We start from the raw sequence: 72,089 nt of genomic DNA on the forward strand, positions 1-72,089 counted from the left end.
TTCCTTTAACTGGCACAGTTTGTAGCTTCTCATTTATTAAACAACCATATCTGAAGCAGATTATTGGCCTGCATCAAGTAAAGAAAAAAGCCTTAGGAAATTGTTTAAATTAGTGGAACTAAGTTAAGAACATTATTAAAACTTGGAAGGGTAATGGTGAACTGTCAACTTGCGAAACAAATGCTTTCGGGGAAAAAAAGTCTTCAATGGTCATGACTGGAGATCACTGAAATGCTTGGTGAAGTCAACTGATAGAAAATTAACAGTAGAACTCATGGTTATGATTAATAGTGAAAGTAAGAGCATTTACATACATGTAATATAATGTGAACTTATAGTATTCAGACTAAACAGCTGTGTGGCCACAAGAAAACAACTTAATAGTGAGGCTAATCAGAAGAAAGCAAATTCAGTTTGCCTAAGAAGCATAAAAATTTGACTGTGGAGCATGGAAAAAGGTCACATGATTTTATAAGTCCATATTTACCCTATTTCACAGAATTGGGCGCATCAGGTTAAGAAAGCAGGTGCTCAGAGCAATGGACCTATCGTGCATATTGCCCACTATAGAATCTTCTGGAGGAAATGTTATGATCTGTAGTTGCCTCAGCTGGTCATGTCTAGATACAGCAATATAATGCAGCCATAAAATGAAGTCTGATGGGATTTCTGAATCTGATGAATGACCAGTTTATCCCATCAATGCATTATTTCTTTCCAGGACAGCACATTCATATTCTAGGAGGACAATTCCAAGATTCGCTGGACTCCAATTTTGAAAGAGTAGCTCAGGAAGCATGAAGAATCATTTTCACACATGAATTGGATCCCCAACCTTATCCCCACTGAAAGTCTTTGGGATGTGGTGGAGAAGACTTTATGGAGTTGTTTGACTCTTCCCTACTCAATACAAGACCTCAGCAAAAAATGAATGCATATCTGGGCAAATAAAATGTTGAGATGTTTCATAAGCTCATCGAAACAATGCCATGAAAAATGCATACTGTAATCAAAGCTAAAGGCAGTACAAATACTGTATTAGTGTGGCAGGCAGTGTAGTTAAGGTTTGCAGAAATTGAGACTCTGTCTGGCAGGATGGTGTATGTCACACACGTGTGAATAGGAGGCAGCTGAAGGGCTTGGAGACGAATGGTAATACATCTGCCCAGGGGGTGGCGGGGTGCACTAACGCTCTTTCTAAGTTCCCTGCAGACCTTTCCCGGGAATTCCCACCAGGAGCCACCGCCTCGACTCGGGACACCCCATTTCCGGCCCCGGGCCCGAGGACGACATCACTTCCGGTTTCGGACCCGAGGACGACATCACTTCTGGTCCCGGCCCTGAGGACGACATCACTTCCCCCAGACTTCCTATAAAGCCTCACACCTTTTCACTGAAATTCAGTTCTGTTTTGGACTCAGTCTTGTAAACTTGACTAAAACTAAAAGGCATTTACTTTTGCAGCCAGGATACTGAATTATACAGGTGGCTGCCCCAAACCTTGCCATGTCTCTTGTCCCTTCTTATTACAGGTACTAGAGAGAAACCAACCCACTCACTCTCATATGTATAATAAAGAATCTCTAATTAGCTAACATTGACGTGTGGAAGAAAAAAAAAACAGTATACAGATAACAATGCACAGAGATAAACTGAGAAGTGCAGGCTCCATTCAGGAAGCAAACTGGGCATGGGATCTGAATGTAGGATGCTGGATTAGCAAGGTGGTAGTGTTAGCCACTGTATGACAGTGACATCCATGTGTGTGCTCTTTTTGTTTCACAAACATGGTATACAACATAAACACTGAGTGAACCCCCTTTGAACATAGATTTTTGTCTATGTCTAAATCATGACCTTTACAATTTACAGAAATATAACATTTACATTGATTTATATATAATTAGCAACAACATAGAAAGATATAACTGTTATCAATATCTGTAAAATAAGTAAATTAAACAAGATTGCCTAAATCAAGTGTGTGAAAAATCAGACATCCTTGGTTAAATTCTAAAACTCTGTAATATTCTAGTACTTAGTTTGTTCACCATTACTGTACTTTTTAATATTGCAATGATCCTTCTTGTCAATGAATGTACAAATTTGCTGTATATTGTATATCTACCCTGTTCCACTACTGGAGAATAAGCTCTTTGGGTGCCTTGATATTTGATAGGAAGTGTTGCACAACATGTGGCTTCATAATTCCCCACAGGTGCTTAATTTGATGAAGGTTAGGGGACAATTAGCCAACATAGGGGTGTGGAAGACAAAAAAAAGTTTACAGAATAAAAACCCAAAAGTGGGAAGTGCAAACTCCACTCAGGAAGCAAACCAGGTATGTGATATGAATGCAGGATGCTGAATCAGTAAGGTGACAGTGTTAAAACACCATACACAATGACATCTATGTCCAGCAGATTAAAAAAATATTCGTACCCCTTCACTTTTTTGACATTTTGCTGTACTGCAATCTTCTGCTAATATAATTTAAATTAATTTATTTCCTATGTTAAGCAACACTAAATATCCCAGATTGACAAAACAAAAACAGGATTTTAGAAATTACTGTATTGCAAATTTATTAAAATAATAATCTCAAATACAATTTGAGTATCACTAACCCGAAATTCCAAAATCCAAAACGTTTTGAGTACCGATATGACACCATAAGTGGAAAACTGCACAACTGACCTCACTTGCCCATGTGGATCTCTGACCTATGAACCTATGAGCTGGTATTTACCGTTTATGACTAATTTCTTCAGTCCTCCTTTGAACTGCGAATGGCACAAAACACCACAAGGCAGCTTTCCTCATGAAGTATCAAGGGCTGCAAAGCAGTAACAAACAAATGACAAATGGGGAGGGGACAGTTTCTGGTCCCAGTGGAGTTTCAGGACCATGGGTGTATTGCCAAAGGGTGAAAGGCACAATAACAGTTTTTCAGCAGGGGGAGTAACCGGTGCAATAATATCTACATGGCAATTCAAAAGTGCTGCATGGCACACAGAAACAAGCCGCACAACCACAAACCTGCTCAGCTTAGAGAATGCATAGGTTCTGACACTCTGTTGGCACCAGCTTGCTGTTAGTCATTGTTGCCGCCAGACATACTGTATGTGCTTTACTCACTGTGTTTTTAGCTAATTATCTGTGTACAGTACTCCTTTGCTCTAAACACAGCATAGTGCTGGAGACTGAAAGCCTACTGTTGTTGCTGTTGTTGTGCACAAATTTTGCTTTATGCACAAAATTATTAAAATATACTATACAAAATAACCTTCAGGACATGTGTATAAAATGCATATTAAACATAAATAAATTCTGTGTTTAGACTTGGGTCCCATCCCCAAGATATTTCATTATGTATATGCTAACATTCCAAAATCCAAAATACTTCTGGTCCCTGGCATTTCAGATTAGAGACGCTCAACTTGTATCATTTTAACACAAGTATTCAGACCCTTTCTTCTATACTTAGTTGTAGCAGCTTTGGCAGCATTTACAGCCTGCAGTCTTCTTGGGTATGACACAACAAGATTTTCACATCTAGACAGGTCATCTTAAGCTCTGTTATATTGGATGGAGACTGTCAACGGACAACTATTTTCAAGTCTCTAGAAAGGGCCACTCAAAGACATTCTCAGAGTTGCCCCTTAACCACTCATGATGTAATAATAATAATAATAATTCTTGTATTTATATAGCGCTTTTTCTCACTACTCAAAGCACTCAGCAATTGCAGGTTAAGGGCCTTGCTTAAGGGCCCATTACTCACACACCCATTAAGTATCTTTTTTTTCTGTCTGTTTTTATGCCAATCTGTCCACTGAAATAGGAACAGTAGACTGCCCAGAACTATTAAAATAGAGGAATAGTCAGCAAAGACTGGATTATGACCACTGATTGAAACCTTGTTCCACAAATTCATCTCTGTAAATGCTACCGCATTACTGACTACACATTGGTTTGCTCTTTTGCTCTACTCTCTTGAGTTACAGATTTATACACGAAAGCTTGTTTAATCAGTCCCCCTGCAGTTTAGTTTACCCACTGTTTGTTTGTTCCAGGAACTGTAGCCAAAGGGCAGTTTTTATAACTGCATTTGTTCTCATTGTAGTTTTTTCTCTCTGTCTCTCTCCTGCTCCACTTCTGCTGTAGGAGTTGCTTAACATAGCATCTTACTTTAGAGAAAACATTTCTTTTTATAACAAGCTAAGTACTTTGTATACAGAGCACACTCAACTTGTTAGAGAGGCACAATCCCCCAGATGTACAGCACAGTAGATTTCCCATAGGGTGAGCGAAGAGGCTGGCAGCATTGAAAAATAAATATTCTTTTTTTGAGGAGAACTCCTGATTGTGCAAGCAAAGACACAATCAGAAATGTTAGGTTTAATTTAAGTTAGTATGTTTCTGTAAATCCTTAATTCTTTATAGTATGTTTTATGTTTAATAGCAGCACATATTACTTTGTATTATTGAGATAGCCACTAGTTGTAATCATTCAACATATGTATACTGTATTATGTTTATGAAATATATATATATATATATATATATATATACTGTATATCTTTTTGATTCTGTAAATGCCCAGCCCAGTGTCAAATGTTGTACTTATTAGTCATTTAAATACTCAGTAAAGACAATTGACAATCTTGATATCTATAGGTTTAGTATCTTTACTGGCACTCCAAAATAAATGCAAACTGCCTGCAACTGCCTCCCTTCCAAAACAATAAACGTTATTGTGAACTTCATTGTCAGAATGACATAGACGAGACAAAAATATGCAAAAACGTATACGTACGTTATAATGTATATAAAATTTCAACACAAGCGTTGGCTAAATACATGGAGAACACCTAAGATAAAACAAATAAAATAATAAATATCAAAAGCATTATTCCTGTATAATCCCCTGTTTAAATAGCAAGGCAATTCTCCCAGTTGCTCACCCTAAAGTACTATACAAAGCATTCCCTCCTTCATCTTCTTTTTTTATTTTTGTCTGTTTGTCTCTTTTCTTCTCTTACCAACATGTCCACCTGCCAGTTTATATTCTCACATGGACTCCATGTTGCTTTAGACCACAGATTGGGGTCACTTCCTGACCCACCCTGGTAACAGTTCCAGGGTCTGGGCAGCTTTACGACTGCAAAAGCAACACCAGGGTAGAGCTTTCTGTAAAGATACCTGGTGTCCTTTCCTTAAAAATTGTCCCATTTCTGTGGTAGTTCTCACCTTATTTGGGACCTGGAAGCATTAGCTGCCTTATATTGCCCTGGTGTGTTTTGTTCCTTTTTCCATCTGGTTCACATGTTTCTTAGAGGACCAAGCATATTTTTCCATCAGTGCTGCATTTTTATTAGTTTGTTTTATGGCCACTTTCACATTGTTTATAGCAACAGAATATGTCGTGAATCATATGATCTGGAAGTCATGTGATGATTACATTTATTAAGCTTAATTTCTAAAACACAGAAGCATTCAAGATGAAGTGACTGAACTTTCACCACATATAAAAGGAATGTATTAGTGTAGAAAAGGATAAGAGGGTTTCCATTAAAAAATGGCTGTGAAGTTTTTTGGTTTTGACATGCTTTGTTTCACTACTTTGTGTTTTTGTATTTTATTTTGTTTTTTTATGGAATTTTGGCTATTTTCCAATCATGCTTCTGCCCCAGATTTCTTTCTGACTACTTGTTTGAGTGTTCCTATTGTAAAACCTTAATTTTGCAGTCACCAATTACTTCTAACATGTCCAAGATCTATTAGGACTGCCATTTTTTTCAAGCATAACCACATCTGAAATCAGGAAGTACATATTCACCACTAGAGTATAATTTAAGAACTGCTAAAGCTAAAACTAGATCAAAATTAATATAACATTTATTTATTATAGTTACCTTAATAAAAGTAAATCACATTCTGAATGTTAAAATATTAATTAAATGGTAAATGTAAAATATGATTATGAGATTGTGCAGGACCTTTCATAATATAAAGAAACTCCATAGAATCAAGCAATAATAGAAAAGTTTCAATTTCCATTTTCTCATTAATGTGAATTTTAAAGCCAACATATAAGATTACACAATCATAACTAACAGCTAATTCAGATGAAAGGTTACCAAAAATGAGAAAGAAAGTGACATAAGGACAAGAAAATCTGTACTTTAATATGTACAGTATAGGGTATTAATGTCTAATATTAGGACCTGAAAGGATGTACTATAATATTAAATAATTACAAATGTATTTTTAGCTTGTAATGCATGAACTTTTCAAGCGGTAATGTATAGCTATCAATCAAAGCCTTACTTAGAGGAATGTTGTTATTTAAATTTAATGTATTTGCCAATGAGGGGTCCTTTATAAATTTTGTAACCCAGCACTGGCTGGTATGAACAATAGGATCTCTTGCCTTCAAATAGGTACATTTTGCATTTATTGATACTTTTGCAAACACTTAAGGGTAAAGTTTTCCCAGTACGTGATTTGTTCTACACAGAAAAAAGTCCAGCAAATACCACATGTAAATAACAAAATAAGCACATTTGACATTTCTGTCCCACTTCATGTTGAAAGTCAGCAATAGGCGGCAAAGGGCTAGCTACAGACCGAAACACCTGTTGGATGATAAAGTGCAACACAAGATCCTAGGATAAGGAAAGTGGAACCATTTTGTCCTGTCAAAAGGTAGCACTGACATGAAGTCAGTTGTATTCTTCAAGCATATTAGATAGCAGCACACAATGTCGGAGCAGAAACAATGCAACCATCTTAACCTATTAAGTAAGGCTGCCAAAAAAACCTTGCTCATGCAGGTTTAGTGATATGTAAGCAGATTCATCTATCCAAAAGAGTAAAGGATGTAGTACTCTGGAAAATACAGTATATTTTTTTCCAAGTAACAGAAGTGAAATAATACATGTGGCATGGCCCATCAGAATATGGCTGCGGAAAAAGATTTGAACTTTCAGGGTGGAAAATGACAGAGAGCATGGCCCTCTGCATGATTGAAATAGAGAGATCTTTTGCCTTTCTTTCAGCCCTTAATTTAAGTCCAGTTTTGTCATCCTGGACACACCTCTTGCATTGAATGGAGATGTGTAATTCACAATCACATAGCTCTAGCAGATTCAGCACCCAGTCTAGTTTTATCACCTTTCCCATCATTTTTAAAGGAATGAACAAATTGCAGTTTCAAAACAAGAGAGAATGGTAATTAAGTCGTAAATTGGCCCAGATGGTGTTCTTCTTATCAATGAAGCAATAAGAACATCAAAAACTGGCTTATTTAGCTTCACTACACTTTAAAATTAGATATTTAGACAATTGTTTAAACATTTTACATTGTTGGGCATTAGTAATAACATATATACTGTACAGTAGTGTGAAAAACTATTTGCCCCCTTCCTGATTTCTTATTCTTTTGCATGTTTGTCACACAAAATGTTTCTGATCATCAAACACATTTAACCATTAGTCAAATATAACACAAGTAAACACAAAATGCAGTTTTTAAATGATGGTTTTTATTATTTAGGGAGAAAAAAAATCCAAACCTACATGGCCCTGTGTGAAAAAGTAATTGACCCTGAACCTAATAACTGGTTGGGTCACCTTTAGCAGCAATAACTGCAATCAAGTGTTTGCGATAACTTGCAATGAGTCTTTTACAGCGCTCTGGAGGAATTTTGGCCCACTCATCTTTGCAGAATTGTTGTAATTCAGCTTTATTTGAAGGTTTTCTAGCATGAACCGCCTTTTTAAGGTCATGCCATAGCATCTCAGTTGGATTCAGGTCAGGACTTTGACTAGGCCACTCCAAAGTCTTCATTTTGTTTTTCTTCAGCCACTCAGAGGTGGATTTGCTGGTGTGTTTTGGGTCATTGTCCTGTTGCAGCACCCAAGATCGCTTCAGCCTGAGTTGACGAACAGATGGCCGGACATTCTCCTTCAGGATTTTTTGGTAGACAGTAGAATTCATGGTTCCATCTATCACAGCAAGCCTTCCAGGTCCTGAAGCAGCAAAACAACCCCAGACCATCACACTACGCCACCATTTTTTACTTTTGGTATGATGTTCTTTTTCTGAAATGCTGTGTTACTTTTACGCCAGATGTAATGGGACATTTGCCTTCCAAAAAGTTCAACTTTTGTCTCATCAGTCCACAAGGTATTTTCCCAAAAGTCTTGGCAATCATTGAGATGTTTCTTAGCAAAATTGAGACGAGCCCTAATGTTCTTTTTGCTTAACAGTGGTCTGCGTCTTGGAAATCTGCCGTGCAGGCCGTTTTTGCCCAGTCTCTTTCTTATGGTGGAGTCGTGAACACTGACCTTAATTGAGGCAAGTGAGGCCTGCAGTTCTTTAGACGTTGTCCTGGGGTCTTTTGTGACCTCTCGGATGAGTCGTCTCTGCGCTCTTGGGGTAATTTTGGTCGGCCGGCCACTCCTGGGAAGGTTCACCACTGTTCCATGTTTTTGCCATTTGTGGACATGGCTCTCACTGTGGTTCGCTGGAGTCCCAAAGCTTTAGAAATGGCTTTATAACCTTTACCAGACTGATAGATCTCAATTACTTCTGTTCTCATTTGTTCCTGAATTTCTTTGGATCTTGGCATGATGTCTAGCTTTTGAGGTGCTTTTGGTCTACTTCTCTGTGTCAGGCAGCTCCTATTTAAGTGATTTCTTGATTGAAACAGGTGTGGCAGTAATCAGGTCTGGGGGTGGCTACGGAACTTGAACTCAGGTGTGATACACCACAGTTAGGAGATTTTTAACAAGGGGGCAATTACTTTTTCACACAGGGCCATGTAGGTTTGGATTTTTTTTCTCCCAAAATAATAAAAAACATCATTTAAAAACTGCATTTTGTGTTTACTTGTGTTATATTTGACTAATGGTTAAATGTGTTTGATGATCAGAAAAATTTTGTGTGACAAACATGCAAAAAAATAAGAAATCAGGAAGGGGGCAAATAGTTTTTCACACCACTATATATATACACTCGCCTAAAGGATTATTAGGAACACCTGTTCAATTTCTCATTAATGCAATTATCTAATCAACCAATCGCATGGCAGTTGCTTCAATGCATTTAGGGGTGTGGTCGTGGTCAAGACAATCTCCTGAACTCCAAACTGAATGTCAGAATGAGAAAGAAAGGTGATTTAAGCCATTTTGAGCGTGGCATGGTTGTTGGTGCCAGACGGGCCGGTCTGAGTATTTCACAATCTGCTCAGTTACTGGGATTTTCACGCACAACCATTTCTAGGGTTTACAAAGAATGGTGTGAAAAGGGAAAAACATCCAGTATGCGGCAGTCCTGTGGGCGAAAATGCCTTGTTGATGCTAGAGGTCAGAGGAGAATGGGCCGACTGATTCAAGCTGATAGAAGAGCAACTTTGACTGAAATAACCATTCGTTACAACCGAGGTATGCAGCAAAGCATTTGTGAAGCCACAACATGCACAACCTTGAGGCGGATGGGCTACAACAACAGAAGACCCCACCGGGTACCACTCATCTCCACTACAAATAGGAAAAAGAGGCTACAATTTGCACAAGCTCACCAAAATTGGACAGTTGAAGACTGGAAAAATGTTGCCTGGTCTGATGAGTCTCGATTTCTGTTGAGACATTCATTTCTGACCATGTCCATCCCTTCATGACCACCATGTACCCATCCTCTGATGGCTACTTCCAGCAGGATAATGCACCATGTCACAAAGCTCGAATCATTTCAAATTGGTTTCTTGAACATGACAATGAGTTCACTGTACTAAAATGGCCCCCACAGTCACCAGATCTCAACCCAATAGAGCATCTTTGGGATGTGGTGGAACTGGAGCATAAACTGCAAGATGCTATCCTATCAATGCCCTGGATGTGTATCCCACAAATCTCCATAAACTGCAAGATGCTATCCTATCAATATGGGCCAACATTTCTAAAGAATGCTTTCAGCACCTTGTTGAATCAATGCCACGTAGAATTAAGGCAGTTCTGAAGCTGTGCTGGGTGGGAAGGGGTCAAACACCATATTAGTAGTGTGGAAGGTGCTTGGTCCTAATAATCCTTTAGGTGAGTGTGTATATATATATATATATATATATGGTAGATAATATTTTCTGTTACAACATGTTCCAACTGGCACAGTGGCACAGTAGTAGCGCTGGGAGTAAGCAGACCTGGGTTTGCTTCCCAAGTCCTCCATGTGTGGAGTTTGCATGTTCTCCCCGTGTCTGCGTGGGTTTCCTCCAGGTGCTCCAGTTTCTTCCCACAGTCCAAAGACATGCAGATTAGGTGCATCCTTAATTGTCCCTAGGGTGTGCTTGGTGTGTGCCCTGTGGTGGGCTAGGGTGTGCTTGGTGTGTGGGAGTGTGTGTGTGTGTGCCCTGTGGTGGGCTGGCCTTGTTCTTGCCTTGTGCTCTGTGCTGGATGGGATTGGCTCCAGCAGACCCCAGTGACCCTTTAGGATATAGCGGGCTGGCAAATGACTGACTGACATGTCCCAACAGATTGTTGTAGTAGCCATATTTGTTAAATATCTCTTGAATTATAAATAAATCACCAAGAATGTAATCAGCAATGCATCACTTCCCCATCAAACTTCCTCCCCTGTGCTTGACAGTGGGAGCCAAATATGCAGATAGCATCCCTTCACCTTATCTGTGTTTAACAAAAAACATGGCACTTGGAAGCAAAAATTTCAGATTTGGAGATGCAGATTTTCACTGGTCTGATGTCCACTTCCTTTCATTGCACTTGGAGTGGAATATGGATTTACTTTTTTTTACTTTCCATCCTTTAAAACTGCATTCTGAAACCTACCAAGTGAAGGATATGTGTAACAAAATATAAACCATCTTGAGCCGTCTTGTCAAAAAATAAAATGTGACAGATGTTTCTGCTTCAACAATTAATTTACATTAATTGCCCTTGACAATTATGAGGTCTCAACATTCAAACTTTAATTTAAACAGCTGTGGACTATCCAACTAAAGACCATTGAATACATGTGCATTCATTTTACAGAGTGCTCACCCACTGTTTTTCATGATTTAACATGAACAAAATGGATCGCCTTCCTTTCTTCTGTGTCTGTAATTTTACATCAAGGTAGGTGGATTAAAATAGGAGGATAATTCTGAATGTGACTGATACTTTTGTAACATTTTAACTGTAAAAAAGAAAATCCATGTTATCTTTTCAGAATAAATTAACAAGATATAGATTAGATTAGATTTCATTAAATTTACTAATCCCATGAGGAAATTCAGATGTACAGAGCAATGCAAACATGAAAAACAAGGATGCAGACTCACAGCCAATCAATCGATAAATAAATAAGTCAAGTGCAGACATTTCATAGTGAATTTAACAAGTAAATGGGAGGAAACATTGAATTGCCTGATAGCAGTGGGCAGAAAAGACCCCCGGTGGTGCTTCTTAGCACACCATGCTGGAATGGAGGAATTTAGCCTGTGGCTAAAAGTGCTCCAAGACAGCGCCTTCTAGAAGGGATGGAGGGAATTTTTCATGATGGCATCCAATTTAGCCATCAGCCTCTTTTCAACAACAGCTTCTAGTGTATTCAGGATTTGCCCTCTCATGGAGTAGGCTTTCCTGATCAATTTGTTCAGGTATTGTGGTTCTTTTGAGCTAAGTAGCTTCCCCAGGAAACTGAAGGGTAGAACACACTTAGCTAAAAATGTGACTTTGTAAATGTTAATATTTTGTATAATTAATGTTAATTAAAATTATTATCATATAGAGCACTTCGATTTGCAAGTGCAGATTACTGTATACATTTACCAATATGTCAATCTACCCTTGGCTTTAATCTGCTTAATCCAACTATAGTGTTCCAGGGGTACAATGCGTAATTTACAAACATGGCATACTTGAAACACCCAAAATGATATGTAATTATGCAGAAAAATTCAACTCTAAACTTAAAAACACTGCACTACTTCAACTGAAATAAACAAACACATACATTTATCTCTCTACATCTTGTTTATTTTTTAATTGGGTCTATAAGGCTCCTAAATAAAGTATTTATTGAATAAGGAGAGCTGGCAAATGGGAAAACATAAACAACATAAAGTACTTGGATTTCATAGAAAATAAATATGTAATTGAAGGATCCAAGGAGATTTTCTTTTACAACCCTGCACAAACTTCCTCAGTTCTATTAAGCATACACATGGTGGTAAGGCCACAGGAAAGGAAAGGCATTTACAGATCTCTTGTTTTTACACCTTGACAGTTTGCATCTTGTGTTAAAGGTGTATGAATGAGAGTGAAGAATCATCAAAAGTTAAGGCTCTCTGTACAGTCCCACTTATTCCTAGGTTATGATGTCAATTTGGCAGAATTGTACTCATAATAGTGACTAACCAGAAGCTGAACATTTTGTGTTTTGGATAGTAGCAGCACAGGGAAAAGTAGTAGGTGTCCTCTTAGTAACAGAGGACAGATGACATCAATGAACAGTGTCCTTATTTTGGCCTTGACAGAGGGGGCAGATGAATATATTTAACAGCACAGTATGAGCCTGTTGCAAGCAGTGCAATAATATCACCACCCACACATCTAACGATTATAAAAGCCTGCTGGTTAAAGCAAATATTTCTTCAGCTCAGCAGGCACTGGTTCACTGTGACACAGTATTAGACAACCTTGCTCAAAAAATAGATGAATGGATGAATAGATGCCTGGAGTAGTACATTTTTATGCTCTGTATTGAAGACTGAAAATAGCAAAGTTATAAGTCACAGTCCTAGATGGCTAATGATGCTATTACCTGTGGGCCCTCGTCCGTTGATAGCATGTGAAACTATCTTTAAAGTTGGTTAAAAAACCAAGAATCTATATGATACTGGAATGATCTTACTGAGTAACATTTTTAAGTACTCCTAACAGGAGTGGTGACTCTGAGGCTAGGAATCTGTATCAGCAATCGGAAAGTTATCGGTTTGAATTCCGTAAACGCCAGTAGTGACTCTACTTTGTTGGGCCCTTGAGCAAGGCCCTTAACCTGCAATTGATTTATCCTGGGTATGACGTTACAAAAGGTCTGGCTGCATCCACTGTCAGCTGCGGAACTCACTCTAGACAGGTAACACGTGACCTACATGCAAGCTAATTTTTGTCACTTTGAGTCAGATATCCCTTACCCAACTTTAATCTTAACCAAAGAGTAAGCATGTGCATTATTTGAATAACCTGAACACCCACAATCTCAATCTTAACCATAGTATAACAAGGTGTATCGCAGAAGAACATAATATTGACTATGGAGATCATATGTTTCCTGTCTAGCATGGAGCTTCACACCTTTCAGTAACTGCAGCCAGACTCTCTTAATGAAGGCTTGCAACCCCGACAGTGATGCCCTGAGCAAGCCTCTCCCCTTCCAGTGGGAAAGCCATAAAGAGAGACAGTCCTGTAAGGTGGCATCTCATCAACAAGCTCCTGAGTGACAACAAAGAAGACACAAACACTGCAGAAAATCCTGTATTGCCCAGTCAGCATCTTATTTTGTTGTGCTGCTGCACACCCTTTTGTTTTGTTGGTGTTAATTAAATGGGGATTACCAAGTTGGTACCCCAACAATTCTTGCTGTTCTGAGCTGGATCCTACTGCTGGTCACACACTACATACGGTTAACAAGAACACATAAAGTATGTATAAAATTAGAATACATATATATCCATCCATTATCCAACCCGCTATATCCTAACTGCAGGGTTACGGGGGTCTGCTGGAGCCAATCCCAGCCAACACAGGACGCAAAGCAGGAAACAAACACTGGGCAGGGCGCCAGTCTCCTAACTGCGAGTCGGGAGCGCTATCTACTGCGCCCTAGAATACATATATATAAATATAAATATATATATAATGGTCGTATGGAAAAAGACATGGAGGTTATGATAATAACAATAGCTTTATTATCTCAATAGCTTTATTAATTAACTCAAAAGAATGTCACAATGGCACAATGCACTTAGGTACAATCTCTTAAGTACCCACAACTGTAAACCTATATTTGCTCACCCCAACATATACTATATATATATATATATATATATATATATATATACACACACACACACAAGAATACCACAATCAGTATTTATTTTTTTACTTAAAATTATATTTATTCATGTAAAATCCAATTTAACAAGCAAGCAAGCAGCTCGATGGGGTAGTGTGTTTTAAAATGGCAAATCTGATACACTTACTTTCAGGAGATTCTAACCAGTCTCAAAAACATGCAGGCCATCCTATACATATGACATAGCAAGGACATGTCAATCACATTCGGCATATCTACCACAATACAGATGTTTCATCAGAGCCACTCATGATAGTTGTCAACTGATGTGCCCACTAGAACAGGGCGTTCGAATCCCGTAAAATGCCAAAAGGGACTCTGCTCTGTTGGGCCCTTGAGCAAGGCCCTTAACCTGCAATTGTTAAGCGCTTTGAGTAGTGAGAAAAACGCTATATAAATGCAAAGTATTATTATAAGAGGAAAAACACTTCTTCTTTGAATGAAGTGAGTGACGCCAAAGATGGCATTTTATCCCTTTTTTCAAAGAAACTTTAGTTCCTTTGTATCTCAAAGTCATTCTCCTCATTAGCTTCACATCTGCAAGGCATGGGTCATTGAGCTTTAAAAGGTTGCATTTCATGAGCTCCACAGTTGAAATCAAAGACTCAGAGATACTAAAATTTGAATTTTATTTTTCCAAATAACCAGAGCTCCCAAAATAGTACGCTGACAGGTAACCGCTAAGTTCTTATGTGAAACATATCTGCTTGCTTTTTGTATTGAGATCCCTCCCTAATATCGGTGTCACTCTAAATGTTGCTTCCTTAGGCGTTCTTCTAGTTCGCCCTAATGGTAGATGAACACAAAGATAAAATCATGTTTTTTTTTTTTTGCTTGGCTGACCCACGAGCACACGAAGGTTGGGCCGGCAGATTTGGTATGGAGGGCACAAAACCGGCACTAACAGTTAGCGCGAACCAGGAACAAAAACTAAAGCAACGACGGTTGCCTCCCGGGCTGATATTCGGATCGGACAGGAAGTGCCTTGGCGGGATGATCGTGTTTTCACCCCACGTGAACCTTACAGTAACGATAAGTGACGCCTAACAGTTTTTCAAATACATTTTACTTAATTGCATTGCATCATTTGACAGAAGAGATTCGAGCTAGGGCAATATGGCTGAAGTAATTCAGCAGAGGATAGAAGATCGCATCCCGGAGCTTGAGCAGCTGGAGAGAGTTGGTCTTTTCACCCCGACTGAAGTGAGGCGAGTATTGAGTCCAGCAGCTTAGGTGTGCTGATAGTGGCGATGTGGACAAGACGCGATTAATGTTGTGTTGTGTTGTGTTACAGGGCAATGCTTAAGAAAGTGTCAGCGCTTGAGTATAAACTGCACAGAAGAATAATTGGTAAAGACGACTTTATTACGTATATTCAGGTGAGGTTCTTCTACCTTTTTATACACGTAGTGAGTTCAATATATTGTAATGGTGAAGTTTCCATACACTCTTATGACGAACGGGCATTTCAGGGCAGTGTTGGCCTTTCAGTCATTTCTACAGCTGTGAAAAAATAGAAAATAAAAACCAGAAATATTGTACAACACATATTAAAAAAAACAAACCCTAGCACACACGTTTTAATTTGTCAGTTTTCTGAAACCTTAACAGGGTCTAAAATTTACACATACATCTACTTAAGATAGTGCTGAATGTCTGAAAAGTCTGAATTGGTGTAAGAGGCCCTAATTTCGGGTGTTTAATTAGAAATGTAAAACTGCATTATGTTAGAATTGTTTTATTGTATTTGCTACCAAGATAAATCTAATTCAGTATACTGCAGCAAACATTGAATGTATTCTTAAATCAGTTAAATAATAAAGTTATTTAAAAATCACTCTCCAGAGCCTAAACCTTTACAAGCAGCAGTGAAATTGAGGCACCTCAGGCCCTCGCAATGCCGTGCGTTTATCTTAACAGCATGTATTGGTAAATTGGCAGTAATATCTGTATATGGTGACGTTTAAAATAATGATAACGAATGCCTGGATGTAGAAAATTTTTAATTCTTTTTCTTTCCATTGATGAGTTCTTTCTTTTATTAGTATTTTACTATAGCTTTACAATGTTATTTTGATTTGATTTTTAAAAAGCTGTATGTTCAAATGGGTCATTGAAGCAAATATCACTCTTTTTTTGTTTTTATATACATATTTTGGTTGCAGTAGTGTAATTGAAATATAGTCTACATGGAAATAAAAGATGAAGTAGCATTTTAATTGAGCAAACATACAGTGGTGGATGTAAGTGTTGAACATTTTTTTCCAGTAAGGATATTTCCAATGAGGCTATTCACAAGGAATTTTCAACAGATATTTGAATTAACTCAACAAAATCCACAAATACAAAGAAGTGACAACATGAAGTGCCATAAATAGAGGTATATGTAATAAAATGGAGTGACATGGGGGTCGGGGGAAGTATTGAACACAGGGTTAGTGCATATTGTTTTGCTACACCATGGTGTGTCACAAGAAATTTCTCCTGATGGGTAAAAAGCAAAGGGCTCTCCCATAGCCTTCGCAACCTGATTGTTACGAATCAAATCAATGGAACTGGTTACAGATGTATTTTAAAACTTTTGAGTCATCAGTAAGCATCGATTTGTATGGTCAAAATGTGTTTATTTTTTTGCTAAAATTTTGTTACTTCCTGAGAATGGCCGTATTGAATGTAAACACAGAAGATGTCATTCCCACAATGCTGTGCATATGAATTAAAGATCTGCAATTTTTGAAGGTTTCAAAATATTGTCTACTTGTTGTTGTTGAGAAATTCCCGGAAAATATCGAATTATCAATTTTGTCAAAGGAGCACACCCCTTGTAATAGACAATTGCAACATTTAATACATGGATCTACACTCACCTAAAGGATTATTAGGAACGCCATACTAATACGGTGTTTGACCCCCTTTCGCCTTCAGAACTGCCTTAATTCTACGTGGCATTGATTCAACAAGGTGCTGAAAGCATTCTTTAGAAATGTTGGCCCATATTGATAGGATAGCATCTTGCAGTTGATGGAGATTTGTGGGATACACATCCAGGGCACGAAGCTCCCGTTCCACCACATCCCAAAGATGCTCTATTGGGTTGAGATTTGGTGACTGTGGGGGCCATTTTAGTACAGTAAACTCATTGTCATGTTCAAGAAACCAATTTGAAATAATTCGAGCTTTGTGACATGCTGGAAGTAGCCATCAGAGGATGGGTACATGGTGGTCATGAAGGGATGGACATGGTCAGAAACAATGCTCAGGTAGCCCGTGACATTTAAACGATGCCCAATTGGCACTAAGGAGCCTAAAGTGTGCCAAGAAAACATCCCCCACACCATTACACCACCACCATCAGCCTGCACAGTGGTAACAAGGCATGATGGATCCATGTTCTCATTCTGTTTACGCCAAATTCTGACTCTACCATTTGAATGTCTCAACAGAAATCGAGACTCGTCAGACCAGGCAACATTTTTCCAGTCTTCAACTGTCCAATTTTGGTGAGCTCGTGCAAATTGTAGCCTCTTTTTCCTATTTGTAGTGGAGATGAGTGGTACCCGGTGGGGTCTTCTGCTGTTGTAGCCCATCCGCCTCAAGGTTGTGCATGTTGTGGCTTCACAAATGCTTTGCTGTATACCTCGGTTGTAACGAGTGGTTATTTCAGTCAAAGTTGCTCTTCTATCAGCTTGAATCAGTCGGCCCATTCTCTTCTGACCTCTAGCATCAACAAGGCATTTTCGCCCACAGGTCTGCCGCATAGTGGATGTTTTTCCCTTTTTACACCATTCTTTGTAAACCCTAGAAATGGTTGTGCGAGAAAATCCCAGTAATCCCAGATTGTGAAATACACAGACCGGCCCGTCTGGCACCAACAACCATGCCACACTCAGAATTGCTCAAATCACCTTTCTTTCCCATTCTGACATTCAGTTTGGAGTTCAGGAGATTGTCTTGACCAGCACCACACCCCTAAATGCATTGAAGCATCTGCCATGTGATTGGTTGATTAGATAATTGCATTAATGAGAAATTGAACAGGTGTTCCTAATAATCCTTTAGGTGAGTAAATATTTCTACCTTTGATTTCTAGAAAAAGAGGATCAGTTTTTATCAAAACAATTAAATCTTTGTGAGATTCTGAATTTTTGGTGGTGTAAATGTTGACGATGCATTTAAATTGTGATTTATTTTTCACAAGAGATTTCTTGTGCAGTGAAATTTTTGTGTGTAATTGTGTACTATATATTAAGTAGTAAACAGAAAAGATCTTTTTTTTTTTTTCTTCTAGTATGAGATTAATGTTTTGGATCTAATTAAAAAAAGAAGAAATGTAAGTCTGATTTTTTTTTTTCTCTCCTTGCTTTTTGTTATTTAAAGGGATATTTTTCATAAAGCATTAAATTACTGAACTTTTAGGTTTGTGAAAGTATGATCTCAACCATAAGGTGGGGATTCACATAGATGGACAAAAATAAGAATATAAGCAAAACCACTTGCTTTATGCAGCCAACAAAATCAGTTGGTGAAATGAAAATCATTTCTGGATTTTTAATAAATCACATCTATTCGGTAAAATGTTTCCTACTAGTGGTCTCTTTAGATGACACTGTGATCTATTCAGGGTTAGACAAAAGTATAAATCTGTGTTGGTGTCATAATTTTATAGTACACTAGCTGTGTAAGCCCGTGCTGTAAAAAGCCGGGGAACCTAGAAACTATTGAAATCATCAGAAAAAAATGGAAATACACAGTCAGCGGTCTTGTTTTGCAGACATGCTTGCCCAACCCTTGTCTATCAGCGGCTACGAGTTTGTCTCTGACACATTAACTTGGGACCACCTTGCTGGCTTTTTGAGCTTCATGCTGTAGCCTCGCAATTCTTTATACTTCCGACTCATTAACTTGGGGCCGCCTTGCCGGCTCTTTGAGCTTCACTGCTATAGCCTTGCACTTCCGGGCCGGACAGACACACACACTCTCTTCCACACGTAGACGTTTATATATAAGACTAGCCACATTACCTGTCAAAAACAGGTAATAGAAAACATTTAAAAATATTTGGTTTTTCTTTCCCCATATGTACCTTCAATGCTTGAACCTCTCCTGCCTGCAGTTCTCCATCTTGAACGTGTTCTCATAAAACCTGCTTCTCTGACTGTGTCATTTCTAGATCCCTTGCTTGCCTACTGTCCTCTTTTGTACTTCTTGTATTTGAAGGCGACTCTCCATGTGTCTCCTACTCCTTTACTCCTAATTGTCTGTCTAACACTCACACTTCCTGTTTTGATAGGGACACCAATGCCAAACTGACCAATCAGATTGCTCATAAGGACCAAACACACACACACACACACACACACACACACAGACCTTAGTGTTTTGTTTATATAGTAGATTTCCCTGGATATACATACTTATTGTATGAATATTTATTACAGATACCCAAGATTGCAGTTAAATATTATTGTAAATAATTTTTGGTGTTCTTTCTTTTCCAGCGTATTAGGTATCATTTTAAAAGGGAAGAAATAGAATATCCTATCATCCAGAGAATATACGATGTTTTCAAAAGGGCAACTTCCAAGTGGAAGGTGAGTGTGGTAAAACTGGCCCAGTAGGTAATGTAGGGTACTTAACAGCAGGCAACCTCAATGACTATACTACACCTTCCCAAACTGGGTGTCTCAAGTGTAATGGTAGGTAATTGTTAATTTCCATAAACAAATAAGTCAGTTTCTTTTTAATTTTCAATTTAAATTTCAACTTTGAATATACAGTAAAAGAAACAAATCTGTGACAGGGCTTTTAAATTAGCTAAAAGTGATGATTTGAATTACCAAGTATATATATTCAAAGATATTAGACTGTAGCTTGATATTCATATATATTTGTACTGTATGTGTTTAGTACCATATGTGTTCCTTATTAATATTTTTATCTTTTTGCTTGTGGTGTCTCTGTAAATCTTGAAGTGCTTATGATTCATGCAATGTTGTGTAAAAGTCACAAGTGTAAGATAAAACGTAAAATGGAATATTACACTTGAAAACACAGACCTTCACAAAATAAAGGTTATTTGGCACATAATGGGATGTGATCAGAACACATAATGGGGTACAGCATGGATAACTCTTCCTTTCTGTAGTAACCATAAGAGACACTGACAGACTTGCCTGTGATTGTGCAAACATTTTACATGTAGTCATTAAGCAGTTCTTTTTTCATCCCTAACAGTCTTACTAAAATAACAAAAATGCAGATGGTGGATAACAGATTAGTTGTGCATGATCTGACCGGTCTTCCCCACCCCCAAAGCAGGGATTCCCCCTCCCCACAGTTATGGCTGTTATGTAATTGTAATGCTGTTGTAATATCAAAAGCAAAACCAGAAATGTGTCAGTTATTTGCATTGTCTTTAATGATAACTAAATCTTTCTATTGTGTACTGTAATGGATAATTAATTTCTAGCATAATGCAGCACTAATTTAGGAGTCATGGGTTCAACAAGCACAGAATCAGGATCAAATCAATAAGTTTAGGCTGCCAGAGCTGAGATTTGGCTATAAACACCTGTTTCAAAATGCATTGTTAAGGGGTATGCTTAAGATGAAGAACACTGCCAGTTTTACTAATAAGGAAGTTACAGGCAAGAGTGAGTGTTCATCCTCTTAGGACAGTTCCTGAAAGCTTAAAGAAGGCAAAATATGTTTATACAGTAAAATGTATTCAAAAGTAGGATTTACGTGCTGTGGTGATGAGAACTGCCCTGTGCCTTTATATTTACTTTTATGATGATCGAAAATGCTTTAAAATAAAGAAATTTTAAAATTGCTTAACATTAAAAATTGGCAAAACTCATGACTCAATTATGAATCATAAAATATATAAAATCTATCGTTTTTTTCTGTATTTCTAAAAAAATTTAGCCGTGTACTGTATCTAAAAATGCATGCCTCTTATTATAAGGTGGTATAAGCTGATGACTTTAGGGATTTGAAACTGAAAAGGTTGGGAAAGTACTGGAATTTACTGTTAATCATTGAGGATACTGCAGACTTTGTCTTTGAAAAGCATATCAAGCTATTTATCTGTCATCTACCTCTTTTAATAAGTTTCAGTGTTACAGGAATCCAAAGCTAATCCTAAAGGCTGTCCTTGCTAATAGGCTGCAAAATGCTGGTGGTGTGTTTTTCTGTTAAAATGTCTTCAGCATGTGTAGAAAAAACATAAGATTACTGTTACAGCTGTCTATAGTTCATCAACATGTCCTGTATTTTGATTATTAATTTGGCATTCACCTATGAACTATAGATTAAATAGCCAACTCTGAGTAAATATTAACTTGTTTTATTTTCTATTCTTCAGGATGATATTCAGCTCTGGCTCTCCTTTGTTGCTTTTTGCAAAAAATGGGTATGTCTGTTTAAAGCATGATTATTTTATTTAAACTGTCATGTCACTTTATTTCTAAAAGCCAACAAACACTTTTGTTGCATTTTCGCTACTCTGTAGTCCCTGACCAAGTAATAATTTTATTCATTACTATTTTTTGTTTTATAGGCCACTAAGAAACAACTTAGTAAGGTGTTCTCTTCTGTGCTTGCAATTCATCCAGACAAAACAGGTATTTCTGGGGAGAAGCTTGCCTTGGGTGTAGCTATTATATTTACGTTATTGTATTCATTTATTCTTACCGCCGTTACCGGAATTGTTTTTTAACCACCCAGAAAATTACAAATGCTCGACTTGATTCATTCTGGCCTTTAAATAGATTTACCTGTTCTTTAAAATGTTAATGTTTTTAAAATTTTAGTAAACCTATTGCTATTTTTGTTAGTTTGGGGTTAGGGTGAGGGTTTGTTTGCCTTTTGACTTCATATGTCTGAATACCTATACTATGTTTAGTTCCAAGTAGTTTTTTAGAGTCTTACCAAAAGATTCCCACCAGGCATGATTTCCTAAACTAATGCTCAAATTTGTATTTTATGAAACAGCTAAAAGCTTACTAAATATATCATTTTTGCTTTAGAAAGATGTTTAAATTGTCTAGCATTGGACCCTTTATTTGATTTTCTTTTATATGCCATTACAGTCATACAACATTAAAATAGGATGCGCAGAATGGGCATCAAAGATGGCTTCTGTTCAATGGTTATGCATTTAAATTTTATTATTTCTTCCAGCTCTGTGGATCACTGCAGCAAAATGGGAAATGGAGGACTGTTCCTCATCAGAGAGTGCAAGACAATTATTTTTACGTGCCTTGCGATTTCACCCTGACAACAAAAAACTTTACCAAGAGGTGTCTTTTTCTTTTTTTTTCTTTTTTTTTGTTTAATTATTGAATGTTTGTGGATTCATGAACTGTAATTTCTGTGATTAACTGCTTTTTGAAATACTTTATCTTTAGGAATATACCAGTCACTGTTTTTGACAGGTCATATTTCCTTTAAACACTTGCGTGGATAAAAGTTTTTCTCTTGATTTTAGTCACTTAGCCTTTATTTTTGAAGACTAGCAAAATACCCGCGCTTCGCAGCGGAGAAGTAGTGTGTTAAAGAAGTAATGAAAAAGAAAAGGAAACATTTTGAAAATAACGTAACATGATTGTCAATGTAATTGTTTTGTCACTGTTGTGAGTGATGAGTGTTGTTGTCATATATATATATATATATATATATATATATATATATATATATATATATATTTACACACACACACAAACATATATATATATACATATCTATACATATACACATATATACATACATATATATAAATACATACACACATACATATATACATACACACATACATATATACATACACACACATATATACACACAAATACATATATATATATATATATATATATATACATACACACACACACATATATATAAACATATATATACATATACATACATATCTACATATATACATACACAGCTATTTCGTATCAGTGCAATACGCTGCTTGTTAAAACGGATGACTCCCGCTCTTACGTGCAAGTCTGCGTGGATATTATGAACTATCGTATTTGTTCAAGTTCTATTTAAATTTTAAATAGAAGGAATTTTTATTTAGTCGACAGAAATATCTTTGGTAGGAATGGTAAAAACAGACAGGAATATTATTCGTGAATAAATCAACTCAAACCTTAAACAACTTATATATTTTGCTCTCCATAAAAATATATCCTGTCTAAATTATACAAGTTAGAAATAAAGTAAACTTTAAAAGAACAAACATTCAAATTTCTTTACTCTTATGTAATTTTATATAAAAATAAACTTAGATTTTAAATATCCCAAAAGATTTTGCTCTCCATAAAAATATATCCTGTCAAAATTATACAAATTCAAATATGAACATGCTGCATAACAAAACCTGGAAATATAAATAAAATGTGTTCCTTTCAGCAATAACAAATCAAATCATTCAGTTGTCTTTGCTCATATGTCATTTTAGAGCTGGACGCCTGGCATCTTTTTTGGCCACAGGTTCGTTTCTGTTTGCTGTGAGGTTCTGTGTTGTGGAGATTCTCAGGATGGATTGCAGGTGCTCATCAGTGAGGCGACTCCTGTGTGCTGTTTTGTTAGTCTTTATCACTGAGAAGAGCTTCTCACACAGATATGTGCTACCAAACATGCACAAGGTTCGAGCCACATGTAGAAGGACTTTTTTTGTTCTTCAAAGTCACCAAAGCGCCGTGCAAACTCAGTGCTCAGTTTATCAGCAAAGTGCGATTTGGGAACACCGTAGTGACGACTTGGTTTAACATTACTTGGCAACAGGGAAAGTGGGGCAAGGTGAACTGGTGCATTTGTGTCTCCCATAAAAGCAGCTTCACTTGAAATCACTTTGTGATTGTGCACGGGTTAAAACGTCCGCTGAAGTGTCAGATTCTTATTTAATTATGCTGCTTTCTGTATCTTCTGCATTGCATTCAGGTTACCCTGATGTTTTGTCTCAAGTGCCGTCTTAGATTAAATTCTGTAATTACAGCCACATTAGCTCCACAAATGAGACACACGGGTTCAGTAAACATATACTCAGCCTCCCATCGGTTTTTAAAGGCTCTATTTTCAGAATCAACTTTTCTCTTCAGCATCGTGTGAGCTAGCTTCGCAATAACTTGCAGCAACATAAGGTAGACTTGATTAACGCGTAAGTGTTCGGCAAGGCAGCTGAAGCGCTGCATTATGGGATCTGTAGTTTATTGTGTTACCAGCGCTTCATATACCCGGCTTTAATAACAATAATACAGTATATAAAATGATCTTGCGGGCGGATATAATTACGCCGGGCGGATGTGGCCCGCTGCCCTTGAGTTTGACACATATGGACTAAATAGAACTTGAAAAGATATATTTTTCAAATGTGATCGCAATTCAGATAGAGTTGACGCGACTACAGCCTGCATGCCTCAATGAGTCATCCTCCCTCTTACTTTTTACCGCTCATCTAATGAATACACTGAGTATGGCTTTACCAAAACAATCATTGATGGCTAATAAAGTATCCATTATTCGAGTATGTAGATCGGATTTATATATATACATATATATATATATATATATATATATATATATATATATATATATATATATATATATATATATATATATATACCGCGATCGCAGCGAGAAGTAGTGTGTTAAAAAGCTAGAAAAGAAAAGGGAACATTTTAAAAATAACGTAACATGACTGTCAATATACAGTATTTGTTTTATGAGTGTTACTGAGTGTTGCTGTCATCAAGGATTTGATTATCATTATTTCTTTCAATCAGGTTCGTATTTGTAGGATGTGTTGTGTTCAAGTTACATTCCCTGTTTGTCAATCGCTGTAAAGATGACAGGTTTCATTCATCGATTCGTTTCTTACTGCATCAATAAACAGCTCGTCTTCTTCTTTATCTGAGACCTGACACACTGCATGCACGGTTTTTTTTACACTGTCTTCCTTTAGCGGGACATTGACTTTTCCAACGTGTGCTTTGTTTCGCAGTAGTTGGATTTATGAATATGCTTGTATGTATGAGACGCTTCATATTTTTGCTGCCTTTTCAATTGTGTAATTCGGTTTTGTTCAGCTCTTTGGAACTGTTGCTTTTATCTGTGCACTGCGTCAGTTCACGTGAGCGCTCGGTGTACATGCATCGAAGGTTCCCAGCTGTGCTGGTGCCATCTCGCTATGTCCATGGCTGTATTTAATGTTACCTTAGTCCTGGCACTTAAAACTTTCTCTCGCAGTTTCGCTGAGTTTGTGTCAAACACCACCCTGACCATCTCATCTTCCTCTGCATAAGCACAGTCCTTAACCCGTGAATATTTAGCCGTGGCAGTTTGCTATTGGATTGCCGCTGACGGACGGCCTTATATGGGCAGGCACTAAATTACAAACGCCAGCGGCAGCCTGTCTATGAACTTAATTTAAAGTGTAGGTTTACATCGTGCTTTGTTTCCGAAGTAGCATCATGAATATGGTTGTATATGTCACTCGCTTCGCTTCTTATTGTTTCGCTGCCTTCTCAATTATATAATGCATGTTTTCTTCAGCACTTTTTTGAGGTCTTCCTGGTTTTCTATGTACTGCGTGATTACGTGGGAGGCGTGATGATGTCACACAAAACTCCGCCCCCACGGCGTTGAAGCTCATCTCCATTACAGTAAATGGAAAAACTGCTTCCAGTTATGACCATTACGCGTAGAATTTCGATATAAAACCTGCCCAACTTTTGTAAGGAAGCTGTAAGGAATGAACCTGCCAAATTTCAGCCTTCCACCCACACGGGAAGTTGGAAAATTAGTGATGAGTGAGTGAGTGAGTGAGTGAGGGCTTTGCCTTTTATTAGTATAGAGATTATATTGTCCGTGCACAATGTCACATTTTTATTACTTGCGCTAAAGTTACATTTATGTGGTTTAAAAAGATGTTTAATTAATTGGCCTCAAACATCAGCACTTCCTTATATATGCTTCTTTTATTTAGTATTTCCGAATGGAGCTTATGCATGCCGAGAAGTTGTGTAAGGAGAAAAGCCAATTAGAACAAGCCAAGATTAACCTGGTAGGTAAAATAAATGTTAAATATACTGTAGGTTACAAGAGAGAAGAAAAGAATTGTAGATGAGTTTCACAATATAATTCTGTTTAATTTATAAAATCCATGTATATGTCATATACATCTGCAATTTTTTAGTTTCTGAAATATTTAATTTGTAGCTCAAATTTCAGTATGTATTGTGTAATGTCTTGTATCTGTTTACACTAAGATCAAAATACTTCATGAAAGCAAAATTAAACCTTCTGTTTATGCAAAAGGCACTGCAGTAAAAATACATTGAGGTTTTACATAGTTGCAAAGTTGAATGTCTGTGGTTTATTTATTTCACCTACTCCAAACCCTTGTCTGTGTATCGGTGAGGAAGTAATTGTAACCACTGTATTACCACAAACTATTCGTTAATTTACTATTCAGGTGTCGACCTCTAGCAAGAGGTTTGCAATATCATTACCAATGCACTGAAGAACCTCAGATTTCTATCAGACTTGAATAATTTTTAAGTTGTAGTCCAGACCAGTTATTTTACATTAAATGAGTTTAACCCATGGCGTAATGGTTCGAGTTGTTTTCTCGTGAACCCATTTTGTTCTTCAGTGGGCACACAAGGTAGCTTGAGTAATTTGTTAAAATTACGTTTCTGCTCTTAGGCATATACTAATACAAAATAGTTTGTAAATTGAAACTTTTGCTCACAGAAAATCAATTTTTGGGTTTGTGCACTGTTTGTGTCAGTGGAAACAGCCGACTGCTGTCAGAAAATCTGGAAAGTTTTTTTTTTGGTTCCTGATTGTTCTAAATCCAAGGATCTCATCTGCTTTCTCTGTACTTTCTTTTGGTTGATTTATTTAATGATGCATCAACTATCTAACTAATGTGTTTACTATAAATCTCAGTGTTTTAACATTTATGTTGAAAGAGTCTTCATATGTTTTGTTTACACTTCTTAATCTGTTCAACTGTATGCATTTTTATGATGTTCTGTTTCCTTCGTCATTATTTCTCCCAAAAGAGTTTTTAATTTTACAAGGATGTTGGTTTTATATCAAAATTAATTTAGTATATTAGAGAGCATGAACAATTTCATTGAGAGCAGGACATTAGGCCTAAGAGAACATATTTCCTGCGTACCTAATATTTCCCAGATTAGCACTGAACTGAAATTAGAAGGTTTCTAAGATACTGCTTTCAGATACATCAGGTATTGTCGCTTCTCAGTTAAACGTATTTTCTCAGTTGTAACCAGCTTCCATTTGTCCTCCTGTGTTCTTATTTAGGAATGGATTTTGAAATAAGTGCTCTCATTCACCCTTATTATCTTCATTGTAAGCATTGCTGTCATGTCATCCTTTTATGTGTTTGCCTAACACAAAAACGTAAGGTCCTCCAGTATTTCCACGTTTTTTATTTCTCCTAGTCCCACAGAATTAGAGTGAATCTTAAAAACTATGTTGTGGATTTTTCTGCAGTGCTTGCATATCCTCCTTTCAGCAAGGAGACCAATACATTTCCAGAGAATAGTGCACAGTTTCTGTGAACTTGTACTCCACACATCATGCTACTGGAATCGGTATCCTTTTTTCTTTTTAATAATTTTTAGAAATTTTGTTTACTTTTTAGGATGATTATGAATTTTCAGAAGAAATCATGAAAGGAGAATTGGCAAAGATTGTCTATAAAGAGGCCATTCAGAAAATACCTGGTGAGTGTCCCCTTTCAAAAAGTGAGAGTATAATTTGAGTTCATATTATACAAGTGAGAGTTGGTCTAGATAGTGTTGCACATTATTTTGGTACTGATAAAGTACTGAACTACCAGATTTATAAAAGTGTATTATACCAGCATAAAGAATTTGGTAATCTTACTACATTAAAATGTGACTGAAATTTCTTTATGTTGCCATTTTTGAAAAGTATGCTGTGGTACGGAGAGCAAAAATGTGTGGTACTCACACACAAACTTTTGCCTGTAATCTAACTGTGTAGCAGTGCTGCTTCCGTTTGATTAGCAGCAAACCAAATCATGCTAGCTGAGGTTTATTACATACATTGTCAATTCATTGAAAATAAGAAAAGGAAAAGGTTGGTAAAGCTATTTGCCCCCAATAGGCTTGTCAAATTATACAAAATGAGTGTTCAGATACTCATATTTAAAAATAAGTAAATATTCGAATGGAGATAAATTCTAAGTGCTAGTTTACGTACATTTGTACTTAAGTATATAAAGGCACTTTATTATTATTTTTTTGTTTTTTTTAACCTCATTATGTGTCTGCAAAGCATGCAGCTCTTATGACTTGTGCACTAACGCAGCCTTCACAAACATGGGATTTTCGCATTAAAAGTGACATGATTGAAGAGAAAATGGAACCAGGACACTTCACATATGCATATATGAAACCCATACAAAATTCTTCATGATTACTCAAACACATTTAAACAGACTGGTTACTTTAATGCTCCATAGTAATGCTTATAGAGTGCTGGAGAAGTACCTATAATCTGTTCTTGGTACAGAAAGCAGAGCAGTGTCCTAGCGAAATGTGTCAGTTGTAACAATTGATAAAAAATATATATATGGAAGAGATTTTCAAATACATAGATATTGCAGCATAATGTATGTACCTGGAGTGACATGAGGTCAGAATTGGTGCAGTCTTGACATTGGGCAATAGTATTCTGTTACTATAGTCAGTGTATTGGTTTTGTCAATACTTTTTTGGTGTAAAATATTTAGCACTTTATTTTGTGAAAACTACAAAGTTATGTTATTTGCTTTATTTTTGGTACTGGTACTGAGATGTGAAAGGAGGTAACAGTCACCAGTTTTAATTCTAATTTTGCAATATCCCAGTGTTGTCCTAATAGAAATTCTGTTTTATGCCATTCCTTATATTTCAACGTTACGTTCCTGTGAATCTTTTGTTTGCTCCTTGAGGTCCATTATCTCCATGTTTTGTGGTCATTTTTTATTACATTGTTTTATGTCAGATCAGGACAGTTTAATTTAAGACATGATTTGAAATGTGATTGGCTAAATGTGAATAGTGAAAAAACAATCTGTTGTAATTTGCCTTAACTTCAGCCTATACTTTAGTTAAGATACTTTAATTAAGTTGTAGCCTGTTATTCATTGTTACTCATTTGTATGTGCCATAGGAACCACACTCAGTCTTTTTCTAGGGAGTAACTTAAAAGAGTTAAAAGTGAAAAAAATTGACATGGGTTTGTCAGGTTCCTATTAAGGGTTTTCATTATTTTTTATTTATTTATTTTTTGCTGCAATTATGTTTGTATTTGCCAGTTATGATCTAGTTTGAGCATATCCTGATTTGGTCTGATAGACATGTGCACACTCACGTCAGATTTGGATCTCTTTCGAAATTAATTAATTTCAACAGTCACAAACAAAGGTCTAATGTATTTTTAGTTGCAGTCTGAACTTTGCCTTGAAACACTTGTTTTGTTTTTATGTCATGAAATGTTCAATTGGGGTTCTATTGTATTACATTTATTAACATGCACTAATGCTTGATCTGATCTAGAGCTACATTGAACTAGGATAAACTGGCTAGTATGTTTCGGTTTATATTTGTGTTGTTTGCTTTTTCAGGAGCAGATTTCATTTTGTCGTTACTGTCTGTTGCATCCCTCTTTAACTTTGCTAAGGATATTCAAGAGCAAGCCCTGCAAGAGTAAGATTTGTTGCACCTCATTTTTCTGTCAATTCATGCCTAGAAATTAAGTGACATGGAATATATTTTATACCATTCTTGAGGGTGATCTTAATAAAATGGCAGCAAAATTGGACAGTGGCAAATTAGTCTTATCCAAGTTTGGTTATAATAAGCCTCCCAAGTTTATAAATGACTGCAAGTCATAATTTAAAAAGAAAAAAAAAATAAATGCAATAAAACTGCATAAGTGGGTTAGAAAATGGCTAGATAGTCTGATGTTGTTTGTGTGATATTAATCATTATACAAACCGGGTTCCAAAAAAGTTGGGACACTATACAAATCGTGAATAAAAACTGAATGCAATGATGTGGAGGTGCCAACTTCTAATATTTTATTCAGAATAGAACATAAATCACAGAACAAAAGTTTAAACTGAGAAAATATATCATTTTAAGGGAAAAATATGTTGATTCAGAATTTCATGTCGACAAATCCCAAAAAAGTTGGGACAAGGCCATTTTTACCACTGTGTGGCATCTCCCCTTCTTCTTACAACACTCAACAGACGTGTGGGGACCGAGGAGACCAGTTTCTCAAGTTTAGAAATAGGAATGCTCTCCCATTCTTGTCTAATACAGGCCTCTAACTGTTCAATCGTCTTGGGCCTTCTTTGTCGCACCTTCCTCTTTATGATGCGCCAAATGTTCTCTATTGGTGAAAGATCTGGACTGCAGACTGGCCATTTCAGTACCCGGATCCTTCTCCTACGCAGCCATGATGTTGTGATTGATGCAGAATGTGGTCTGGCATTATCTTGTTGAAAAATGCAGGGTCTTCCCTGAAAGAGATGACGTCTGGATGGGAGCATATGTTGTTCTAGAACCTGAATATATTTTTCTGCATTGATGGTGCCTTTCCAGACATGCAAGCTGCCCATGCCACACGCACTCATGCAACCCCATACCATCAGAGATGCAGGCTTCTGAACTGAGCGTTGATAACAACTTGGGTTGTCCTTGTCCTCTTTGGTCCGGATGACATGGCGTCCCAGATTTCCAAAAGAACTTGAATCGTGACTCGTCTGACCACAGAACAGTCTTCCATTTTGCCACACTCCATTTTAAATGATCCCTGGCCCAGTGACAACGCCTGAGCTTGTGGATCTTGCTTAGAAATGGCTTCTTCTTTGCACTGTAGAGTTTCAGCTGGCAACGGCGGATGGCACGGTGGATTGTGTTCACTGACAATGGTTTCTGGAAGTATTCCTGAGCCCATTCTGTGATTTCCTTTACAGTAGCATTCCTGTTTGTGGTGCAGTGTCGTTTAAGGGCCCGGAGATCACGGGCATCCAGTATGGTTTTATGGCCTTGACCCTTACGCACAGAGATTGTTCCAGATTCTCTGAATCTTGGATGATGTTATGCACAGTTGATGATGATAGATGCAAAGTCTTTGCAATTTTTAAGCTGGGTAACACCTTTCTGATATTGCTCCACTATCTTTCTGCGCAACATTGTGGGAATTGGTGATCCTCTATCCATCTTGGCTTCTGAGAGACACTGCCACTCTGAGAAGCTCTTTTATACCCAATCATGTTGCCAATTGACCTAATTAGTGTTTATTGGTCTTCCAGCTCTTTGTTATGCTCAAATTTACTTTTTCCAGCCTCTTATTGCTACTTGCCCCAACGTTTTTGGGATTTGTTGACACCGTGAAATTTTGAATCAACATATTTTTCCTTTAAAATGATACATTTACTCGGATTAAACGTTTGATCTGTCATCTACGTTCTATTACAAATAAAATATTGACATTTGCCATCTCCACATCATTGCATTCAGTTTTTATTCACAATTTGTTTAGTGTCCCAACTTTTTTGGAATCCGGTTTGTGCTGTATAATGCCATATTGTGGGGGGCAGTCTTCTATAGGCATGATAAATGGAGCATTGTTTTATAAATTATACTTCACTCTTTGTGACAGAGTTATGGTTCATTAATACTCTCTATATGTACATGCAAGATAGTAAAACCTTTTGAAACACTATCCATTACCAGATCTTTGCGGTGTTAGACTGGTGTACACAAAAATCCACCACTCATTGTAAAATATTCAGGAAGTGACATACATTCTGGACAGGGGAAGAGGGTGGAACACATAGTAAAAAATGGCAATTATGCCTATTTAGCAAGGTGGCCCAGGCATTTATAATAAAGGAAACATCTGCCCCAAACGTAAAGCTTGTTTTCTGGAGTAGAGACATGCAAAACACCCACAATCACACTCGGACGGACTGGGGGCCGGGGTGATCCTTTTTTTAAAAAAAGGCACAAAATTACCCATGGATATCTTCAAAAAAATTGCATTCTAAACTTCTCATCTTGTACTGGTTTGACAAACTGTTTTAACAGAGAGGACTGTGCTATGTGGGAGATATCTTGAAAACCAATAGATGACACTCTGATTTGGGAGAAAACATATAAAGAAAAAAAAAAATCTTGCTTTTAAATTTTGGAAGATTGCAAGAGTCCTATGTTTACAGATAAGGTAATCTAAAATTAAAAGTGTTTAGAGAGAAGGCATATAAAATAGTCTTTTTAAAACATTAGTATTTATTTCAGATGGAAAACAAGACCTCATATTTACTTGCTCATTTCAGAGTAGCACTATGTTGTTAAAAAATCTCTTTTTGGATACATATTTACTGAAATGTGTGAGTTTTGGATATTTTTATACAACAAATAATACAAAAGAGGAGCAACTAATCACTTGGTGAGGATTAATTGCTGCACTTTTCTCAGATATCCCCATATATACACTACTATTTATTACCTGGTGCTATTTATTAACTTTATCACACACAAAGGTATAAGAAGGTACAAAGATTACATAAATATATTTGTGTTTGTAAATGGGGAGAGAGACATTACAGTCCTCCTGAAAAGCATAAAAAAGTTTTGAAAATCTGTTTAATCTTTTAAAGCAGGACACTTTGTTTAGTATTGATGTAGAAGAAAACTAAATGTTGTTCATATTTGTACGTACTACTTTTATATATAAATATTTTTAATGTATTATTTTGGTAAGGAAGTAGCATGCCATTTCTGATTAACTCTCTGACCTCAGAATCCACATAGCCACACTATAAATTCTAATATTAGAAGCAATGCTTAGTTTAGGTGTTGTCCCCATTTCCTACACTATAACTAGCAGTTTTATCTTACTGTTAATACATTTTGCTATATTAAACTGTAATAACAATGAAGACCAACTTATTTTTGTGTTGCATGCATAAAATTATAATAATCCCTTTTTCTTGTATTCTCTTAATAAGTGTGTTGGGTATCCCATTGATGACCTAGATTTATTTTTTCTTTTCTTTTTACCAATGGATTAACAGGACATTGAGAAAAATATTTACAGTGCATCCGGAATGTATTCACAGTGCATCACTTTTTCCACATTTTATGTTACAGCCTTATTCCAAAATGGGTTAAATTCATTTTTTCCCTCAGAATTCTACACACAACACCCCATAATGACAACGTGAAAAATGTTTACTTGAGGTTTTTGCAAATGTATTAAAAATAAAAAAACTGAGAAATCACATGTACGTAAGTAGGCTATTCACAGCCTTTGCTCAATACTTTGTTGATGCACCTTTGGCAGCAATTACAGCCTCAAGTCTTTTTAAATATGATGCCACAAGCTTGGCACACCTATCCTTGGCCAGTTTCGTCCATTCCTCTTGGCAGCACCTCTCAAGCTCCATCAGGTTGGATGGGAAGCATCGGTACACAGCTATTTTAAGATCTCTCCAGAGATGTTCAATTGGATTCAAGTCTGGGCTCTGGCTGGGCCGTTCAAGGACATTCACAGAGTTGTCCTGAAGCCACTCCTTTGATATCTTGGCTGTTGTGCTTAGGGTCATTGTCCTACTGAAAGATGAACCGTCACCCCAGTCTGAGGTCAAGAGTGCTCTGGAGCAGGTTTTCATCCAGGATGTCTCTGTACATTGCTGCAGTCATCTTTCCCTTTATCCTGACTAGTCTCCTAGTTCCTGCCGCTGAAAAACATCTCCATAGCATAATGCTGCCACCACCATGCTTCACTGTAGGGATAGTATTGGCCTGGTGATGAGTGGTGCCTGGATTCCTCCAAATGTGATGCCTGGCATTCACACCAAAGAGTTCAATCTTTGTCTCATCAGAAAAGAGAATTTTGTTTCTCATGGTCTGAGAGTCCTTCAGGTGCCTTTTGGCAAACTTCAGGCGGGCTGCAATGTGCGTTTTACTAAGGAGTGGCTTCCGTCTGGCCACTGTACCATACAGGCCTGATTGGTGGATTGCTGCAGAGATGGTTGTCCATCTGGATGGTTCTCCTCTCTCCACTGAGGACCTCTGGAGCTCTGACAGAGTGACCATCGGGTTCTTGGTCACCTCCCTGACTAAGGCCTTTCTCCCCCGATTGTTCAGTTTAGATGGACGGCCAGCTCTAGGAAGAGTCCTGGTGGTTTTGAACTTCTTCCTCTTTGGGATGATGGGGGGAACTGTGCTCACTGGGACCTTCAAAGCAGCAGAAATTTTTCTGTAACCTTCCCCAGATTTGTGGCTCGAGACAATCCTGTCTCGGAGGTCTACAGACAATTCCTTTGACTTCATGCTTGGTTTGTGCTCTGACATGAACTGTCAACTGTAGGACCTTATATAGACAGGTGTGTGCCTTTCCAGATCATGTCCAATCAACTGAATTTACCAATTAAGCTGCAGAAACATCTCAAGGATGATCGGGGGAAACCGGATGCACCTGAGCTCAATTTGGAGCTTCATGGCAAAGGCTGTGAATACTTCTGTACATGTGCTTTCTCAATTTTTTTTATTTTTAATAAATTTGCAAAAATGTCAAGTAAACTTTTTTCACGTTGTCATTATGGGGTGTTGTGTGTGGAATGCTGAGGAAAAAAATGAATTTAATCCATTTTGGAATAAGGCTGTAACATAACAAAATGTGGATAAAATGATGCGCTGTGAATACTTTCTGGATGCACTGTACATTTTGCTGTTTCTCGTAATACTTTAGATCAGGTGCTATCTGTATTATATCTATCAATCACATGCTTTTATGTAATAAAATCTTAACAACATTTACAAAACACCAGTAAATAAGTTATTAAAAGCCTGTGATATGCAGGTAAAGTTTTGTATATGTGAGCTTTATTTAATCTTATTAAGCATAAATTCACAATCACTATAATGATGTGAGCATTGTTGAGAGGCATATCTCTCACTTGGCCACTCAAAAAAGCTAAATTTCCCCCTGGGGACAAATAAAGTTCTAGCTGATCTAATCTATATACTAAATTTTACAGAGTCAAGTAACCACTTTAACAAAGCATTCTGTTGTATGTATGTTGTATGCATGAGTGGAAAACATTGTTCTGCTGTTATGAACTATTTTGGTACTTATTTTATTCCCTTTTTATTTTAGTTTTAACTTGAGTAATTGTGTGTTTTTTTTTTTGCTTTTGCACTGGAAAGTTGCACCTAAAATGTCATTGTTCAATGTCTCATTGCTACAATGACAATAAAGATTTTGATTTGATTTGTTGGTTTTAACAACACTTGCAAAGCATTAGTAATGTCTTGTGATCTACAAATTAGTAGTGAATTCATTATAAGTTGTACATAATATAGTACCAGTTCATGCATCTCAGCTTGCATATTTGACACTCTTTGTTTCAGTCTGCAGATCCTATATACTAAAGATCCTTTGACATGGGACTTCATGGCCAAAAGAGAGTTAGAAGTAAATTCGTTACCGTCTACAGAATCTGTATCTAAACAAAGTAAAGTGACAGACATGGCACAAAAGGAGGAGAGATGCAGTGCTGTTTACGAAGAGGCAGTGATGGCTGTGCCAACAGGTATGACTGCACCTGTAAAGAGGCCCATAATCATATGGCAAACTTGGAATGACATCTTAGTTTAGAAATCTGGAGGAGAAATGAACTTATCTTAGAATATTCTAAAATTGTAGATCTTATGCAAGTTTGTCATCATTGTATCTATTTCTTTCCAAATATAGTGCTGACTTGGTTTACCAGTCTTAAAGCAGATTTTTTTCAGCAAAATATCTGTTGAATTACTCAAAATATTCAATCTCTTATATTTCTGAAAGTCAGTGTTGGATGCTGCCTCTTATTATTGCACATATTTAGAGGGGTAAACAGACTTGATTATGTATAATAAGCTTTCACTCCTACCTGTCAAAATGATTTGCATATATCAAAATAGGGATCAATGCATTTTAAGTGAACTTGATGTTGCAGCATGGGAATAAACTTTTCTATTTTATTGATCATCTGATCTGTTTTAATTGTTGACGTCCTGTATCTTTCTTGTCACCTGGTCTAGTCTTAGTGGTACAAATGTATGACTTATAAAAGCAAAGCTTGACTCCCTATGATCTGCATCTTTGAGTTTGCCACCACTTAAACAGTTCTTTGCTGCTTTCAAAAACATTATTTCTGTTACTTATAAAAATAAATATATATTAAAATCCTAAACTTTTTTACTTTATAAGACTTATTTTTAAGTTTTTAGTTAAGCGTCCCAAGTCTCGCAACTAATTTAGCCTAATGGTCTAGCTTATTTTTTAATTTTTTCTGCGACTGTTACAGTTAAATATTGTCACCTAAGCTGTAGTGAAATATATTTATGTGCTTATATATCAATTGAGGATATTCTCTTTTTGCAATCTGCGTTTATTTGTATTTTTATTTTTTAAACCTTTGTAAATGTTGCCTCTGTCAAGATGTGTAGACCTTTTGCATTCACACTTGCTAGTTAATTTAAGTTTATGGGCAGCTATTAATAATGGAAAAACTTATATTCTATCATCATGTTTACTTCTTATTACTGTGTAAATGTCCTGTTTTATCAATGGATTGTATTTTTCTTTTATCCATTTTAGTAATTGCCCATTTTTGCTACTGGCCATGGATGTTTTGTGTATCAGAAAAATTTAAAGTCTAAACCTTTATTGAATTTCTGATCATGCAAGTTGATGTAATTTCTGTAGGTTAGTACTTAAAAAAAGAAATATGATAATGGACGGACATCTTTGATTTTATTGGTTTGACCTCTTCGCTTGATTAGGACATTGAGTCTTCCATGCATTTATAGAAAAGAAACTCCATGAGTCATCTTATGTTCTACAATTGACTTTCATACAAAAGGAATGTTGTCATGTGTGCAGACTTTACACAGGTTGTGACGGCAGTGATGGCACCGTATATGGAAATATTAGCAAGCAGAAGAAATGGAAAATGTGTAATATTTAATGGTGAAGTAATCCTGAAAAAGTGAAAATCATGGTTTACCCATTAACTCATGCTGATAAATATGTACAGTAGTGCAACATTATTATTGATACAAAGTACTTGAAAGAGTTTCATAAAAAGTTAGAGGCTCTATTTGCCTTTGTAAAGCATACATGGAAATACTGAACTAGGAAAGAAGGAACAATTTCTTAAGTGTTAGTTGTCAGCGTCAATATAAAATAAGTACTGTATATATCTTTTGTCTTGTAGATTGGACCTCTCCAGCAGAGAGCACATTATTTGAAACTCTGTTCTTTCTGCAAAACTCTGTGCTGGAATTTGACATATCTTGAATCTATCATGTAGCAGCTGTTTATTTATTTATTTTTTTTCAACAAAGAGCATTATTTCATTGTCTTAGTCCCAATATTATTTTATACACTTGTATTCCAAGCAGGGAGCTTGAATTTCTGTCAGCCACATCAAAAAGACTTGTAGATTATCTTAAGTGATCAATATAGGCTCAATATTGGTCTGATGTCTGTGATTTTACCTAGCCATAGATCTGTACTTAGTGCTGCCAGGAAAGCTTCCAGACATTTGAATAAATAATAATTATTAAAAAAAGTAATGAACAGATAATGTTGTGTTTATTGTATAAACAGTCTTCTTAGATTGTATGTTTTGCATTTTTATATGTCATTTCTGTATACAAATGGGGAAAAATATTTAGGCTTTCAATTTATTTTTTGAATTTATGATAAACTGTTTTTACACGTGGAGCTTAGATCATGTTCTGGACGGTAATGGTGTTTTGGAAGGAATAAGACTACAATACTTAGATGCACATCCTTTTTTCATTACAGAGGCCATGTGGACTTGCTATGTCACATTTTGCTTGGAGAGATTTAAGAGGAAATGTAACAGTGCAGATTTAAAACAGAAGGTGAACAAATTTGTCTCTTAAATACATTTTACACTCATGTATATTAATGTCTAAGAGCATACTATGTTTTACTCAGGCACTGGTGAGAGACTTCTCCTTTAATATATTTACAGTATACAGACATATTTATCAAGCACTATTTCAAATAACATGCATTCAAACATTTTATGCTTACAGAGATGGGACAGGATGATGTCTGTGTGTCACAGAGCACATGATCTGGGATTGCTGCAGGAATCCCTTTACAAGCAGTGGGTGAGTATATATGCTTTGACTTCACACAATTATGCACACTGAATTGGCAGCTATTTTGAGTTCTACTACACTTCTAAACATTCTCATTTTTATTATTTTTATTGATTTTTGCTGTTCCTTACAAAACTGTGCAAGCCCATTAAAGGTTTTGAAATGTAGCAGAATTACACATTATACTTGCATGACTTTGTTGTGATCTATATTTTTATCGCAAATTTGCTTGTCCTATAAAAGAAAGAAAAATGAGACTGTTTACAAACATACTGTATTTCAAATTTGACTTTAGAAAACACTGGTTATGGTGGTGTGTAAATATACATTAACTTATACCTTTGAATCATTTTTAATCATTCGTTGCACTACAGCTTTTGCGCTGTTAAAATATACATTTACTATATTTATACAGGAGTTTTTTTTTTAGTGTGCCTAATTCTTGAGGTATAATTGAAAATATGGGTTTCGATTTTAATTATACTGTACCTGTTTCTTACCGAAACTGATACTGTATGACACATAGAAACAAATAATTAACACAGTACAAACCATAAAGTCTTGCCTCTATTAAACATTTTATGAATATTTATCAATAAAATACAAGGCTAACCTGTTTACAAGTAAAATTAGACAAATTTTGCTTTTTAATTGAAAATATGAGATGCTGTACTTAACACAAGCTTGCTTACTGTCCAAACTCAAAACAAGCAGTGTCTGTTTTAATTAAATTAAAGGCCAAATAAAAATGTCTGAATTCATTAAAGAAGCGTTTCTTGATATGTGTCTGATTGCACAGGACTACTGATTTCTTTTCCGCCTTTTATTATTCTACTTTATTTAATGTAAAGTCAGTATTCCTGTGTCTCACTCCGGTAAAGTCTGCCTTACTTCTGTTTGTTTACATAAAGTTGGCAACAAAAAAAAAGATGTGCATTAGTTCAAGTACTGCAATACCTCGAATAAAGGAGGACTACAACTAAATTTCTGTAAAGTTTAAAAATACAGATGCTGGAAAAATTGGCTGATCACAAAAACAAAATTGCCATTCACTGATTGACTCTTTCGTAGTGAAAATCAGCGAACTTAGACTGGTGGCTGATCAATCGGAGCATCATTGGTATATATGCTTGAGGCAGTGGTGTATGGCTACTTAATGTGTTCTAGTCTATACGGGATTACTTGTCTTTTTTCCCCATAGATCTCTATTTCTTGACCCAGTCAGCTCTGTCTTGCATTATAAAAAGTGAAATATTGGTTAACCAGTATTGATTATTTCATAAGTTCATGAATCGATTCTGCTTCAGCTCCATAGCTTACAAGCCTTTGGTCAGGAAAACAAGGCTATAGAAGTTGCTCTTGCTATGACAAAACGTTTCAGCCAATCAGTGGAAACATGGAAGATGAGTCTTCAAATTCTCATGGAGTCAAAAAGTGACAAAGTCCACAGTTTATTCCAGGAGGCCCTTGCACAAGTCACACCCAAGGTGGGCATTTATTATTGTCTTTATGGTTCATAGAAGATCAAACTGGTCACCTTGAATAAATATTGTTTAACTTAGCATAGATGTGTTTTTGTGGCTGGGGATAGTTTGTGGTTATTAAAATGAACATACAATCAGTTGTATAATACATATATACATTGTCAAAACTGCTGAATCCAATTCAGAATCACAGGGGAAGCAGAGCCAACCTTGCAGCACTTGGTGGAAGCCTGCAAACATACCACTCCACAGGGTGCCGTTCCATCATAGAACACAGAGACACACTTTCTCATGCTGGAGCCACATTATAATACAGAATTGTAAACTAATTCTTAAGCATGATAAAGGGTGTGCAATTGGAACTGCACATTTTACTCTGCTCTTTTCTGCTAATAACAACATGTTGTATTCCTTGTTCATGGTCTGTGGCTCACTTCAGATCCCCATATTAATATGAAATGTATTGAAATACTAAAAGTAAGATTTGTGGATGCTTTTGTGTGCACTTCTCCAGAATTGCTCACATTGGCAAATGAATTGTATATGCTACTATTGGTCTTATATTGAATTGAAATGAGTAGATGAATACATTTAAAATATTAAATTTTTTTCTGTTTTGCAGGAAAGTTTACCACTTTGGATTTTAAAGGCAGAGTGGACTGAAGCGAATCAGAGTTCTGAAGAGATCGAAGCCTTTTTTGCGGTAATACTTTGAATTTTGTATTCTTTTTAGCAAGTGTTACAACAAATTAGAAAATGGTATAATATTCATGTGCATTTAGGGACTTAGCTGTTTTAAAAATTAGAACATTTAAAATTTTTGTTTATTGGTTTAATGAAATAGACAGATCACATTTTTGTTTTAAATATTTTTATAACAATGATCCATATAAAAAATTAAGTTATTATAGAATCGAATTACATGTATTAGTAGAGCACGTAAAATACATGTTTTTAACAGCATTCTACAGTATGCTTTAGTTACGTTTGTGGTTGCTAAAATAGCTTTCATAGACACCAAATTTCAAGTCAAGTAATGCAAAAATTGCATTTTGTGCTTTTGATGGTTTTTGGTTGTATGGGATTTATTGGTAATTGTAGTTCATATTATTTTTGAAACATATTTCTGAAAGATCTACCAATGAAGAGGTAAAATTTATGTTGAGGTCACAAGATAAAATTACTGGCTGAAATGGGTCATGATAGATAGCAGGGTATGGTGTCACTTTGCCTATAACTTACAGTGTTAAAGAAATATCAAGTTATTATTGTATGCTGATAATTCAGCCATGAGGTTGTTTTTAGTGTAACATAAATACTAAGTATTTTTTTATTTGGTGTTTCTGTGAAAGCCTAGAGCCACATTTTCCTTTTCAATTCATGCCTAGATAAGTTACATTTTGCTTTCCTTGCTGACATTTTTAATTTTTATGGTTACAAAGATTAACTTTCATTGTACAGATATAAAGAACCGGTGAAGTGAGTTGGGGTTGCAGAGATTTGCGCAACCCACAGATGAATCCGTACATAATTGCAGACATGCAAATGCATATAACATGAAATTCAGACAGTTTGTAGCCACATCATCACAGAAAATTGCCAAACCAGACACTGCTGTTCTTTCGTAGATATATATGTATTTATTGTAAAGAAAGTATGAAGTGATGACCATCTTCGTAATATCATGTAAATTTCTTTTGTTGAAAATATTTAAAATGCATATGTGATTTACCTTTATTCCTCAAGAAAGCCTAAGTGTGAAATAGATCTCTGAACAACAATAGGCTTTAAAGTGCCATGTGTGTTCTTAGCCAGCCAATTATAGATTGTAGAAACTTAAATATGTTGTTTTGTGTATTTTGTTGATATGAATTTTACTGTTTTATCCTTTGTGTCATATTTGTAAACAGAAGGGCGTCCTCTTCTTGGTTCCGGCCGTGTCTATTGCTTTGAAGGAAAGATATTTAGACTGGTCTTTTAAGACTGGAGGAATCAAAAAAGCCAGGAAGACTTTTGCGAGGTAAATGTGCTTCCGTTTGTACTTGCAGTGTGGTTTGTGTTTTGAAACATAGTGAATGATTGATTTAATGGACTAATGGGAGAGAAAGGAATTTCCAATAATGCAAATTGTGTATTAAACTGCACAATTTTATTTCAAATGCACTAATGTGTCCTCTGATGATAATTTGTATTGGCACCATTTAATTTTGTGTCAACATTACAACAGCTTACAGAAGGATTACTGCAAAAATATCTTATGTTTTTTATAGTTGATAGGGTTTAAGCTGCTTTAAGCTGAGGTATAGTGAATAGGAAAATAAATTCAAGGTATGTCAGATTTTTAGTGTCATCTAGTGGGGAGGTCAAACATCCATTGAATGTTTGGGTGGGACATTTATGTGCTTACATTTTTTAGTAAAGGAAAGAATTCTGTAATCACAAATCATAGATGTCAATTAGAGGTAGGCAGACATGAGTGTCAGAGCAGCATTGGGCCCATTCATGCACACACCCACATTAGAATTAAGAGTTAAACTGACTTCCACATCTTAGAGAGTATTGGAGCAAAAATGGAGTACACAAGGGATAATGATTTTAAACCCTAAATGCCAGATTCATGAGACAGGTTAGCTAATCACTGTTACACCATGCTGTTCTGTTCATCTTGAAAAGCACAATTATTACACAGTACTACACTTTAATGAAAAAAGAAAAGATTTCTTGTGCTATATATATATATATATATATATATATATATATATATATATATATATATATATATATATATATATATATATATATATATATATATATATATATATATAACTTTATAAACAGTGTTTATTTAGTTTATACTTTATATACAGTGCCAATTAAAAGTATGGACACATCTACTCTTAACTCTTACTTTTTCTTTATTTTATACATTTTAGAGTATTAGTGAAGACATCATAACTATGCAGTAACACAAATGGAATTTAGTAAAGAGAGAGGTGTTCATTCATAAAGATCTTAACTTTAGATTCTTCAACATAGTCGTGCTTTACCTTGATGACAGGCTTGCGTACCCTTTTGATTCTTTCAACCGTCCTCATGAAGCTTTCCAGCAGGAGTGAAGGAGTTCTCAAATATGTCAAGTACTTGTTGGATGCTCTTCCTCCACTCTGTAGTCCAACTCCTACCAGACCATCTTTATTTTGTTTATTTGGGCTGTGGAGGCTGGGTCATGTGCTGTAGCACTCCATCATTTGACATTATTGCCACAAATCTCTCTTGCATAGTGTTGAGTCATTGCAGGTAATGCAAATAGTGTAGGGCATCACTGCAGAATATTGGGGTTGATGACCAGTTTTGGCTTGTCTTGAACTCTACGGAAATTGCTGATGCAGTCACCATCAAAGAACTGCCGTACCATCACATCTTCTCCCCTGTGTTTCACAGTGGGAAGCACACATGCAGACATAATACATTCTCTTGCTCTAAGTCTCATAGACACGATGGGTGGAATCATAAAACTCAAATTTAGACTCATCACATTATACAAATGATTTCAACCTGTCTGATATCCCATGCCTCCCTCTATTTCTTGGCATAAATCAGTTTCTTCTTTGTCTCCTTCAGTAGTGGTTTCTTTGGTGCAATTCCACCATCAAGACCAGATTCATGCATCACTGTACGGATTAAGTTTACAATTTATCTTTGTCATAAAACAAATTCAATCAGTTGTATCCAAAATTAAGACTGAAAAATCACTTGTCAGTTAGTGTGCATATTTACACAAATACACAAATTAAACTCTTCAAAGGTTAAAGGTTACAATGTTCGCTTATGTCTACTGACATAAAAAATTTGGAAATACCAGAAAATGTTCAGGCAATTTGAAATTTGGTAATTGAGATCTTTTTTTTGGCAGCAGTTAGAAGTTATAGAACATTTTTTTTTTTTTGTACACTGCTGTTATATATATATATATATATATATATATATATATATATATATATATATATATATATATATATATATATATAATATATATATATAAATATATAGATATAGTGATTAGGAGGAGCATATTTACAATAGCAGCTATATGTTTTTCTATTTATGTTAGTCCACCATTTATTGTTTAAATTTAAAGAATGCTGAAAATGTAATATTTTGAAACAGCAATTATGTAGTACAATATTCTAAGCTTTTGGTGGGCAACCGGTTCCTGCGATTATCCAGTAAGTACATTTATGCTACAAAGTATAGGTCTACATCAAATCCTATCAATTGTGTTGTCTGCATAGAATCACAAAAGAAAGGATGAAGATGCAGATCAAAATATTCCTTTTTGTGAGTATGTAGGGATCTGAGTCGTACTGCCATAGTAGCTTTGCAGATGGTAGTGTAAACTTTCTATTGAATGATGCCCTACATGCCGCAAAATGAGTGTCATTTAAAAACAAATGTACATACAGTGGGTTAGAAATGATTCACACACCCTCTCTTACTACTACTTAGAACGTGTTGTTACAACTGAATCTTACATTTAAACAGTATTTTTTTGGTTAAAAAAACATGATTCACATTTTGATGGGTCATAATCACTTTTATTATAATAAAAATGTTGATGGATCTAGTGCAATAGTAAAATGTCTAGTTAAATAAGCTGGGGGTTTTAGATGAAGTTTTTTTTTTAAAAAACTTTGAAGAAACCAATCAAATTACTATTATTTTTTTCCAGATTGCATGAATGTCGCCCTCTGTCCCTTGAGTTTTTCAGACGAATGCTTCAGATTGAAAAAGAGCAGGTGAGGACTAAGTTAGAATCCTCTGGTGCAAACTGTCAGTCATATATTGGACAGTATGATTTGTAAACATTACCTGGCTCCTTGAATCCTGTCACTGTGTAAAATCAGTGGAATTGTCTAAGTACCTAGCTCAGTGACTACAATTGGTTAAAGTTACAGTAAGTGGAATGGTAATTGGAGATAGGTTTAGGCACAGCTATTGGTATAGATCTGGAAAAAATATAACTTGTCATTTACAGGAGAAATGCAAAATGGAAAACATTAGAGAATGCTATGAGAGGGCATTACGAGAATTTGGAGCTGATGAGGAAGGTAAGAATCCTAAACATTTACATTGTTCACGGCAGAATAATCAGCAGGGACTTGACTGTTTTAGCTAGCTGTTTATTAAAAGTACTTAAGCAATTATTTGTGAGTATAATTTTTAATAATCTTCTAGAATTTTTAAATTATTGCTGATAGTAAGCCGAGGAGTTGTACAGAAGAATAAAAAGTAAATAGTGTTTTTTTTTTTTTTTGCATTGATTTTAAGCAGAGCAGTAACAATTAACACGCTATGTATGACTGTATGTAAAAAATATGATACTTGTAAGTTATTAGAAACTGAATTGTTAAAGTAAAGAAAACTGTCCTCTGCTAATTAGCAACAGAAAATTAAGATAAAGAGCTGAGGTGGAATACTTTTGATTTTTTCTTTTTTTTTTTTGAGATGTAACTTATATCTACTAAATAATGACTTGCAGTACAGTAACTATGATGCTTATTGAAAACAGCCCTCCACTGGGGATTTAGATGTGCTGCTACTGCATTTCAGTTCATTCGCTCTACACTCTGTTACATAAACAGTACCAAGAGTAAAATGTTAACAAGACAGGAGACTTGGTTATTAATACTTCTACATATGCTTATTCATGTTTTTGGGAAGGTCTTGGTGTTTTATTATAGATAATAGAAGAAGCAAACTGTTTAAATGAAATTGATGTTTCATTACCAAATGTGTGAAAATGAAAAAACTACCAATAGTAATGTTTTGAGACTGGAACGGAGTTCCACTAGGCCAAGAAGATGTTTTGCATGTACAGACTGTTGTGATAATATTTGCTTTTATTTTTTTTTATATCTATATAAACCCCTTCTCTTAAGAACTATGGCTGGATTACATTAAAGAAGAGTTGAGTCACCATCAAGGAAACCCAGAGAACTGTGGGAAGATATACTGGCGTGCAATGCAGACTCTGCAAGGAGAACAGGTGGAGAGCTTTGTCTCCAAGCACACACTGCTACAGACAGGACACTCATAGGGGTGCTCAGTAAACTTGCTGTTTTCATTTAGGTCAACTTTTCACATTTTTTGATATGAAGAGAGGACTATGTACATTACTATTATTTAGAATAAAGACATCGTATTTTGTTTTGAATTTAAGAATTTTCACTTATGAAAAGCAGCTCCTGTTTCATTCTGAAGTGGCAAGTGGGGGAATGTGTCTCTGCGAGATCTTTCTTTAAAATGTAGGCTCAGTCAAATACTAAGGAACACATCTTGTCATGGACAGTGCCTTTCAATGTCCTGTGTAAATAATTTTTTAGTTTGTGGGTACTGGTTTTCAAAATTAGGCTATAAAATAATGGATAAACTGAATGACTACAGAATAATCTCTGTGAGATGCCCCTAACTTTACATGATAGGTTAAAGGTATGCATAAATTATACCAGTACAAGCAAACATGTTCAGGTTTAGCATTTCTGTGAGAAGGTTACTGTAATCTCCGAAATACAAAATGAGACAATGTCTTAATATCTGCCTGTCCATATGTGTGCTACCAATATAGCTGATTAGTATTTTCGGTCAAATATTATTTCTGTATTTTGGAAACTACATTTGGTCAGTTGATGTTTTGGAAATCTTAGTTTGTTTTCTTTCTTTGCTACTGTTTTATATTTTATATCCTATATTATGTTGCTTGTGAGTTGGCCTGTATGCCTTTTGAGTGATGTAATTGACAAACATGATCATAGCTGCCAGTGTGCCAACAGTACACATTTGCGGTGTTGTAACTGCACTTTTCATAGTTTTCTAATTATTTATGTTGTTGAGCTACATCTCCATATGCTACTTACCTCCTGGTAAAATAGATCAAACCTCTCCCATGAACCCCAGTGTTTTCTTTCAGGTTGTTAAGAATTGTTAAGAAGGGTTAGAAGGCTTTTTGTGAGTGTAGCATAATGCATGTAGTTTTGGCTCATCAGTTAAATATTTTACCAAGGCTTACCAAATCAGAGCAGTGAAATAAGTTCTGTTAAGAATTATTGCGTGCACTCTTTAAAATACAGTACAAAGCAGCCCACTGTGTTTTTATGGTTGCTCTTCTGATGTCTCATAATTCATTGTCAGGTTCCCTGTGAAATGTAATACCATTACTAAATTAGAGGTTAAGAAGGGGATGAAGATTTAAGCAGTAAGGAATTGGTAATAAATCCAGTTGTACTTTTCAATATGGATGAAAAAAATGACTTGGGGATAGTGACTTCTCCAACAACTGAAACTGATGGTGTTACTGTATCTTTTGACTTCACTCTGTATATTGTAAGGCCACATTACTGTTATTTAATAATGCAGAAACTATTTGGTGAGAACAGAGTAGAATAACAGGGAGCTACTTTGTACAGAACCACAGCTGTTATCTAATCTTTTATATCTGCGGTTGGCTGGATTGGCACAATAGAGTAACAACAAAAGTTATGGCTGCCAAATGTCTGAAATATATACTGTTTGGCCAGCTCCCAAGAAGGTCTGGAGGATGCTGTTTGTAATCAAAAGAAAAAATCTGAGGAGGTTACTCCATGTTTAAAGTTTAGTTATTTAAAGCAATGCATTTGGCTAGGATTACCATCACTCCTATCTTGTATGTCATCTTAAAGCTTATGTAGGTTAGCTATACCCTACATGTTAAATGAAACTACAGCAGTTGGAGGAAAACGGTTTATTAACATAATTGTTTGTATCAGTTGTCTTTTTTTTTTTTACCCTTTTTTGCCTGAGCAATGTTTTGAATTAGCTACCCAGCACCATAAGCAGAGCCAATCATGTGCAAATAGAAAGTAGTTCACACCCATTGATTTCATGAACACTTCCTTATGTTATGCATTAAACAATGCATACAGGGTTAATGAACAGCATTAGTATATTTAATCAGATTCCTAAGTTGTTTTAGAAGAAAACAAAAATAGTTAAGCAGTTGTCATAAATGGTAGACCAGAGCATCACCTATTGTACAAAGTCACATAAGCAGCCTGGCTTAAAAAATTATTTGCTCATACAAAATATAGCATTTTTAACAACTACAAAAAAGAAATGAAAATATTTTGAATTAATAAATTAGGTTGGCAACAGAACAGACACATCTAAAAGCTTTCCCCATCTTCAAGTGTTAAAAATAATGTTATTAACTACAGTGTTGCACCATTTACATTAGGAAATAAGACTGCTATAGAAGGATGAATTTAACAGAAACCACCTGCTACAAGCCCCACTACATCTTCCACTTGGTGGGGTTTAGAGGATAGCTGCAAGGCCCGCTCAGAGGTCACTAAGGGCACTTATCACAACGAGGCCTTCATCCCTCTCTGTATAGCAGCTTTGTAAGTGTGAAGTCACACTTCTTTTTTTTTTATTTATGAGTTTTCTTGTTAAAGTTTCCAGATCCCATTCTATTGCTGTCTCTTTAAACACAATCTTGGGTCTTCTGTTTTGTAGCATCATATTGGTTGATTAGATCCGATGTCGACAAAGTGTACTCTTCTGCCAGCCAGTGGTTCGTTTTCTGTTGTCATATGGCTTTGAATGGTGTCCTTTCAGGGAAAAGACAACAATCTTACTGATTGTTGGAAAATAGCAAGGCCTGTTATAAAATAAGGTCTACCTATAATATTTCAAGTTGTTGTTTTGGTAAACTGGAGTGGTACCTGTAATGGCACATGTCCTCCCCTTGCAGAAGAGCTACTGCCTTAGTATAATGTAAGTTACAATGATGACTAGGGCTGCTGTGAGAGCCACGATGACAAACTGGTGGACAGTGATGACATTTTCCAAAGCGTGGATTCGTTCCTCCATAGCGTTGGTGTGCACATAATCGTAGATGGAAGCCCCTATGCTCCACACAGCCCAGACAGCATCCACCACTGCCTTCATGGTATGCACGTGGTCAGCCTCCTCACTGTGTAAGGAGAATAAACATTAATGTTAACAATTTAGGTTTTACTTTAAACTCCTGTCCAACTACTAATTGCTGAATCCATTTTATCAAAGTTTAGGGACTTTGATGCCCACGTCTCTTAGAGCAGCACCAGAGATATACAACATGCATGACCTCTAAATGAAGTGTCAATCCACAGCAAGGCACACTAACATGCATGCCTACATTTAACTCATACCTAGATTAACCAAATTCTTTTTTTCCACCCAATGCGGGTGTCTAGTCACTCTAGTTACACTAGTCCAGTTCAATTGAGCTTGCATTATCAAAGCATTTTATGATATAAATACAAGAATACTACCTATCTATATAGAACCTATTTAATTCAGTTTAGTGTCAAAGGTGGAAGCCTCACTGCTATAGGCATAAGGCAGGAACCAACTCTGGACATGGCACTTTTCCATTGCAGGGTGTTAGATAGATAGATACTTTATTAATCCCAAGGGGAAATTCATATATGCCAGCAGCAGCATACATAAAGAACAATATTAAATTAAAGAGTGATAACAATGCAGGTATAACAGACAATAACTTTGTATAATGCCCATATCCACCCACTCGCCACTTTTACAGGGCCAGTTGAAAGTCAATAACAACAGTAATTTTTTTCTATAGAAAATTTTCATACACTAGATGTGCCTCATCAAAGAAATAAGTGCAAAATAAAATAAGGCAAGATTAAAAATGAATAAGAATAATATATATATGGGTTGTTCAAATATAAAACAAGAATTTATGAGTTTATTTATTGAATACTAGGGGACTTTGCTTGCCCACCCCCCGGCCTGCGCTGCACGTCAACCACTACGTGCCTCTGCTGCCCCATTATGTGGATTTCACTTTCACCAAACAACAAATCTTTTAATTCTCATGGATACACCTCTTCATTGAGAAGAAACACTACTTTTCCCTGCTGGCAACACGAATTAGATGATCTACAAGTCTCCGACTTGAAGTTTAAATCTGAACACTATATATTCAATCTCTTTTTGCTGTTCCGTTATTTCATCCAGTAGTAATTTCCATTTGTTTGCGTTAATGCGATCTCTCTGGGAAAAAGTCTTGTCCCAGAATTTTTTTATTATAATAGAGAGACAGTCAAACAATGTGTACACTATTTTTGTATAAAGTCTCCTGCCACTTCAACACACTTGTTCCAGCGCTCAGGAAGCTTCATAATCCCACAAGAGAAGAAGTATTTTGACTGCATGTTGACCCATTCTTGCACAGCATCAATATCCTCATCATCCGACTTGAATTTCTTCCCTCCTACAAATTCCTTAAGTCGGCTGAAGAGATGATAGTCACCCTCTGAATGACTTGCCCCAATCATACACTCCAGACTGAGACAGACATTCATCTCCAAACTGATTTTTAAGTCTTGAATAAATCTGAGATGGAATGACTTATTCATTTGTCAAAAATTGAATAATAATGCGCTGTGCAACACTACTGTGTACCTCCTGCTCCGACATGTTGATTACAACTGACAGGAAGAGGGGAAAGAGCAGCTAGCATTACTAACGATAAGTTCATATATGCGTGTGTTTGTCCAATGAGTCAGGTCTACCTTGCACTCTATAAAAATAGAGTATGAAAAGTCCTGTTTAAAACTGAATGCCCTTTGTGATATGTCTTTATAGTAGAGGCAAGGGCAAAGGTCAGATGGCCAGGAGGACAATAAAAGGAAAATAAATAAATAAAAAACCAATCTCCAGATTAGCTGGACATAAAGTTCCAAGGCCAAAAGACAACCACTGCTGGGCATTCTACCTAACAAAACGGAACTTTTAAGTTTTTCCTTATTACCTTACAACATAACTTGCATATTTTTGGAATATTGAAGAAAACCTTGTGCAACCTTAATAAGAAGATGCAAATAATACACAGCCAGTGACTGGTCTGGACTTTGGACCAAGTCTTTTTGAAGCTGTGAGGCAGGAGTGTTAACCATTACTCCAAAGTTAGCAGAGCTTCTGTTTTCATTTGACCTTGACTTCAGCTGGACTAACTGCAGGGTGCTGTATTGTGCGTGTTTGTTTACCCATAAGCCATCACAAACGTGTTGTATTGTGCCAGCGTCTATTTGCTGCTTTTAACGTGTAATTTTCAAAATGCATTTACGTTAGGATTTCCCCTGTACATTAGCTTCTGTGGACATTAAATGGGGGCTGCATAGAACTTGTACACTGTACTTGAGTGAATGGTGTAAACATCTAATGGTAATATATACTAAAATTTCACATTATTCCAACTTGTTTCAGTTGAACAGAATATGTTTACCTGTAAAATTGTGATTTGCAGTGGCCATCAATGAAAAGCAAAGAAAAGATGAAATTGATCTAATGCAGGAATGTTTTCCTCATGGACAATAATTGTGCATATCATGTTCCAAAGTAATTGTGGTGGGCTGGCACCCTGCCCGGGGTTTGTTTCCTGCCTTGCACCCTGTGTTGGCTGGGATTGGCTCCAGCAGACCCCTGTGACCCTGTAGTTGGGATATAGTGGGTTGGATAATGGATGGATGGATGGATGTTCCAAAGTCAGCAGTTCCAGTGACCTAATAATATTACTTAAATTTGAAAGAAGCCTTTACCCAAGGAGACGTAACATTTGAGTACTTTTGATACACCCAGATAACCAACAGCACTATAACAGGCAGGGCCAGATTAAGACCTTTACAGGCCCTAAGCACTAAAAAGATGTTGGTGCCCCATATATAATTCAAAATATAAACAATAAAAACTAAAATTTTATTTTTTTAAATAAAACTTGCAGTAAAATGGAAAATGTTTATTTTTGTGTAATTCCAATTTATATTTGAAATGTTTTCTCTTTTCTAATTGCAAAGTCTTTGATCAGATCCTCAAAACACATCTGCTTATATACTTCGAGATAAGGCGTCCAGCCAGTCTCTATTATTACTATTTTATTATTCTATATAGATATATGTATGTAAATGTTCATCCAATGTGGGAGTCCTGTTTTTTGGAGCCTGGTTCAGTCGCTCCATTTGCAGTTTTGGACCATATGTTCCATAGTAAATCTGGACATTGAAAATACTTGTGGTTACCCCCTTCCCTTAATGCCCTAAGCACGTACTTAATTTGCTTAATGCTTAAAGCAGCCCTGATAACGATAAGTTGAATAACACAGGTGGTTTCGAAGTAGGACTGAACCATTGTTTTGTGAATCTGGCCGGAAAGAAAACCCGCAGCTACTGTGCTACCCCTGTACTTAACTTGGGAAACCACTATTAGGGGGCTACTATGCACCAGTATAAGCTGAGAAGGAAACCACCCTGGTTGGGAATCTTCCATCACCTGGAATGGTCACACACTTAACATGCGACTCTTTGTAATATGGAGAGTTGTGCACACACGGGGCGAAGACAGGCAAGCTTAACGCGGATCAGGTCGAGAATCGAACCATATAAATAAATAATGCAATAAAGCCAACCACGCTGCTTCCACAATGGAATGAAAGATAACGGTTTTTACAGTAGGATGTAAAACAGTGACTAAAATGATCAAAGTTCAAAGTTGTATTGTTCATGGCGTATCGAGGCCACATACTGTATCATCTCACAAATGTGTATTTTTTTTTTCAATAAATTCAGACATTATGACAACAGGAGAAAAGTATGCGTTCAGTGATATTTTAAGTGCGCAAAGTTAAGGTTTTTTTTTTCTATAAACAACATATTCTTTTCGAAATGCACTGATTGTCGGCGCCCCAAGCATCGACGTCATCAATGTGCGTCGAATTCGCCACCACCAGCCCAGTCCCACCCCCTTTATCCACTTAAGTCGGTCCGGTTCGGTCTAGTCCACTCTGCCTTCCTAGGTGCGTTTTCAATTGAGCGGTAGTCTATTTCGGAGCTGCCACAGTTTCTCCGTAAGACATGACATGTACACGGAGGACCCCGCGTACCTGACTCTGCGCTGTCCGCGGTTTCGCCTTACCTGCACAAGACACGTCCTCCTCTTCCTCCTCCTGCTGCTCCTGCCTTGGCAACCTCACATGTGACAGAAGCGCGCCGCTCAGCGTAAGAGACAGTTGCCAAAGTCGCCGTTTGTGCGCTCGGAACGACACCGCTTCCCCCTTCTTCCTCGACTTCAAAATGTGCTTTATTGGCAACGAAAAGCAACAGACAGGACTCGCAGAAATTTGACGAAGACGACTTCCTTTAATATTTACTATGGGATCCTCGCAGGGCACTGGCAAGGACCACCACAATTATTGACCTAAATTGTGACAAGTGCTTCAGTCGCATGCATCCGCGATGGGGCGGTGTGGTCTAAAAACTCCATCAGGTCTCCACCTCGTTTTTTCTGTTTTAATTTTGAGCGAGACACTAAATTGTCTTTCCCCATCAATTATAAAAGTTGCATAGCGACGCGGAGGGTCCTGCTCCCACCTCACGTATCGATTCATCGTAGGCTTGAATTTCACAACCAGACATTCTAGTTGGTGTGGAGTTTTTATGGTGTACTCGTCTCCCCAAAGTTCTGCAGGTTAGGTTGTTACTATAATTTTTTATTAGTGTTTATTAATATTTAGCTGATGTATTTATCTGAGGAAACTTACAACATCTGAGATACACTTAGTTTCATTTTTTCCAACAGGCAATTAAAGTGACTTGCTCAAGGTCTCAGTGTAAGTAGCAGGATTTGAACCCAAAGCCTTATCCACTATGCCATACACACTGCCTAAGGTTTAATTTGTAATAAGCAGATTTGATAATACCGTGTAATTTTAAATTGGCCCAGTGTCGGAGTGAATGTGGGTGGGCTCTGAGGTGTGCTGAGGGTGCCTGCCTAGGGCTGTAACTTACCTTGTACCCAGCCAATACCCGGAGTGGATTCTGCACCTTGCAACCCATATTTGGATTAAGCAGATTTGAAAATGTCATGTTGTTGTTATACACTGATCAGTCCTAGCATTAAAACAACTGCTTAAATATTGTGTAGGTACCCTTTGTGCCGCCAAAACATCTGTGACCTGTCAAGGCTTGGACTCCTCAAGACCCCTGAATGTGTCCTATGGTATCAGGAACCAAAACATTAGTGGTATATCATTTGAGTTCTGTAAGTGGCAAGGTGGGTCCCTTCCATGAATTGGAGTTGTTTTTCCAGCAGATCTTATAGATGCTCAATCAGACTGAGATCTGGAGATTTTGGAGGCCAAGTCAACACCTTGAACTCTTTGTCATGTTCCTCAAACCATTCCTGAACAATTTTTGCAGTGTGGCAGGGAGCATTATCCTGCTGACAGAGACCATTACTATAAGAGAATGCCATTGCCAGGAAGGGGTGTATATGTGGTGTGCAGCAGTCTTTAGGTAGGTGGTACATATCAAAGTAACAATCATTAATACCAGGACCTAAGGTTTCCCAGCAGAATATTACCTACCGCATTGCACTGCCTCTGCTGGCTAACCTTCTTCCCATAGTGCATTTTGCTGCCATTTCTTCCAAAGGTAAACACCACACATGCACTTGGCTGGCCACACAATCTTAAGTGAAAATATGATGATTCATCTCACCAGGCCATCTTCTTCCAATGCTCCATGGTCCAGTTTTGACACTCACATACCCACTGTAGACTCTTTTGATGGTGGACAGGGGTCAGCATGGGTTCTCTGACTGGTCTGTGGCTACACAGCTCTATGTGCTGCAATCTGCCATGCATGTTTTGTTCCAAGACCTTTCTCTCAGGGCCAGCATTTTGTTTTTTAGCAGTTTGTGCTACAGTAGATCTTCTATTGGATCACACCAGATGGGATAGCCTTTGCTCTGCACTCGCATTCATGAGACTTGGATGCCCATTCCTTTTCTCTGGTTTGTTGGTTGCCTTTCTTGGACCTCTATTTAGTAGGTACCAACCACTGCATACCTAGAACACCCCACACACCCTGCCGTTGTGGAGATGCTCTGACCCAGTAATATAGACATGCAGTATGGCCCTTAGAGTCTTACGCTTGCCCATATTTCCTGCTTCCAACACATCTCCTTCAAGAATAGACTGTTCTCTTGCTGCCTAATATCTCCCGGCCCTTGACAGGTGCCATCGTAACTATATAATCAACAGTATTCACTTCACCTGTCAGTGGCTTAAATTGGTTGATTGGTGTATACTGTATAATTTTGTGCAAAAGTTTGAGGACCCCTGGTCAGATGACATGTTCTACTGGTCTTCTTTGTGAAGTTAACATCTAGAAGTTTAGCTGGTCCTTTCTTTATCACTGTGTGGGAGAATAGCCAAAGCCATCACTTTTTTGTTCGTTTTATTCACAGAGGTCTAAATAAGATGATACAAAATATATATATCTTTATATAATGTATGTGTGTGTATATATTTATATAACTGTTCAAAAAAATTAAAGGAACACTTTGAAAACACATCAGATCTCAATGGGGAAAAAACTCCTGCTGGATATCTCAACTGATACGGACTGGGTAATGTATTAGGAACGAAAGGATGGCACATTGTTTGATGGAAATGAAAATTATCAACCTACAGGGGGCTGAATTCAAAGACACCCCGAAAATCTAAAAGACAGAATGATGCGGCAGGCTAGTCCATTCTGCCAAAATTTCATTGCAGCAACTCAGAATCGTACTCAGTAATTTCTATGGCCCCCCACACCCACCTTGTTTGTGTGCATGCCTCACATCGTTGGTGGGGTGGGGGGTCGGGGTGCATACTCCTAACGAGATGACGGATGGTGTCCTGGGGAATCTCCCCCCATATCTGGACCAGGGCATCACTGAGCTCCTGAATAGTCTGAGGTACAACCTGGTGGTGTTTGATGGACCGAAACATAATGTCCCACCCAGAGATGTTATATTGGATTGAGGTCAGGCGAGTGAGTGTTTGGGCCTGTCAATGGTATCAATTTCTTCTTCCTCCAGGAATTGCCTGCATACTCTCGCCACATGAGGTTGGGCATTGTCGTGCACCAGGAGGAACCCAGGACCTGCTGCACCAACATAAGGTCTGACAATGGGTCCAAGGATTTCATCTCAATACCTAATGGCAGTCAAGGTGCCATTGTCTAGCCTGTAGAGGTCTGTGGGGCCCTCCATGGATATGCCTCCCTAAACCATCACTGACCCACCACTGAAGCAGTCATGCTGAACGATGTTACAGGTAGCATAATGTTCTCCATGGCTTCTCCAGACCCTTTAACGTCTGTCAGATGTGCTCAGGGTGAACCTGCTCTCATCTGTGAAAAGCGCAGGGCCAATTGAGCTCCACAGTGCCGGGCAGTGGGCACAGGATCCACTAGAGGACGTCGGGCCCTCAGACCACCATCATGAAATCTGTTTCTTATTGTTCAGAGACATTAACACCAGTGGCCTGCTGGAGGTCATTTTATAGGGCTCTGGCAGTGCTCATCGTTTTCCTCCTTACCCAAAGTAGCAGATACTGGTGGGTCCTGCTGATGGGTTAAGGACCTTCTACGGCCCTGTTCAGCTATCCTAGAGTCACTGCCTGTCTCTTGGAATCTCCTCCATACCCTTGAGACTATGCTGGGAGACACAGTAAACCTTCTGGCAATGGCACGTATTGATGTGCCATCCTGGAGAAGTTGGACTACCTGTGCCACCTCTGTCGGGTCCAGGTATGGCTTCATGCTACCAGTAGTGACACTGACCGTAGCCAAATGCAAAACTAGTGAAAAACACATGAGGAGGGAAAAATGTCAGTGGCCTCCCCCGTTAAGCCATTCCTGTTTTGGTGGTGGTCTCATTGCTGCCCTTCTAGTGCACCTTCTTAATTTCATTAACACCAAAGCAGCTGAAACTCCTAAACAACCCCCTCTGATATTTAACTGACCAGACCAATTACCCAGAAGTTTCATTAACTTGATGCTATACTCAGATTAAAAAGTGTTAACCTTTTAATTTGTTTTTTTTACAGGACATATGTGCGAATCAGTATTGCTATTTGCTATGGTGATGGACAGGTTGACAGACGAGATTAGGCAGGAGTCCCTATGCATTATGGTGTTTGTGGATATCATTGTGATCAATAGTTAGAATACAGAGCAGGTCAATGAGACCCTGGAGAGGTGGAGATATGTTCTAGAGAGGAGAGGAGTGAAGGTCAGTAAGAATAAGACAATACATGTGTAAATGAGAGGGAGGTCAGTGGAATGGTGAGGATACAAGGAGTAGAGTTGGTGAAGGAAGATGAGTTTAAATATTTGGGATCAACAGTACAGAGTAATGGGGATTGTGGGTGAGAGGTGAAGAAGAGAGTGCAGGCAGGGTGGAATGGGTGGAGAAGAGTGTCAGGAGTGATTTGTGACAGACGGGTATCAGCAAGAGTGAAAGGGAAGGTCTACAGGATGGTAGTGAGACCAGCTATGTTATATGGGCTGGAGACAGTGGCACTGAACAGAAAGTAGGATAAAAAGCTGGAGGTGGCAGAGTTAAAGATGCTGAGATTTACACTGGGTGTGACGAGGATGGACAGGATTAGAAATGAGGACATTAGAGGGTCAGCTCAGGTGGGACGATTCGAAGAGGCAAGATTGCGTTGGTTTGGACATGTGCAGAGGAGAGATGCTTGGTATATTAAGGATGAAGCTGGCAGGTAATAGGAAAAGAGGAAGGCCTAAGAGAAGGTTTATGGATGTGGTGTGAGGGGACATGCAGGTGATGGGTGTGACAGAACAAGATGACGAGGACAATGAAGATATGGAAACAGATGATTTGCTGTGGTGACTCCTAACAGAAGAAGAAGAAGAAAGATGTCCAAATCATTACTAATAGTTTAGGCATTTTGAATATTAACTTGTCCACCACCAATATAAAAAGAACCTGAGAGGTTAAAGTACCTTTTCTGGACACTTTTACACCACAAAAGAAGTAGTGCATTCAAGAATGAGGAAGTAAGGATATTTATAATTTAGAAGTGTTCTGCAAGGAAGTGCGGCAAAGTCCTGTTTAAACATATGAAAAACTTAGCTGGCTACAAACACTTGAGATGTGATTTCTGTTCAGTAGGGTGTTGCTAAGTATTGAATGATAGGGTGCCCAGACTTTTGCACATTTCTTTATTCTGTTTTTTTAACCTATTGATTTAAAAAAAAAATTGCACTTGGATTTGCAAAAACATGCCATATTTGAAAAGCAGTGGACAGGTTCTATTAACTTCTTTTCATTTTGAATTTGAACAAAAGCATAATGGTGTTCCCCAGGTGTTTGCACTTCTGTATATAAAGTATAGCTCTGCACTCTTTAAAGTGCCTTTTGTTTGTTTTTCGCCATGGAAACATGCAAACAAGAACAAATGAAAGGTAAGGTCAGGTGTGGTCACGGAAGTGCAGAGAAGCCAACAGAGCCGAGCTTCCAGTACAAGGTCTGACTCAGCTTTTTCTTCCTTCATTTTTGCAAGGTGTTCCTGATTCTAAAGAAAACTGTTTTTAGATAAAAAAAAAGGAAGAATTCAAATGAAACACTTCAAAGATTAAACCGAATTAGTTTATTTGAGGGAGAATGTGAGGGTGTAGCTTATTCCGTGTAGCACAGGGTACAAGGGCAGGAAATGGCACTGAAAGAGTGCCCATTTAATGCTTGCTATTGAGGGCCTATTAAGAGTTGATAGCACTCCTAAAATACCCCTCTTTAAGTCAGCAGCTTGACATGAACTTGGGGATCATGGGATTACAGACCACCCCTCCAGCATGTTACCGAGTTATTGGAGAACTCCTTTTGTTACTGTGGCTGATCTCAGCTTCTAATTGCATCTTATGTATATTCAAGATTGTGGAAGCTATAGGGAGAAAAAACTGAAGTTACACACAATGGAAATTTGGGAAAGGGTTATAGAGAGCTGGTTTAGAAAAGAGACCACCATAGGGGAGGAGCAGTTTGGTTTAATGCCAGGAATAGGAACAGCTAATGCAGTCTTTGCCTTGAGACGACTCCTAGAGAAGCATTGAGAAAAACAAAGGATTGCATGTAGTGTTCATGGATTTGGAGAAGACTTACGATGGAGTGTCACGTCAAGAGTTAAGAGTGGTGTTCCACAGGGTTCAGTGCTAGGACCGCTGCTATCTATACTAATAAAAGGCAAATCCCTCACTGACTGACTCACTGACTCATCACTAATTCTCCAACTTCCCGTGTAGGTAGAAGGCTGAAATTTGGCAGGTTCATTCCTTAAAGCGGGTAGGTTTCATTTCGAAATTCTACGCATAACGGTCATAACGGTCGATAATGGTCGACAACGTCCACCATGTTGAACTTTCTTATTTATGGCCCCATCTTCACGAAATTTGGTAGGCGGCTTCCCTGCGCTAACCGAAGCCGATGTACGTACTTATTTCGATTCTATTACGCCACTGTCGGCCGCCATATTGAACTTTCCAACGTCACTAATTTTCCAACTTCCCGTGTAGGTAGAAGGCAGACCCCATCTTCATGAAATTTGGTAGGTGGCTTCCCTGCGCTAACCAAAACCAATGTACGTACTTATTTCAGTGGTATGACGTCACTGTTGGCAGCCATATTGAATTTTCCAAACGTCACTAATTCTCCAACTTCCCGTTGTCACACACGCGCGCATGGGAGGCAGCTAAAGGGCTCGAGTGAAGGCAGTTCCGAGCCATGCCGGGATGTGGCAGAGCGCACTAACTCTCTTTCTCACTTCCCTGTAGACCTAACCCGGGAGGTTCCACCTGTCTCTCTGGACGTCACTTCTGGGACCGAGCCAATGGAGACAGACCTTGCCAGCTCCGGCCCCCCTGATGTCACATCCGGGACTAAACCAATGAACAATGAACACGTGCCCGACCCTTATGACCTCACTTCCTGTCTCCCCCTTTAAAAGCCTTCCCTTTTCCCTTCTGTGTCAGTCTTGTTTTGGACTCTGTTGTAAGCACTTCAGTGCTGGTATTAGAAAGAAAACGAAGTTGCAGCCAGGATACCAAATTACATGGGTGGCTGCCCCAAACCTTTTTCTGTCTTTGACTCGTTTTGTGACAGTGGCGTAGCGGCAGGATGGAGAAGTCCCAGAAGAGAAGGGGACAGGACCTGCAAAACACCCAGGTGGGAGCGTACCGGGCCGAGTATTCAGGCGGGGAGGGTGCCCCGTGGTTGGCGAGACCGTGCGGGCTCCGCTCCCAGCACGCAGAACTAGGCCGTCTAGAGAGGCCAGGGAGTGTGCGGGTGGGGCTCACCCGTGGGCTGCCCTGGAGGGGGGAGACAAGAGGGACTCAGTATGCTCTCTTGGGGGAGAGTGCCTGCCCCCCAGTGAAACCACAGCCCCTTTTACCACCTTGGGGTGCCCCAGACTGGCAGGTGAGTAAAATAACGAAGTGGAGGTTGGACCCTGAGAGGCCGACCAGTAAACAAGCCTGGTCCTTATGGGCAAAAGTATGGCAGTGGCTACGGCCCTTGGAAAACAAGCCCCACCAGGTCATTGAGCAGGTAGCGTGCTATCTGCTCCTGAAAGCACTTCCCCAGGGCTTCACCCAGCCGGTCTGGGGCGTGCAGTTTAAGAACATGTCTGAGCTCATAGAGCTTCTGGAAACACAGAGGGCGGCCTCACACTCTGGGAGAGCGGAACCGTCCTTCTGCCAAACTCAGCCGGGGTATGTCCCAAGACCTAGCCCCTCCCTGTATAACCCGGAGCTTGCATCGGCGTCCGCGGCTGCTGGCACGCAAAACCGCTTGGAGGCGAGGAGGAATGCAGGTGGAGGGGAGGAGGGCTTGGTGTGCTCTGACAAACCCGTTGGCGGTCCCGCATACAGGCGTGGTGATCGTTAGCGGGTTTAAAACTTCGCTCTGCTCGATTCCGGCAGCAACATTTCCATTGTTGCCCGCCGTTTTGTGCTACCGCGACAATGGCTAAAATTCAAGACCAGTATAACCTGTGTCCACGGGAAACCGCTGGTACAGCACCGCCGCTGTGTCATTAGCTACGGAGGATCAGTCCAGAAAGTAACCGTGGCAATCCTTCCTGATCCTCCGCACCCGGTGATACTAGGGCGGGACTGGTCTGACATTAAAAGCGGCGAGACACATACCACTCCCGGGTTAAGTTGGGCCTCGTTATGGGCGGAGATGAACCGTCTCAAGCTGCCTCCACGCCGTGTAATCAGCCGGCAGAGAGGTGAAGCAGCCGTCCTGGCTGGCGTGGCAACTCCGGGCGTCGCAGGCTGACCGTCATCCACCAACGCCGGCGGGCGGGAGAAACCACGCCCATTGAGGTCGGCGCTGACCCTCTCTCCGTGTTGCGGTTTCAATTTAAAAGACGCCGGCTTCTTTCAAAGGGAGCAATGGAATGACGACTCCCTGAAGTTTGTAAAAATGCAGTGGTCCTTGTCAATGGCCAGCGCACTAGTCAGTCGATGCCACAGGGCCCCTACTTTGTGTTAGATAATGACCTCCTTTACCGTGTAGCAATGCATGGCGGGCAGGAGACGAGGCTGCTGCTAGTGCAGCGTACCTTCCGGCGGCAGGTCTGCGAGCTAGCACACGCCCACCTCCTAGGTGGCCACCTGGGCACCGAAAAAACTCTGGAGCGGATCAAGCTCCGGTTTTACTGGCCAGGAATTAATGAGGAGGTTCGCCGCTTTGGCGCTTCCTGCCGGAGTGTCAACTGCGACAGATTCCTAGGAGGGACCGTGCTCCTCTTGTTCCTATTCCCTTGATTGGCGTTCCCTTCCACAGAATCGGGTCGACCTGGTGGGACCTCTAGAGCCCTCAGCCGAGGACACAAGTACATTTTAGTCCTCGTGGATTATGCTACACGATACCCCGAAGCTGTTCCGTTGCGCTCAGCTACCTCTAAAGCCATCGCACGGGAATTACTAGGGGTATTGCGCGTGGGGATCCCCAAAGAAGTCTTGACAGACCAGGGGACCCCCTTCACCTCGGAGACGTTCAAGGAGACTGCCAGATTACTGAAAATAAAGCATTTAAAACCTCGGTGTATCATCCTCAAACCGACGGATTAGTAGAGAGGTTTAATCAAACTCTCAAGCAAATGCTACGTAAGGTGGTCAGCGAGGATGGAAGGAACTGGGATCAGCTCCTCCCCCTCGTCCTTTTTGCCTATCGGGAAGTCCCACAAGCCTCCACGGGTTCTCCCCTTTGAACTACTGTATGGGCAACAACCTCGGGGCATATTGGATATTTTGAAAGAAGGCTGGGAAGAAGAGGCTCTTCCCACCACTAACATACTGGAGTATATCGCGCAGTTCTGCGATAGATTTGGAAAGATTCGCCTGTCCTTAAAAGTCACATGGAGGAGGCTCAAGCAGCACAGGTTCGCTACTACAACCGGCACGTCTCTTGGGAGTTCCACCCGGAGATCGGGTCATGGTCCTAGTGCCTACCTCCCACTCTAAGTTGCTTGCCCACTGGCAGGGCCCCTACGGTTAAGGAGAGGAAGGGACTGGTCGACTATTTGGTGAGTCAACCCAATCGTCGGCCAAAGGAGCGGTATATCATGTGAACCTGCTGAAACCGTGGAAGGACAGGGACCCTGATCCCTCCTCCGGCCAGCCCGCTCACTCTTCGCTCACACACACGACCTTAACTTTGGCGCAGACTTGAGACCCAGGCAGCGGCAGGAGCTGGAAACAGTTATCCGGACCGCTCGAGAGGTAGTCAGTGAACACCCCGGAAGGACCTCTCTGATTGAGCACAACATTGTGACAGAGCCCGGGGTTGTTGTCCGAGAACGCCCGTACCGTCTTCCCGAGGCAAAAAAGGCTGAAGTGGAACTGGAGATCAAGCGCATGCTGGAACTAGGTGTAATTGAGGAGAGTTATAGTCCCTGGTCCAGCCCCATTGTGCTCGTCGGTAAGCCTGGCGGAGTTGGAGGTTCTGCAATGACTTCCGTCGGCAACCAAGTCTCCCAATTTGATGCCTATCCAATGCCACGCGCGTGGGCGACCTCCTCGAGAGGCTTGGACAGGCTCAATACCTGACCACACTTGACATGACAAAGGGTACTGGCAGGTTCCTTTAACGGACTCCGAAGGAAAAACGCGTTTAGTACCCCTAGCGGACACTGGCAGTATCGTGTCCTTCCATTTGGGTTACGGGGCTCCAGCAACCTTTCAGCGTCTGGTGGACAAAGTGCTTCGCCTCATAACTCATACAGTGCTGCCTACCTAGATGGCGTGGTCATCTATTCCAGCACATGGAAGGAACACCTACAGCATGTCCAAGCGGTATTACGGACACTTGGTGAGGCGGGCTCGGATTAATCCCAAGAAATGTTTCTTTGGATTAAGCGAGGCCAAATATTTAGGCTACCTGGTGGGTCGGGTACCGTAAGGCCACAGTGCTCCAAAATTGATGCCATTCTGAAATGGCCCGTCCATGAACCAAGCGGCAGGTCCAAGCCTTTCGGGTTAGCGGGTACTACCGCCGGTTTGTACCCGGTTTTTGAAAGCGGCGCCTTGACTGATTTAACAAAGAAGAGGGCCCGAACATTGTGGTATGGACTGCAAAACAGACGCTGCATTTGGTGACTTGAAGAAGGCCCTTACGTCCGCACCTATTTTGATGGCACCTAACTTTTCTTTGCCTTTCATCCTCCAGGCGGACGCCGGACACAGGCCTGGGAGCCGTGCTGAGCCAAAGTGTCGATGGTGTGAACACCCGTCATGTTCCTGAGCGGAAACTGTTGGACCGGGAGACCAGGTATGCGGCGGTGGAGAGGGAGGCTCTGGCGATTAAATGGGCGATCACTCAGCTGAGGTACTACCTGTTGGGCCGTGAGTTCGCCCTTGTCACGGACCATGCACCTCTACAGTGGATGGCCCTGCACAAGGAGTCGAATCCGCGGGTCACCCGGTGGTTTCTTGACCTGCAGCCGTACAAGTTTTCGCTCGTTCATCGCCGGGTGCTCTCCATGCCAACGCCGATGCTCTCTCGGGTTTACGACCTCTCGGTTAAGGTCGCCCGACCCGACGGGTCTGGGCTGAGGGGGGGGCCTTGTCACACACGCGCGCATGGGAGGCAGCTAAAGGGCTCGAGTGAAGGCAGTTCTGAGCCATGCCGGGATGTGGCAGAGCGCACTAACTCTCTTTCTCACTTCCCTGTAGACCTAACCCGGGAGGTTCCACCTGTCTCTCTGGACGTCACTTCTGGGACCGAGCCAATGGAGACAGACCTTGCCAGCTCCGGCCCCCCTGATGTCACATCCGGGACTAAACCAATGAACAATGAACACGTGCCCGACCCTTATGACCTCACTTCCTGTCTCCCCCTTTAAAAGCCTTCCCTTTTCCCTTCTGTGTCAGTCTTGTTTTGGACTCTGTTGTAAGCACTTCAGTGCTGGTATTAGAAAGAAAACGAAGTTGCAGCCAGGATACCAAATTACATGGGTGGCTGCCCCAAACCTTTTTCTGTCTTTGACTCGTTTTGTGACACCGTGTAGGTAGAAGGCTGAAATTTGGTACTTATTTCGGTGGTATGATGCCACTGTCGGCCACCATATTGAACTTTTCAACGGTCTTTGTTACTTATGGGCCCATCTTCAAGAAATTTGGTATGCGGGTTCCCAACGCGAACTGAATCTTACTTACGTACATATATACGTCCATAGCCTGCAGCTTGGTCACCGTGTGAGTCGGCGTTGGGTCCCCCATCCCAACGCCTCCCACGTTGTTGGCTGCCTGCCTATATAAGGCCCTCCGTCGCTCCAGTCTCTACATTCCCTTCCTTGCTTCGCCACAGGATTCACATCTCCCTGCTGATAACTACAGCCTTTTTATTTAATCCACGGCTTCTCCGCTGTTTTATTGTTCATTTATTACGATTATAGTTATTGTGTAGGTATTTTAGACTTACTTTGCATTGTTCAGGTACACATTTCCATTTTCATTCCAACCGTACCCCCATTAACATGTCTATCGAGGTGATCACCATCAATCAAAAGAACTGTCACTTACTGAGTGGTTTCCATGCCCGGAGATGGCACCTACCTTTTCCATTCTTTGTGTTACATATTGTACGGCCATATCAGGCTCACTCTTGATATTTGGAAGAACATTGAGTCTTATGTATTGAAAGACAGGGACAGGTTCAAGGTGTGGACTGATGGCGGTACAGGAGATAATTATACTACACAGGAGCACTAGAAGAGTGAAATGCTTAAGCCCTTCACCTATGGATCTGCATGTGAGTTGATGGCTGCCGCTGAATCGTTTGGTTATCGCTTTCAAGTGAACCGAAATTGCCAAATATTTTACACCTTTCGACAACCGCCAATGCCTCTTAAACATCTTAGATTCACAGGTGACGATTTCAGTAGTGGACACTTTGATGTTTATGAATGTTTAAACTCTCAAAAGCTGGAAGTGAAGTTATCGATGAAACCGGTTGTATGCTTACAACACTTGACAGATACTGAATGTCACTTCAACACAACAAATCCTGCAAATACTGTCGTAATTGAAACAAACCATGAAACTCAAATCGATTATGATAGCAGCAATCCAAGCTGTGAGATTTGAGACAAGATTACTGTTCACATGGCCGACTGTACGTTGCATGCTCAAGAGTAAGCTCAGCGCACAGCTTGGTCATATTACAACCGGAGGGCCGAACTCACAATGTGGTATACAAAGAGATCCTTAACAAATAATTATTGGTGTATTTTCCCTCAGTTTAAAAATGTTTCATTTTCTTCTTAATAAAAATTTTAAGGCAGTACTTCGCCGCTGCGACGCAAAGGTATTTTGCTAGTTTTTAATATAAATAAATGATTTAGATAGGAATATAAGTAACAAGCTGGTTAAGTTTGCAGATGATACCAAGATAGGTGGATTAGCAGATAATTTGGAATCCGTTATATCATTACAGAAAGACTTGGATAGCATACAGGCTTGGGCAGATTTGATTTAATGTCAATAAATGTAAAGTATTACACATGGAGAGTAAAAATGTTAGGTTTGAATACACAATGGGTGGTCGGAAAATCAAGAGTACACCTTATGAGTAGGATTAGGAGTCATAGTGGACTCTAAGCTATCGACTTCTAGACCGTGTTCAGAAGCCATTAAGAAGGCTAACAGAATGTCAGGTTATATAGCACCTTGATGTGTGGTGTACAAGTCACAGGAGGTTCTGCTCAACCTTTATAATGCACTGGCGAGGCCTCATCTGGAGTCCTGTGTGCAGTTTAGGCCTATAAAAAGGACATTGTAGCTCTAGAAAAGGTCCAGAGAAGAGTGACTAGGCTGATTCCATGGCTAAAGGGGTTGAATTATGAGGAAAGATTAAAAGAGCTGAGCCTTTACAGTCTAAGCAAAAGAAGATTAAGAGGTGACATGATTGAAGTGTTTAAAATTATGAAGGGAATTAGTACAGTGGATCGAGACTGTGATTTTAAAATGAGTTCATCAAGAACACGGGGACACAGAAACTTGTTAAGGGTAAATTTTGCACAAGCATTAGAAAGTTTTTCTTTACACAAAAAATGATAGACACTTGGAATAAGCTACCAAGTGGTGTGGTAGACTGTAAGACGTTAGGGACTTTCAAAACTCGACTTGATGTTTTTTTGGAAGAAATAAATGGCTAGGACTGGCAAGCTTTGTTGGGCTGAATGGCCTGTTCTCATCTACAGTGATCTAAAGCAAAAAAAAAAAACAAGAGGTCTGGACGTGTATGAGAGAGAAAGGAGGGCCAGAGAAGTGTGTGAGGATTGCCCATGATATGTATGAGGGAGTGATGACGGGTTTAAAGCAATGCTAGGGTAACAGACAAGATTCCAGTTTGAGTCGGTCTGCTCCAGGGATGTTCTTAAAGTCCTCACCTCTTTGATCTTGTTATGGATGTGTTGAGTCCTGGAGTAGAAGAGCAGTCCCCCCATTTTGTTGATGACATTGTGTTGTGTAGCACCAGAAAAGAGGAAGTGGTGAGGAAATTGGAAGAATGGAGATGTTTGGAAGGCAGAGGGTTGAAGATAAATAGGAAGAAGACAGAATATATGAGGGTTAATGATGATCAGGATTCAGAAGTTAGCCTGTAGGGAGAGCTGTTGAAAATAAGTGGATAATTTTAAATATTTAGGATCAGTGGTAGCCCATGATGAATAACTAGATGCAGAGATGACCCATAGAGTGCAGTGTGGATGGAACCATTGGAAGAAGGTATCAGGAGTGTTGTTTGATCAAAGAAGTAGGGTGAAGGATAAAGGTGAGGTTTTTAAGACTGTGGTAAGACCAGCAATGATGTGTGGAGACAAGACATGGCCAGTAAAGAGAGCACAGGAGAAGAATTTAGATGGGGTAGAACTGAAAATGTTGAGATGGACATGTGGAGTTACAAAAAAGGACAGAACAAGAAATGAGACCATCAGAGGAGTGGGAGAGAAATCTAAAAAAGTACAGGAGTGTAGGTGGAAATGGTATAGACATGTGATGAGGAGAGACAAGGAACAAGTGGACAAAAGAGTGAGGGGAATGGAAATACAGGGACAGAGAAGGCAAAGAAAGTGGAAGCGGAGGTGGATGAATAAAGTAAAATAAGCTTTGAAGGAAGGAGCTTGAGAAGGAGAAGCAGGACCAACCTGTTATGGAGAAGGTTAATCAAGCACCAAATAGGTATTAAAAAGCCAAATTTTCCCTGGGGACAAATAATTATCTATCTATCTATCTATCTATCCATCTATCCATCTATCTATCTATCTATCTATCTATCTATCTATTATATAGTGCCTTTCACTATCTATCTATCTATCTATCTATCTTATAGTGCCTTTCTCTATCTATCTATCTATCTTATAGTGCCTTTCACTATCTATCTATCTATCTATCTATCTATCTATCTATCTATCTATCTATCTATCTATCTATCTATCTATCTATCTATCTATCTATCTATCTATTATATAGTGCCTTTCACTATCTATCTATCTATCTATCTATCTATCTATCTATCTATCTATCTATCTATCTATCTATCTATCTATCTATCTATAGTGCCTATCTATCTATCTATCTATCTATCTATCTATCTATCTATCTATCTATCTATCTATGTGCATCAACCCCACATAGAAGTGGAAAAAGATGAAGAAGAAGAAGATAAAAATATTTATTCATGACCTCAAAAGTATTTTTCTGTAATTTGGATCATAAAACCCGAGAGCCTGAGGCTTGTGTCGTGATGAATTAATTACAAACTTACATTCAAGAAAGCAGAGGTATGAAGGTCCTGAAGATGACGACGAGTTAGTTGGCATTTTTACCTGAGAATTTCAGGTAATTCTGTGGAAGAGCTTTGAAGTTTGAGTCACATCAGTAAACAGCTTCACTCATGCTCATCTGAAAACAAAAGTACCTTCTCCCTCGTCTGGCTCAGTGAGATTAGCTGCTTTCAAACATAAGAACATACACTTGACTCTACCATGTCCTGGGGCATTTTCAATAGATGGGCTTGTGGGGACTGTGCTTTAATTACAATAAACTTCTCTGACAACCAGGTTGATGCTACCCAAACTGTTTTGAATTTCCAGAACATATCAAGTGGTAAGCATTTCATTAAGACTGAGGTCAAAGGTTCCTCCTCTACTAGTTCAGAAGTAATCACATTACAGACGGACAGACAGCATTTTGTATTTGTAGATTGAGTTTATATCTAAATGTCTGTGCGTTACGGTGTTCAATGCTGCGGAGTGACACAGAGCAAATGTCAACTTATGAACTTTAAAAGGAGTCTAATCAAATGTAAAGTTTTATAAATGAAAGAAAGGTTGATGACTTGTCTTCATTTCCAGTGCCTGTTTTGTTTTTGAGTCTCCGCCATTTCCACTGTCAGTACCTTGCCTTTGTAGTGGAATCTCCAAACTATATAATAACAGACGATGGAGTCTGTCTGAAGTGTAAAGCAGATCTGTTTATTCCATAACAGGGTAATGGAGGACCTCAGCCTATTCCAGCAACATCTAATTGAAGGAACCAGTCGCACATAAGATTCCGGACCCCTACAGGTAAGGTAAAGTAAAGATCTTAAACATAGTTTTGATTTAAGTTGTAATTTTCTTCTGTCTCTGTTTTTGTTTGATGTTTAAAAGAAATTTGAACAATTCAGGAAATACAGGTTGTGCTGCAGTTCCCGTTTGCTTGAAAGCTGTTTGAATAGAGAAGCAGCATTATATAAGTGGGGAGTAGCCATGTTACATTTTTTATTGTTCTTTTAAAAATGTCAGCTTTTGCATTACTGAGAGCTGCGTAATTGCTGGCAAGTGACTTCTATAAATAAACATGTCAGGTAACACACATGAAACAGGAGGATCCTGATTGTTCACTTGTTCCATCTCGGGCACAAATCCATTAGAGGACTAAATTATGCGAGTAAGTGAGCCGTTTGGTGAATTGTGTGTGGATTTGCAAATCAAAATTTCACTCACATTTGTGAACTGCCGTTTGGAGCACTCATTCTCAGTCTGTGCGGCTTCTCCATTTCAGCCAGGGTTTTTTTCCATTGTGAGGCAGCACAAGAACAAACCGGTGCAAAGGTGGATTTTCTAACAAGATCTTTTAAAGACCTGCGGTGGGCTGGTGCCCTGCCCGGGGTGTGTTTCCTGCCTTGTGCCCTGTGTTGGCTGGGATTGGCTCCTGCAGACCCCCCGTGACCCTGTAGTTAGGATATAGCGGGTTGGATAATGGATGGATGGATCTTTTAAAGACTTTGATTTTTTTGTTATTACCCCCCACCCCGCATTTCCCTGAGCTCCTGTCTCTCTTCTTGGATGACTGTGATTGTAGGGTGGTCCACAAACCAATGCAAATAGTTGATGTTTGTAGAATCATTTCTCCACAATGCTTATTTCTGTCCATTGCTTACCTGTGAAATTTCAGCTTGATAGTGAAATATTTACAGGTTGCTCCATTCTGAACATTTCATTTGTATTGTTGCTATGTATGTACTCTTGCATGGAGTTCTTAACTAGCTAAGTGATTAGTACACAATAAAAACAAACAAAAAAAAAGAATTGAAACAGACAGAGAACATTCTAGCACTGAGGTGGAGTTCCCACAACATCCCAGTATCACAGTGCCTTGCGAAAGTATTCATCCCCCTTGGTGTTTTGTTCTGATTTGCTGCATTACAACCTGGGACTCAAATGCATTTTTAGGGCGTTCGCACCATCTGATTTACACAACATGCCTACGGCTTTGAAGGTGCAAAATGTTTGTATTGTGATGCAAACAATAATTAAGACAAAAAAACAGAAATCCCGAGTGTGCATTAGTATTTACCCCCTCGAAAGTCAATTTTGCTGTAATACCAATTGCAAGTCTCTCGGGGAAAGTCTCTATTAGCTTAGCACATCTGCTCACGGGGATTCTCGCCCAACCGTCAAGGCCAAACTGCTCCAGCTCCTTCAGATTTGCTGGGCTGCATTAGTGTCCAGCAATCTTCAAGTCATACCACCGATTCTCCATTGGACTGAGGTCTGGGCTTTGATGCGGTCATTCCAAGACATTTCAATGTTTCCCTTTAAACCACTCCAGTGTCGCTTTAGCAGTATGTTGAAGGTCATTGTCCTGCTAGAAAGTCTCAAATCTCCAGCAGACTGAAGCAGGTTTTCCTCGAGAATCGTCCTGTATTTAGTCCCATCCATCTTTAGTTCTATCCTGACCAGTTTATCTGTCCCCAGAGCGTGATGCTGCCACCACTACCATGAAGTGTTGGGTTTGGGTCACACATGGTATTTACCGTGATGGCCAAAATGTTCAGTTTTAGTTTCATCTGACTAGAGAACCTTCTTCCAGGTGTTTGGGGAGTCTGCCACATGCTGCTGGGCAAACTACAGATGTGTTTTCTTACTTTTTTTCTTTAAGCAATGGCTTTTTTTCTGGCCCCTCTTCCATAAAGCCCCCACTCTGTGGAGTATATGGCTTAAAGTGGTCCTATGGACAGATACTCCAATCTCTGCTGTGGATCTTTGCAGATCCTTCATTGTTATCCTTGGTGTCTTTGTTGCCTGTCTGATTAATGCCTTTCTTGCCTGGTCTTTGAGTTGTGGTGGGTGGTCTTCTCTTGATAGGTTTGTGGTGGTGCCATATTCTTTCCATTGTGTTTTAATCGATTTAACAGTGCTCTGTGGAATATTTTGCCCAATGCTGATCTGTACATCTCCGCAACTTTGTTTTGGACCTGTTTGGAGTACTCCGTGGTCTTCGTGTTGCAGAGTCAGGGGCCCTTGCACAACTGGTCTGTTTATAGAGACATCATTTGACAAATCATGTGACACTTTCATTTCACACAGGTGGACCCTGAAGTTTCTTATTTAGGGGTTTCATATGCACTCACAACTTTTCCGTTTTTACTCGTCTTTTTACTGCGGTGGGCTGGCGCTCTGCCCGGGGTTTGTTTACTGCCTTGTGCCCTGTGTTGGCTGGAATTGGCTCCAGCAGACCCCCGTGACCCTGTAGTTAGGATATAGTGGGTTGGATAATGGATGGATGGATGGACTTGTCTTTTTAAATGCTGTGTATATACAAGGCATGTTATTCTCATTCCATTTCAACAATTTGGACTACATTGTTAAGTCCGTCACATAAAATCTAAATGAAAATCCATTTTAATTCCAGATCGTAATGTGACAAAATGGGACAAACACCATGGATGATGCACACTTTTGCAAGGCACTGTAAGTAGGAGTTTCCAGAACATTCTAGTAATAGGTGGACATTTCCAGAACATTCTAGCATTAAGTAGGAGTTTCTGCCCTTTTTGATGATGGAGTCTCAGGAGAAAAGATGGTGCAAAGCCTGCAGTGGCCACCATTGATGGACATTCCTTGATGGCTAAAGCTGGCAAATGGATCTGAACAGATGAAGCTGGAAGATCTAGTAAAAGAAAGAACAATATCCTTCTTTGATGTCCTTATGGAAAAAGGCAACTTAAGGTCTCAGTCGTTTCTCAAGAAACCACCAGAGCAGTGGACAGACGATCCAATCTTCAGTGGAGTTTGGGAACTGTCAGCACGCATGACGGTAGTGATAGTTGAAATTAGAATAGGAATAAGTCTTATTGAAAAGTACAATGACATAGTGACAAAGGATGGGGAACACAAACTGTTTGTTCTTTGATTGACCACAAACCATTGCAAGAATTTTCCAACTTCATCAGAGACCGTGCCAATGTTGTAGACCT

General features: G+C 38.8%; 1 protein-coding gene and 1 long non-coding RNA gene across 3 annotated transcripts; one reads left to right on the forward strand and one right to left on the reverse strand.

Annotated features, from left to right (window-relative positions):
* The first annotated feature begins 14,908 nt into the window (after nt 1-14,908).
* On the forward strand, nt 14,909-47,044 carry utp6 (UTP6 small subunit processome component). 2 transcript variants are annotated; one of them, XM_039739453.1, is made up of 19 exons: nt 14,909-15,351; nt 15,438-15,522; nt 18,432-18,473; nt 19,642-19,734; nt 21,510-21,557; nt 21,705-21,768; nt 22,328-22,446; nt 26,142-26,219; nt 27,834-27,915; nt 29,826-29,907; nt 35,632-35,813; nt 38,078-38,157; nt 38,335-38,412; nt 39,711-39,890; nt 40,510-40,590; nt 41,798-41,907; nt 44,617-44,683; nt 44,923-44,995; nt 45,827-47,044. In XM_039739453.1, exons 1-19 carry the CDS (start codon nt 15,260-15,262, stop codon nt 45,982-45,984), a joined length of 1,794 nt encoding a protein of 597 aa, XP_039595387.1. In that variant the 5' UTR covers nt 14,909-15,259; the 3' UTR covers nt 45,985-47,044. The 2 variants fall into 2 exon arrangements, with proteins under 2 accessions (XP_039595387.1, XP_039595388.1); XM_039739454.1 differs by lacking the exon at nt 18,432-18,473.
* Nucleotides 47,045-47,694: 650 nt separating this feature from the next.
* Nucleotides 47,695-53,536, reverse strand: LOC120517253. The gene is made up of 2 exons (XR_005631002.1): nt 52,902-53,536; nt 47,695-48,897 (listed from the first exon to the last, which is right to left on the reverse strand). It is a non-coding gene; the product is annotated as an uncharacterized LOC120517253 (long non-coding RNA).
* Between the last annotated feature and the right edge of the window lie 18,553 nt (nt 53,537-72,089).

Source organism: Polypterus senegalus, chromosome 17 (assembly GCF_016835505.1).
Source record: "Polypterus senegalus isolate Bchr_013 chromosome 17, ASM1683550v1, whole genome shotgun sequence".
In the NCBI taxonomy this organism is placed as follows: Eukaryota; Metazoa; Chordata; class Cladistia; order Polypteriformes; family Polypteridae; genus Polypterus; species Polypterus senegalus.

Bases quoted from the DNA above. Each gene is read 5' to 3' on its own strand.
- utp6 (XM_039739453.1), top strand. From the start codon at position 15,260: ATGGCTGAAGTAATTCAGCAGAGGATAGAAGATCGCATCCCGGAGCTT. The intron at 15,352-15,437 runs GCGAGTATTGAG...GTTGTGTTACAG, and splicing joins TTCACCCCGACTGAAGTGAG to GGCAATGCTTAAGAAAGTGT. The intron at 38,413-39,710 runs GTGAGTATATAT...ATTCTGCTTCAG, and splicing joins AATCCCTTTACAAGCAGTGG to CTCCATAGCTTACAAGCCTT.